General features: G+C 36.9%; 1 protein-coding gene across 2 annotated transcripts; it reads right to left on the reverse strand.

Moving 5' to 3' along the window:
- Positions 1–10,919: 10,919 nt before the first annotated feature.
- On the reverse strand, positions 10,920–48,404 carry LOC125269115 (NACHT, LRR and PYD domains-containing protein 12-like). 2 transcript variants are annotated; one of them, XM_048191879.1, is made up of 18 exons: positions 48,288–48,404; positions 46,997–47,132; positions 41,299–41,403; positions 40,804–40,891; positions 38,366–38,561; positions 36,456–38,283; positions 29,832–29,999; positions 27,462–27,635; positions 27,054–27,224; positions 25,556–25,729; positions 25,131–25,304; positions 24,190–24,360; positions 17,224–17,397; positions 16,939–17,112; positions 16,443–16,616; positions 13,749–13,922; positions 13,432–13,590; positions 10,920–11,361 (listed from the first exon to the last, which is right to left on the reverse strand). In XM_048191879.1, exons 2-18 carry the CDS (start codon positions 47,017–47,019, stop codon positions 11,283–11,285), a joined length of 4,206 nt encoding a protein of 1,401 aa, XP_048047836.1. In that variant the 5' UTR covers positions 47,020–47,132; positions 48,288–48,404; the 3' UTR covers positions 10,920–11,282. The 2 variants fall into 2 exon arrangements, with proteins under 2 accessions (XP_048047836.1, XP_048047837.1); XM_048191880.1 differs by lacking the exons at positions 25,131–25,304; positions 25,556–25,729; positions 27,054–27,224.
- Between the last annotated feature and the right edge of the window lie 23,685 nt (positions 48,405–72,089).

Consider the following 72,089-nt stretch of genomic DNA (forward strand, 5'->3'; position numbering starts at 1 on the left):
GTCTGCATTTCACTTTTTGGCATTTTACAGTTTCAACGCTCTCTGTTCATGGGCATCTAAAATAAATCAATAAAACAAATTAAACAATACAAAAATGTATTAAAATATTAATATTTATTAAGTTGAACCCATATTTGTCAGTGGTAATTATTCCTAATGTATCTGACATATGAATAAGATGCTAAAATTGTTATTTATACAGTGATACTGTCCTTCAGTGTAATGGATGACACTATGGTGTATAGTGGTTACACTGAATGACAAAAACATTACCCTGAATGACCAAACTTCAGCTTATTGCAGGTCATCGACTGGCCACCTATATCAAACAATAAGCTTGACCAGTAAAGGTAATCATAATTATTCACAACATCTGCTTATTGTTAAAAAACAAAAAACAAACAAACAAACAAAAAAAACTATATATATATATATATATATATATATATATATATATATATATTATAATGTTCCAAATTTTACACTTTGGAACATTATTTCCCCAATATGTTGACATTATATTTTCACCAAAGTTATTTGAATTATTAAAGTAGACACTTCACTTGCATTTAACATGTTTTTTATATAAAATTACTTTTGTAAATTTAATTTGATGCGGACACCAAAATGGTGACGTCTCGTCTTTGACCCAAATAATTAGAGCGTGAGCTGAAGATCATTTCAGATAGAAAATCTCACCTTATTCCCTTGAACTGCTCGGGATATCTGCTCCAGTTCCCGCTCTGTAACCGCCAATTCATGATGACGAGTAAGGGAACAAAATCTGTTAATCTAACAAATAATAAGCCAGTTTTTCAACTTCAGTTGGAAAAAAAATACTTTTTGATGAATTAATATGCCTAATTAGCAAATCCGTGGTTAGTGCGGTTTTCTCTGTCAAAGTGTTCAGGATTCTTGTAGGTACCTATTTAGTAACTACTATGCTAGTGTGCGATTGTTTGCCAGCCAACATCTCTGATATTCAGGTCTCAAGTCCCTCCTTCAATGTGCGTCTGCGAGACTTTTCACCTGATTCTTCGTAAAAGCAGCTCATCTTTCCTCTCCTTTCTCCATGCCATTGTGTTACACCGCTCAGAAATGAAAGCTTATAATCACTTGACCACTAGTGGGAGTCATTTCCCACAGAAACAAGTTAATGTTCCTATAAAAACCATAATGTGGGATCTTGTTCGAAGAGTGGTGTTTACAGAATTGTTCTAATATGTTGTTGATTATCATTTCTGATAACACATAAATCTGCTGCCTTTTGCCAGGTAGCCAACATTATTTTAGGCTAAAGGTTGTGGTTATTTCATAAATAGTCTCAGAGTACCCTAGTGTGGCAAGTAGGAATTCACATCTCCAAGAATGAAAAGATCAACCTTTAATGCATCAGATTTCAGTACACAGACATGATCGCACAAATCAAATCGTGGCTTAATTTTAGCTTAGTTCAGTCAGTTATTTAGTGGCAAATAAACACAGCCGTTATTATGAGAGAATCAAATGTGATTTAATAACACTTATCAGATGAAAGTGATTTATGATGGATTAACGTTAAGGCATAAAAAAGCCTTAATTTTTATGGAAAGTGATTTTTCTTTTAACAACACAATAGCACCTAGCTCTTATTTAGATAATCACCTATATTTCAAACACTTCTAAGCATTAGTGTAACTAAAAAGGCAAGCCTCTCCATGTCCAATACTTACAGGAAATCCTTTTGGGTCTCTGCTTGTGCTTTTTTCGCTGCTTTTATTACTGGGTTTCAACTGAGAGGACTGAACAACCATTAGTTGCTAATGAAAGTAGTGCAGTGTTAAAACATTTGTAAGTCATTGATTCAATATTAGCTTATTTCTGATAACACAAACAGAGATTCCAGTCATTATGAGTTAATTATGTTTTAATATTTATGATATAAACATACAATGATTTCTCAAGATCATTTCATTGTTTTTCTGAAAAGCAAATGGTGTTGATGGGTTTTACTTCAAGGCACTTTTTCTTTGGAATACAGAAAGGAAAATAAACAATAAGAAACAATATTTGTTGTACTAAAACGGTTTATTAAAAAAAAAATGGTGTTAGGAAAACTATGCCATTCATGTCCACTTATTGATTCCAGTTAAAATCTCTATAACAGGCTTTTAGCATATATTAGCTTTGACACTCATCTTAAAACATTTACCTTACATAAATAAACATGATACAACTTTATTAAGGCTCATACACTGAACAAAATTATAAACCCCCCATTTTTCATGAGCTGAACTCAAAGATCTAAGACTTTTTCTATGTACACAAAAGGCCTATTTCTCTCAAATATTGTTCACAAATCTGTCTAAATCTGTGTTGGTGAGGAATTCTACTTTGCTGAGATAATCCATCCACCTCAAGATGCTGATTAGACAGCATGATCACTGCACACGTGTGCCTTAGCCTGGCCACAATAAAAGGCCACTCTGAAATGTGCAGTTTTACTGTATTGGGGGGTACAGGCGGGGTCTGAAAACCAGTCAGTATCTGGTGTGACCACCATTTGCCTCACACAGTGTAACATCTCCTTCACATAGAGTTGATCAGGTTGTTGATTGAGGCCTGTGGGATGTTGGTCCTCTTCAATGGCTGTGCGAAGTTGCTGGATATTGGCAGGAACTGGAACACACTGTCGTATACGCCGATCCAGAGCATCCCAAACATGCTCAATGGGTGACATGTCCGGTGAGTATGCTGGTCGTGCAAGAACTGGGATGTTTTCAGCTTCCAGGAATTGTGTACAGATCCTTGCAACATGGGGCCGTGCGTTATCATGCTACAACATGAGGTGATGGTCGTGGATTAATGGCACAACAATGTTCCTCAGGATCTCATCACGGTTTCTCTGTGCATTCAAAACGCCATCAATAAAATGCATCTGTGTTCGTTGTCCATAACATACGCCTGCCCATACCATAACCCCACCGCCACCATGGGCCACTCGATCCACAACATTGACATCAGCAAACCGCTCACCCACATGACGCCATACACGCTGTCTGCCATCTGCCCTGAAAACCGGGATTCATCCGTGAAGAGAACACCTCTCCAAAATGCCAAACGGCATCGAATGTGAGCATTTGCCCACTCAAGTCGGTTACAACGATGAACTGCAGTCAGGTCGAGACCCCGATGAGGACGACGAGCATGCAGATGAGCTTCCCTGAGACGGTTTCTGACAGTGTGTGCAGAAATTCTTTGGTTATGCAAACCGATTGTTGCAGCAGCTGGGCGGGTGGCTGGTCTCAGACGATCTTGAAGGTGAAGATGCTGGATCTGGAGGTCCTGGGCTGGTGTTGTTACACATGGTCTGTGGTTGTGAGGCCGGTTGGATGTACTGCCAAATTCCCTGAAACGCTTTGGAGACGGCTTATGGTAGAGAAATGAACATTCAGTTCACAGGTAACAGCTCTGGTGGACATTCCTGCAGTCAGCATGACAGCTGCACACTACCTTAAAACATGCGACATCTGTGGCATTGTGCTGTGTGATAAAACTGCACATTTTAGAGTGGCCTTTTATTGTGGCCAGGCTAAGGCACACCTGTGCAATAATCATGCTGTCTAATCAGCATCTTGATATGCCACACCTGTGAGGTGGAGGGAATTTTTCAACAAGGAGAAGTGCTCACTAACACAGATTTAGACAGATTTATGAACAATATTTGAGAGAAATGGGCCTTTTGTGTACACAGAAAAAGTCTTTGATCTTTGAGTTCAGCTCATGAAAAATGGGGGCAAATACAAAAGTGTTTATACTTTTGTTCAGTGTATTTACAATGAGCTCCAGATGAAATACAGATCCAAAAATAGGAACAAGAAACAGGTGCAATGATATTACACACTGCCTGTGACCCCGTTTGCACAGGGAGCGTGCCTTGCAACCATGGAGACATTTGTGAGAGACGCTGCGTAATATCATTGCACCTGCTGCACCCATGGTACGGCAGCAAAGTTCCTTGTCCTTGTCTGTCTTTGTACACGATGTAACTACAGAAGAGTCAAGTTTTAAATAGGAACAATATCAAAACTCTTTGGTCATTTTTGAGCGAGATGCTAACAGTCTAGTCAGATTCAATGAACTATGCTAAGCTATGCTAAAAGTGGTACTGCCAGAATGGATTCGAAAACGGTAAAACTCAACTGTTTAACTCTAGGAGAGTTGGAAAATGAGCCTATTTTCAAAAAAAAAAAAAAAAAGTGGAGTGCACAGATGCAGCAGATCATTTCCATAATGACCAACACAATCTATAAACAGCAGTGCAAATTAGCTTTTAAGACATGCTGTTTTGGCTGTTATTTAATGGCACAAATGACAGCAAAGTGACTAGTTCAAAACTTAAATACTCTCCTCCCATAAGTTTTGCATCTGAAAGGGAAACTCCTACAAATGCATATGCAATAAGCTTAGCGCTAATTTATCACTGCGTGTCTTTAGTAAATCCTGACAGTCATTTTTAATGACAAAAGAGGGTTTTGCTCTGGCACAAACTGTTAGTAAACTTGCCCTAAATATTTTATTTCATCATTTAATGCATTTATTTTAAGTCATATTTAAATTGGTATGTAATAGGTGTAAATTTTGGTATTGGTGACAATTCCCCTGAAGTGAGTTTCAGCTGATCCTCATCTCTCCATCGTTTCCTAATTCTCTTCAGTTTTCAGTCTTTTCAGTGAAGTTATCAAAATTATAAATGATATTACTCTGTTTTATTGGCAGCCTCGGCCTGAGTTTAAAAATTAAGGATGTCCCATCTACCTCAAAGGAATGTAATTCAGATCAGATGGCGAGTTATCAGAAGTTATTCTCCTGTAAAAAACAAAAGAAAAAAAACAAAAAAAAAAAATTGGGGGTGAACTTTTCCTTTAAGGACTCTTTTTCACAGTAAATCTCATCAAATCAGCTGTATGTAATACTTGCATTCTGTGGTGCTGCTGTATGGCTCCTGCAGCGATAGTAAATCACACCAACAACTTTACACACATTACACACATTCCTGCTCCTAAAGACAGACACGAATCTGGAACAGACAGACAGTCATTATTATTGGAGACTAAATTATAATACATCAAATAATTACCAATATCTTCAACTCTGATCATCAGTTGTATGACATTAATTGAACTGATACATCCAGTGGGTTTTTTAGGAACAGCAGCTGAAACAGCATCAGCACTGTGAGATCAACAAGAATTATCAGGGTTCACAGGAAAACTATATTATGCATTTTTTCACAGTAATAACATGAGCCAAAGTGATATTGAGTCAAAGCTCACTTTTTTAACAGTCCACAACATTTTGGTTTGTGTCTTTAAACACATATAACTTTCTTATTTTATATCTAATCCTCAGATAATAATAGAAGCTGCTCAGATAACATGTATCAATAATGAGGAAGATGTAGTTCTAAAAAATGTTCTAAATATAAAAAAAAGCAGAGTTTAAATCACAAATATAATAATAGCGGCACAGAGAAACAATAATGTTGGAATCACTTTCATAAAGATTTTTCCAGCTGATGAACAATAAAAACATTGACAGAATCAGAATCCATCCTGCTTTTAAAGAGCTTGAGCATTTAAAGCAGCAGACGACAAAACTGCAGCAGTCTATCACTCCATGTGTGGAGATTTTTAAAGTTTATCTATTTTTAGATAAACTCGTTTAACCTGAAGTACTGACGTAGTTAGTTGAAGGGGTGGATTTTGGAATCCACTGCCGCTTCAATATTTACCTTTTAAGTTATTAATTAACATTTATCTTTTTAAATATTAAGCTATTTGAATTACTTCTTCAGTGCACGTTAAAGCATTTATTTTCCTTTTCAAACACTAGAAAATAATTTTGAATATTGTCTGACCTCTCACTGAGATAAAAGAACATGTTATCAGTATGTTTTGGTAAGAGCTCAGATCAACTTCAGCCTTGAAGAAGCTGTGAAACGTGTGTATCTGTGTATGTGCGCTAATTGTTCTGTGCAGGTCCTTTACTGGTGGATAAACTGGCACTCTGAGACCAGCAGACGCCATGTCATGACCCCAAAAGGACATCCGGTTCCTAAATCCAGAGTCCCCTAATCAGCATCGTGACGAATGGAGATATGCTTCTGACTATCTGTCCACGTTGGATTACCAAAGTTGTCTATTTTCTTAGCCAATCAGAATCATTCAACCTGAAGTAATGATGTAGTTAGTTGACTCTGTTAGAGTATAATTGTTGTGGAAATGTGAATGTACGCAGAGCGGCCTACGAACTCCTTGTGAGACTTGAAGCTGGCTTCTGCTGATGAAACTGCAAACTATTCTTCAGTAAAATTTTCTTCAATTTATTTATTTTTTTTTTTTTAAAAGTCCGGGTCTTCATTCATCATATCTTTTGGGTCTTTAACTGTAAAATTCCCCTACAAACAAACAAAACAAACTTGTACTAACTGTATCAACTTTTATTACTTGACCTGATTATTTACAAGCTTTACTTACATTATGTCTTTGTGTAATATGAATCATGTAAATAATTTAAGATTGAATGTGCAGAACACTGAAAAAAAAAAAAAAAAAGCTTTCAGAGTGGTGAGGATTCTTAACTTAAACACCTCTGATTGGCCATTGTGTTCAAGAGATCAACAAACATGCCTGTGATTGGCTACATTTCTCACTGCTACAAAAACTTGCTGTAAACAGGAACACTTCACGTTCTCCAGAGGCAGACTCAAAACTATAATGTTTGCTGATATTTTCACAGCAAAAACTGAGGGTGCTCCTGCTTTCAATGTGCTTATATTTAAATTTGACTTTTGTAAAACATGGGTAAAGTCATCACAAAGAAATCTTTGTGGGAAAGCATTATTTGCGTACTCCAATTGAAGACCCTTGGTTCACCCAAAAATGAAAATGTGATGTTTATCTGCTTACCCCCAGTGCATCCAAGATGTAGGTGACTTTGTTTCTTCAGTAGAACACAAATGATGATTTTTAACTCCAACCGTTGCTGTCTGTCAGTCAAATAATGCGTGTCAATGGTAACACAAATTATAAGAGTCAAAAAACATGCACAGACAAATCCAAATTAAACCTTGCGGCTCATGACACACTGATGTCCTAAGACATGAAACAATCGGTTTGTGCGAGAAACCGAACAGTATTTATATCATTTTTTACCTCTAATACACGTTTTTTTTTTTTTTTTGTATTTCAACAGGTGTTTCATCGAATTGTGTGACCGTGGTAACGGTGTCGTCACACTAACAATAATCTAAACACTAACCATAATAATCCAACCATCACTACAGCGCCTACGCTCACAGAGAAAGAGGGTCTTACCATTGTCGAGTAAAAACAAAACTACCGCGAGCAAACTAAAGAGCAGCTTCATTTTTACCTCTTATAGGCTACCTTCAGACAAATTAATGTAGATTCTGAATTTAAAAAAGCATGGCTTTGTGGCCTTTGGCAGAAATAGCAGCTTTGAAAATCCTAACCGCGATACGGTTAGACTAACAGAGCGGCAGCAATTTATCTTTCCAAACCAGACTTGACTCGAGACATGACAAAATCAATCAAAAAACACAGCCAATCAGAAGAGCTTGTGGGCGGGCTCTCTCTGCAGGCGCATTGTATTCACAACAAAATAGATTGGCTTAAATATATTATCAAATCTTAAACCATTTCAAAATACACACTGAGTGACTGAAACAATCTCTTTTTTTGTGTGTGTGTGTCGAATCTGCTGTTCGGAGCGCCAAAGTCACGTGATTTCAGCCGTTGGCAGTTTGATACGCGATCCAAATCATGATTCGACACACTGATTCATTTGTGTGCCGATGCTTCATGAAGCAGTGTTTTGAAATCGCCATCACAAAATAAGTTGTTATTTTGTTTTTTTGGTGCTCCAAAAATATTCTCGTCGCTTTATAATATTAATATTGCACCACTGTACTCACATGAACTGATTTAAATATGTTTTTAGTACCTTTATGGATCTTGAGAGAGGAAATGTCATTGCTCCCTATGGGGGCCTCACAGACCCATCGGATTTCAACTAAAATATCTTAATTTGTGTTCTGAAGATGAATGAAGGTCTTACGGGTGTGGAACGACATGAGGGTAAGTAATAAATGACAGAATTTTCATTTTTGGGTGAACTAACCCTTTAATGTTGAACCACTGCAGTCACTTCGACTTTTATAACTTTTTGTCTAGTACTTTTCTGTGCCTTGAAAGTGGTGGTTATATTGCTATGGAGGAGTCACATATCTTAATGTGTGTTATGAAGATGAACGAAGGTCTTACGGGTGTGGAACGACATGAGGGTGAGTAATTAATGATAGAAATTAACCCTTTAAAAAACTAACCCTTTAAAGCCACAATATGTAAATTCTTGCTGCTAGAGGTCGCTTATTCAAAACAAAGGCGATGCCTTGATTTTGCGGAATTATGGGATGTGTTGTCTGCAGCCAGTGGAAAAGAATCAGGATGGGACTCAGGCAGAAATCATGTTCATGGATGAGATTATTAACGTTACTGTAGTATGAAGCAGAGCAGGGCTGATTGTCAAGAATACCAGAGATGATAAAAACTAAGGTTCAACTTAATGAAAAACAAGCTCAGCCGTCACTCTAAAGTCGGTAAGCTGTTCATATACGTATTTATATTATTCATATACATATACAGTTTTTAACTAATACCCTGTCTACACCAGACGCAAGCGGTGCGATGCAACACACAAATTCCCCGACAGTAAGCCGGTTCCTCGTTCTATTTCTGACATAATCCAAAGCGCCAGCGTTACTTTTGACACAAAGAACAAATGGATTTGCAATGGTCACTTTGTTGCAAGTAAAAATTAGATAAATGTAGGGGGGTATGTGTCCTAAATGGATGAAAACCACTGGTTTAAACCAATGAGCATTAAGCTGTCATCAGCAAGTCGTTTCCCATTGTGCTTTTGATCAGCGCAGTCAGTGGAGAGCAGCTGAGCCTGACTGCAGAATCCAATGCCGTCATGACATCAGAGTCCACACTCGGACACATTTCTAACCGGCATGCATCTTGCGGTGATCAGTTCTGCTTAGATTTTGCTCATCTCAAATGCGACTAATTTCATGCTGCCCAAATGACGACTAACTGATGTTGTCGTCACAATGTACTGTTTGCTGGGAATAGATGAATCATTGTCATTTAGAAGATCTCAATATTTGAATGATTCGTGCAGCTCTACTATGTGTCTCATTAATGGAAACGCTGTCTCTTTTCGGGCTAGTCATCATTATTAGACAGAGTTTGCATTAAATCCGATGAAACCTGTACAATTTCAAATACGTAAATCTTTATCCATATAAAAATTTTGTTAACACATTTAAAAGTAACTGGTTCTGTTCAGATTTTTAAGCTAAAATCTCGGTTCATGATAGTTAATTTACCTCAGGGGGTTTGCTCTGATGAGGACCCACACTGACAAAGAAGCATTGGCCGCAAACCCCAATACTAATACTAATTCGAATACTCCATATTTCTGATACACATGCTAACACACACATCTTTTGTACATGGAACAGATATCTACTGAATGTTCTCAGAACTTGGGTTAACGTTATGGCAAGGTTTTCTGAAAGTTCATTTACAAACATTCATTCAGTAACGTTAAAGGTGGGGTAAGTAGATTTTCAAAAACACCGTTTGGAAGTTAGTCAGGCCAACACCAACGACAAACGTCTAACCAATCAGCATTAGGGGGCGTATAACAGTTGAGGAGACAGAATGAGCAAGAGGGAGATTTGAAAAAAAAAAAAAAGAAAAATGCAGAAAAAGATGTTCAAAATCAGAAATCCTGATGTGTGGGGGAACCCCAAGGATAAATGCATGCACGCTTGGAGATTATGATGTGAAACGAAACAATATCCAATCAGAAAGCGAGCTGACAGAAGACAGAAGCATAACAAATGCAGTCATGGTGCAGCACAAAGTTAAATAGATTTGGACAGCAGAGATGGAGGATCAGTTTGTTGATTTGTGGCAACAGCACAAGTGTTTTTACATGTCCTGTAAAACATACTAAAATCATTCCAAACACTGTTTATTCTGAAATCTCGAAAGATTTTGTGAGATTTCCTGTGTTCACAGTCAGGACTCTGGTTGAAAATCTGTTAATATGTGGTGTGCTGTCACATCATGGCACACCACACACTGTAGGAGCAAAACTGTAGGAGTTAAATCTAGGATTTTTTGTCCTCATGTTTGTGGTCTATCACAGTTTTCAAAAATCTTACCCAGCATAAGCAGGAAGGCCTGAAAACAGATGCGGAAGCTGCTTTAATTCCGCTTCCGCTTCACCGTTTGTGCTGTTTGCCACAAACAAAGAAATCGTTTGCATTTACTCTAGTGTACTGTACGTTCATTTTGAGTGTTTCCTTGTCATTCGTCAATCAACTATGCTTTATTTTTCATGAAGCATTTTGTTGTGCATCAGCTGTGATCAACAGACATCCACTCGCATTGCATGTGTAACAGTGGCCAGAGTTGTGCAGGTAAACTACAGCACACTGATGACTGCTAGAGAATGAGGTGTTTAGCGACATTGTTAGTGCACTCCCCTTGCCTATCGGGCCGGGCCGGGGCTCGAGACTGACTCAGAGCAGGGTGGTTAGGATTGGAGGGTGTGTTTTGGAGGCAGAGCAATGAAGAGAGAGGTGGGTTTGTTTGGGTTGATTTCAAATATCAACAATGTCCAACAGCGTTTTTAAAAATCTACTTACCCCACCTTTAACTGGTAATCAAAGTTATCTAGTCTTTAATAATGTTCTCAAATGTTAGCACAAATTTAAAAACATTATTTATACATTTTTTTTATTGAATATGACCATAAGGAAAAGACAAAGTAGGAGACAGAGTAATCATTTATTTCTAACAATAAACATCCAATTTCAATATCTTGGGAAAAAAAAGTAAAAACAAATGTCCCGAAGGACCCTTAAGGATTAAATGTTACATGTTTTAGAATATTCAGAGAACATTCAAACATTCAACATTCCCATAATGTTATTGAACGTAACATTACCAAAATTATAAAAATGGAATGTTCCCTTAATGTTCAAATAATAATAATAATAATAATAATAAAAAGTGTAAAACACATGTATAAATTATAGTGTATAAATTCACATTTATCACACATTTATTTCTCCTCATAGACACAAGCCCTTCTGTGGATTACTGGATAATTACTGCTCCTCTCATGATGCTTTCAAACTATGATATAAAGCAACCATCAGAGTGTTTTGGGGACTGCTCTCTGTCATAGACATCTGGTGATTGTTCTCTATCATCTCTGTAAGGTGGAAAAGAAGAGAAAACAATCAGTGTTTAGTGGAACAAGTATGAATTAGTTACAATATTTTGAGTAAAAAGAACCCACTGAGCAAATTACGTCCAGAAGACGTCTTTTTCAGGTCTTGTCTCAGGTTGAAAAGACGTCCACTGAGGGGCCAGAATGAAAGTTTTTATGACGTCTTTTTTGGACGTCTTCTGAACATCCGATATAGACGAACACGCAGAATCACCAAAGGAGAAAAATCACAATTTTTAAGCCACCATCGTGGAGATGAGTGTTTGCTTTAGTTGGGCTCTTGACCCTTGCCTTATTAATATTAGAGTTTGTTTGGGCAGTTAACTGAGTCATAACAGCCAGACAAGTAAAGAGAAATGATCAGGTGTTGGTTATGTTTTCACATAATCATTGTTTGACCTGAATCACTGAACTCATCTAGAGCCCAATCTCTGAGTTAGATTTACATTATTGATTACAGCATCACGGTGATTCTACAGCACAAGATCAGCTTTATCAATGTGATTCACATGATTTCAGAAAAGGTGTGTTGAACAAAAAAAAAAGCTTCTAATTTAGGCGCACACAGACATCAAGAATCATCCTGTGAATCTCAACAGTGGTGACCATCAAAAAGCATGTTGCAGTGCATTCTGGGAGCAACCAATCAAAATTCATCCATGGCTCCCATCATGCATTGCTGCATGAATAAATTATGAGCTTAATTGTTTTAGTAATTTCCTTTATTCTCATATTTTATTTTGTTCTTTTTATGTGACTTTTTAGTAGCTTGTTTTCTAATGTTCAGAGTTGATCTGTTGATCAGAATATGTTGCTTGTCACCGTTGTTGAGATTCACAGGCTGATTCTTGATGTCTGTGTGTGCCTAAGAGAAATTTTTTTTTTTTTTTTTGCTCAGAACAACTGTTTGTGAAATCCTTCAGATTATATTGATAAAGCTGATCTTGTGCTGTAGAATCACAGTGATGCTGTAATCAATAATGTAAATCTAACTCAGAGATTGGGCTCTAAATGAGTTCAGTGATTCAGGTCTAATAATGATTATGTGAAACATAACCAACACCTGATCATTTCTCTTTACTTGTCTGGCTGTTATGACTCAGTTAACTGCCCAAACAAACTCTAATATAAAATGTCAAGGGTCAAGAGCCCAACTAAAGCAAACACTCATCTCCACGATGGTGGCTTAAAAATTGTGATTTTTCTCCTTTGGTGATTCTGCGTGTTCGTCTATATCGGATGTCCAGAAGACATCCAAAAAAGACGTCATAAAAACTTTCATTCTGGCCCCTCAGTGGACGTCTTTTCAACCTGAGACAAGACCTGAAAAAGACGTCTTCTGGACGTAATTTGCTCAGTGGGAAGTTACATTAAATTCCTATAATCAGATTAATTACTGACCATTCCAGATCATTACATGATCTTGCATATATATTGGTATTTTAAATATAATACATTTAGAACACAAATTACGTTTGTCTGTTTGTGTGACTCATATTGAGTCGCTGTAAAGGAGCTGAGTGAATGGCTTATGTAATAAACCACAGGGAGCAAATACTAAAAAAAAAAAAAAAAACCCTGTCATTTAAATTTCTACTAGTTAAATCTGTTTGTCCCCAGTTCAAACATGTTTGTAGTGGTCTTAGTAAATAACTGAAAGTAAAGTAAGTGTAAAGTACTGTGACATGCTGCTTGTCAAAGTAAACGCACAAGAGACAAAGACGATGATCATGTGAGGCTGAACGGCAGTAAGCTGAAGATGGAATCTGCACTGATTTTCCAGCGTTTTCCTACAATCTGACCAAGACTATTTTCACATTGAAATGATTCACTACTACTGATACAATTTATAAAGCAGTGTTGTTGTATAAAGCTGTGACAGTGTGCCTTTATTCTCCTTCCTCCTTTGTGTTAAACATTTTAATCAACTTTACATTTAATTCTGAAACAAACACTTAGGTGCAAATAATTTCACAAAAAGTTGACAGAATTTTTTCACATATCAGAGGTGAAAGAAGATATCTTTAATATCACAAAGTAATGGTAACTCACCTCAGTTTACAGTTTGAGTCTTGTATCACATCTCTGAGCTGCTTTGAGTCTCTTATTTTATTGTTTATAAGATTAAGCTCTTTTAAGAACTGCAGTGCTTTTGTGTTTGTCAAAGACTCAGTTAAAGAAGAAATATCTGAAATGCCACAGTTCATTAGGCTAGAAAGAGACAAACAAACAGATCATCTTACAAATCATTAATTTGAAGAATTGCAAACAAAAATAATGTGGCTCAGGCTCATTGTGAGATACTGACTGCATTGTTTTGGTTTAAACTGTTGAAGTGATTTTGATTCTTGTATGTGAAAGTTACTGACCTTAATCTTTCTAGTTTACAGTGTGAATCCTTCAGTATGTCACATATGTGCTTCAATCCTGTGTTTGTTATTTGATTCTCACTGAGGTCCAGCTCTCTCAGGTGTGACGGGTTTGATTTCAAAGCTAAAGCCAGGATGACACACTGTTTCTCTGTAATGCTACATTGACACAGACTGAAGACAGAAAGAGAAAAAAAAATGGCTCAGATCTATGAAGATCATCCTTATTAAAGTGCTACAGTTGGCATGAAGTCTGTCATATAATCTATAGTTCCCACAATCTACTTGTAATTGTGTCACACTAGTTCTGTCTGTTACAAATCCTCATGTTTCCATTTTCCCCTGTGACCTAGTTTCCCCGTTCTGTTCATTAGTTCACCTGTGTCCTATTATCTCATCACCTTGTTAAGTTCCCTTTGATTGTTACGTATTTAAGCCCTGTGTTCATCCTCATTCCTCATCCGTTCTCGTCTGTGTAAGGTTGTGTTAGTTCTACATGTTATCATTAAAGCCTGTATTCTTCAACTCTCCTTCGTTTCGCCTGGTGTTTGTTACCAACTGTGAAAGAAAACCGGACCTATACCGATATGGACTTACTGCTGTCCAGCTGCTATACCTCGACCAGGAGCAGCAGTCCCTCGAGACCCACACCCAAAGGTTTTTAGATCTGGCGTGCTGTACCAACATCCTGGATGAAACGCTGAGTGTTTTTTTCTATTTAAGCCTCAGCACAAAGTCAAAAGCTCGGCAGCCTGCTGTGGGTCCTCGGGGGAATTTCGCTGAGTACATGGAGTGGGTGCTGGTGAACTGTGATTCTCCATTCACCATCGACATCACTGAAGAAGTCACCAGCCCCGCTCCCCATCCAGAGTTCAGCCTGCCTTCACCCAGTGACACGGACTACAAGCCAGAGCCCACCGCATATGGAGGTAATCAGCCTGCCGCAAGGAATGAGCCAGAGCTGACAAGTGGGACCGAGCGCCACGTCGCCTCAGAACTGGAGTCCCGAGGACAGACGTCTGACCAGGTGTGTGAGCCGGCTACAACGTGCGCCAACGTGGGAGTCCTTGTGGAGTTTGAGGGGATGGAGCCCCGCCCACATTCCCACCACAGAGGGTGAGCAAGCGCTGGACTATTTGCTTTCTTTTTATGAGGACTGTAGTGAAGAGGAGGATCCCCTGTGTCTCCTATCCCCGCTGGTCCCGTCCAGCCTAGAACTGCCCGTATCCCCGCTGGTCCCGTCCAGCCTAGAACTGTCCGTCTCCCTGTTGGTTCCGCCCAGCTCTGTGTCTACTGTGTTCCCTCCCAACCTCCCTCGCCCACCTCCTCTCCAGTTATCATTCAGTTCCTCTGCCCAGTCGCCGCTGTCTCACGCTGGCACCTCAGTATCTCCTCTACCAGCCCTCTGCGGTGTGGATCCACCTCGGGCCAGCCGTTCAACAGCGCCGTCTGGATACCTGGGCCCCTTAGCTCCGCCTCTTGCCTCCGATCCAGTCCACCTCGGCTCGTCGTCCAGACTCCTCCGCCATGGCTCCTCCCCCCCTCATTCGGCTACACCAGGCTCCCTTGAACCTCCGGCTACACCTTGGACGGACGTCGCCACGCCTTTGCCACGGACTTACGAGTTGTCTGCTACACGACGCCTCTCCACCCCTACGGCTCCCTCCGGTTCCGCCTCTGTCTTCTTTCACTCCGGTTCCACCTCAGACCTCTGGCACCCCGGCTCTTCCTCAAGGTATCGTTGCCACGCCTCCCTCGCGGCCTCCGAAGCCTGCAGTGTTGTGCCTGGTCGTCGGCCATCCATCTGTGCTCTAGGCTCCTTCTCCATCGGCTTCATCTCCATCATTCGTCCCCATGGTTTCGTCGAGGAGTATTACACCATGGCTCCTCCCTCCCTCGACTCCGCCATGGATCGCCATCCTGGCTCCCCCTGGCTCCTCCCACCCTCCACGCCCCCTTGGACTATAGTTTCTGTTCCATGGACTCTTTTCTTTTGTGTCTTTATTTTACTCCGCCCTCCTCCAGAACCCCCTCCCTCCCTCCTCTGTTGGACTCTTACAGCGCGAGGACACGCCTATCCGGAAGGGGGCGAACAAATCCTCATGTTTCCATTTTCCCCTGTGACCTAGTTTCCCCGTTCTGTTCATTAGTTCATCTGTTTCACCTGTGTCCTATTATCTCATCACTTTGTTAAGTTCCCTTTGTTTGCTACATGTATTTAAGCCCTGTGTTCATCCTCATTCCTCGTCCATTCTCATCAGTGTAAGGCTGTGTTAGTTCTACATGTTATCATTAAAGCCTGTATTCTTCAACTCTCCTTCGTTTCGCCTGGTGTTTGCTACCAACTGTGACAGTCTGATGGAAACTGTTTTTTTTTTTCTCTCTCTCTCTTTAATTTTTAAAACAGTTTCTTTATCTAATTAGTTTATTGTAGCAGCAGATGCAAATCTCATGATATTTCTGCAGAAAAATATGTACACAATCAGTATATTTTATCAAATGCTCTAAATGCTATTATTTACTTGTTAGACATCTAATTTTAATTGTAACCAATGGCAAAGAAAAGAATATGCAACGCTACGGCATAAACAATGTAACTTGAGCCCTGTTGTCTTAAAATTAACTAAACAGCAAACTTTAAATCACATAGTAACGGCATTATTATATATAATTATATAGTATAATTATACTAACGGTAGTTTTTCCAGCTTGCATTGTGGGTTCATCAGTAGATCACTGAGGTTTTTCAATCCAGAATCTCCTAGTTTATTCCTGCTCAGGTCCAGCTCTCTCAGGTGTGATGGGTTTGATTTCAGAGCTGAAGTCAGGATGACACACTGTTTCTCTGTAATACTGCATTCACACAGACTGAAGACAGAAAGAGAAAGGAAAATGACTCGGATCTATGTTGATTATTTAGTTTTATAGTCCGTTTTGAAACTCAGTCACAGTATTTCTTTATGCTGTAAAATAATGTTTCTTTTGTTTCATTTATTTGATCTCTTTTCTTTATTCTCTGTTGTAAAAACAGATTTATGCATGTACACAATCAGTACATTGTATAAGATGCTTGAAATTAAACAATTACTTACTAAACAAAAACATAAAATGTGACCAATAGGAGAAATCTAATGAAGTACACTGCTATAATTGAGCCCTAGTGACTAAATTGCAGCATAATGATACTAACTTTAGTTTTTCCAGCTTGCATTGTGGGTCCATAAGTAGATCACTGAGGTTTTTCACTGCAGAGTTTCCTAGTTTATTCCATGTGAGGTCCAGCTCTCTCAGGTGTGATGAGTTTAATTTTAGAGCTGAAGTCACATCAGAACAACCTTCATCTGTCATATCACAGCGTATTAACCTACATTAGGAGAAAGAGAGCTCATCATGAGATACTGAGTATAAAATGTTTTAGTTTAAACTGTTGAAGTGATTTTAAGCATTTTGATTATTGTATGTGAATGTTTCTCACCTCAATCTCTCCAGGTTACAGTGTGAATCCTTCAGTACATCACATAAGTGATTCATTCCTTTGTTTTCTATTTTATTCCTACTGAGGTCCAGCTCTCTCAGGTGTGATGGGTTTAATTTCAGAGCTGAAGTCAGGATGAGACACTGTTTCTCTGTAATACTGCAATCCCACAGACTGAAGACAGAAAGAGAAACGTCAATAGTTCAGATCTATGATGATCAACTAATGTTTTGCATCATCCTGCAGACTTTTGCTGACAAACAAACTGTGATATCCAGTGCAGGTAACACAGAGAAAGGCACATTGTTCATTTAAATACACTTCCAACATTGTAACAATACAAAGGTTGAAAATCTTTACGCATTAAGTTAACATAATCGTTAAGGTTCTTCAGTGTTAATGTCACTCTTGGTTTGTTCACTGGGACAAATGTGTTTATGTCTGTTGTTCTCAGACACATTGTCGACTTGCTAACACTTTACAATAAGGTTTCATTTGTTAACATTAGTAAACTACATAAGTTAACATTAACTAATGATGAACAACACTAGTACAACATTTAATAATTTAAGTTATAATTTCAACATTTACTACTGATTTTGTTTAATCAAATGCAGCATCTGTTAACATTAGTTCCCATTCAGTCAGTCACATTCGATGTTACGTTGATAATGACATAATGGGGACTCGCCTGGGAGCCCAGTCACCTCCAAGTGGTAACTAAAAGAATCAATGTATATTGGTCAGTGAGATTTGAATGCCAAATCACAAATACCCGGGCATACGGGTATAAATATGAAAGGCATTACTCACTTCATATTTTGCTTTGGGGCAGAGCGGTTGTGACAGCGATTGCTCATTCCAATCATCCTTTAAATAATTCATTCTTTCAGAAAGATCAAACAGCAATTTTAATTACTACACTGTGTGCAGAATTATTAGGCAAGCTGACTTTCTGATCATATTTTTTTTCCAAGCACATTTTACCAATTTCAATCCACATCGATCTTAATAACTACTATTAATAATGTTTTTAATCATTTATAAGTGATATATAATTGTTCATGAAGGCTGGAAATGAAAAACGCTTTATATTCAGGTGTGCAGAATTATTAGGCAGGTTTGCTTTTACAGGCAAAATGAGCCAAAAAAGAGATTTAACTCAGACTGAAAAGTCAAAAATTATTAAATACTCACAAGAAGGACGCAATACTAATGCAATACTAGAAATTGCAAAGTTAAAGCATGACCAATGGACAGCAAAATGCTCATTGGGTCAGCGGGGTCATACAAAAACAGGTGGAAAAGAAAAGACACATGTTAACTGCAAAAGAGTTAAGAATTAAGGTGAAGAATTAAGTGTGAAACCATCAGGAACCCTTTAGTCTCCAGCGCCACCATTTTCCAGAACTGCAACCTACCTGGAGTCTCCAGAAGTGCAAGGTGTCAAGATCTCAGAGACTTAGGTTAGCTAAAGAATCCTAAAAAATGACCCGCTTTTAATAAGAATCACAAGTGGAAGTGTTATAAAATACATGAAGACTGGGTTTTTATAGGCCTTATAGACAGACAGATTGAGAGTGACTCCTGAAGGACCAGCACCACATCCTCTTTTACCACTGTTTGAAGAATTTATCTTCCAGAATCTGGTAGTAAGTTTTGGAAGATCATTTTTAGTCCATCTCTGCAAGACGGATATTTCAGGATTAGAGAGGGACTAAAAGTGAACTCCACACTTTACTGCCAGATTCTGGAAGATAAATTCTTCAAACAGTGGTACAAGAGGATGTGGTGCTGGTCCTTCAGGAGTCACTCTCAAGCTGTCTGTCTATAAAGCCTATAAAAACCCAGTCTTCATGTATTTCACAACACTTCAGCTTGTGATTCTTATTAAGTGTGGGTCATTTTTTAGGATTATTTAGCTAACCTAAATCTCTGAGATCCTGGCACCTTGCACTTCTGAAGACTCCAGGTAGGTTGCAGTTCTGGAAAATGGTGGCGGTGGAGACTAAAGGGTTCCTGATGGTTTCACACTTAATTCTTCACCTTAATTCTTAACTCTTTTGCAGTTAACATGTGTCTTTTCTTTTCCACCTGATTTTGTATGACCCCGCTGACCCAATGAGCATTTTGCTTTCCCTTGGTCATGCTTTAACTTTGCAATTTCTAGTATTGCATTAGTATTGCGTCCTTCTCATGAGTATTTAATAATTTTTGACTTTTCAGTCTGAGTTAAATCTCTTTTTTGGCTCATTTTGCCTGTAAAAGCAAACCTGCCTAATAATTCTGCACACCTGAATATAAGGCATTTTTCATTTCCAGCCTTCATGAACAATTATATATCACTTATAAATGATTAAAAACAATATTAATAGTAGTTATTAAGATTGATGTGGATTGGAATTGGTAAAATGTGCTTAGAAAAAAAATATGATCAGAAAATCAACTTGCCTAATAATTCTGCACACAGTGTAAAAGGAGATCATCTCTGAAAACAGCAATTGTAATTGCTTTGAATGCAGCTCGTCGTGGGAGGTCTCTCTGCTGGTGTGAGGATGCATTCAGCGGTGATTCTCATCTAGCCTGCTGTGCATGGTGAAGTGTAGAAATTCACGCCTCGGCGCTCAGAGCAGATATCCTAAACTCAACCTTGCAAAAATGGAACTGCTTGTGGTCGGTACCAACCCAACACTTCATCATAATCTTTCCATTCAACTTGGGTCGTAAACCATAACTCCTTCCAGGAGACCTAGGAACCTTAAACTGGTGATGGATGATTGTTTAAGCTTCACAGATCATGTTGCTACAACAACCTGGTCCTGCAGATTTGCCTTGTACAACATCAGGAAGATGTCCAAGCTCTTGTTCTATCCAGACTGGACTATTGTAATGCTCTCTTGGCTGGCCTTCCAGCATGCACTGTCAAGCCTCTACAACTGATCCAGAACACTGCAGCAAGATTGGTCTTCCTCTCTTCATCAGTCTGCATTGGCTGCCAGTAGCTGCTCGCATCCAATTCAAGGCTCTGATGTTTGCCTACAGAACGACTGCTGGCTCTGCACTGCTATACCTTAACTCACTACTTCAGACTTATGCGCCCTCCAGAAGCTTGCGTTCTGCAAGTGAATGGTGCCTTGTGGTGCCATCACAAAGGGCACAAAATCACTCTCACGGACCCTCTCCGGGTCTGTTCCTGGCTGGTGGAATGACCTACCACGCTCTATCTGAGAAGCTGAATCTTTAGCCATTTTCAAAAAAACTGCTAAAGACATATCTTTTTCGTCAACACTTGACCCAGTAATAGTAGCACTTTTTATATATATTTTACTTTTCTTTTTTAAATTTCTATTATCTTTATCCATCTATTTGTCATCTTCATACCTGCAAACTCCAAAGTGGTGAAAAAGATGACATGTTTACAATAGTAGTAGGGGAGTTTCTGAGATTTTTTTTTAATGATTTTAACATGTAAACTAAGCATTCTGGTGCACTGACAAGAAAAAAAGTTTTTGCTTCAAAAAAAAAAAAAAGAAATATATTGACACTAGGGCTGGGCATTGTCACAATTGGATTTGATTTTGATTCAGAAGCTTGCAATTTGATTTTAATGTGATTACCTTCAATTCAATATTGATTAATCTGGGGCCTATCAGGTGCAGTACATGGCAAATTTCCTCAAAGAAAAAATCTCTCTCAACTAATGCTGTAAACTATACAGTCGGTACATCATTATATTATTAAAGGTTAAAATTAATTGATTTGTAAGCTACTTAAATTACACAACGAAGTTTTTATAACAACATTATAATACATTTTATGATGGCATAATTACGTTTCTACTCATTTTTTATATTTTTATACAGTTGAAACACTGATTGATTAATGTGACATGATATGGATTTTATGTAAGTTGTACTATATCTTTCAACATACCTTCGGATATTTATTCATGTTTATTTCTTGTTGTAAAGTGAAAGAGATGATCGGTTCATGTGCGAACTGAAGTGCTACAGCGATGTGTCAGTCACGCCACAGAGCGCCAAGATCACGACAGCTCGAGACGTATATGGTCTGCAGTCTATGGGAAAGTAGCCCATTTTTGATTCTTGTGAGGCAGTGGTTCTCAACCTGTGGGCCACGGCCCACTAAGGGGCCTCAGTGATCCTCCAGGTAAGCCGCAACATAATTAACATTAATATAATTGCTTCATGTAATTATTAATACATTACATTTAATAAATTAAATTAATTAAAAATACATTTAATTAATTTATTTCTGCATGAACACAGATCAATATATTTGTGTAGTTGTCAAAATGAATGTATTGTGAATGGAGAAGTTTGAGAGGATCAGTGGTGTTATATGTCAATAATTTTTAATGGATCTGCAGTTTTTAATTCCTTTATCTCCCTGTGGTCTTAACAGGCATGGCAGGTTGACTTGTGCTTAAGTTCATATTTTTGAGCAAAGTAAGTACTTTAAAGTTGTAAAGAATGTTTGCAAAGTATGTTTGCAAAAATAACTAAAGGTTTAAACTGGGCGTGCAGTTTTGATTCAGAGAGGAGGTGGGCCTAGTATAAAAAAGGTTGGGAACCACTGTTGTGAGGTTTGAATTCACCCTGACCCCCAGAGACAGCAAAAAGGCTAAATCTATAAATGACAAAGTAATGAAATTTATAGTCCTTGATGACCAACCTTTTACTGTGGTAGAAGCTCCAGGTTTTCCCAGGTTAGCAGAAAAACAAAAACATGTGACTATATACCTTACTCATCCCTCATATTTATTTGTTAAACTATGTAATTTCAGAGAAATCTCAACTACGCCATTATGCTCTTTTGAGGATGCTCTTTATTTTTGTTGAGGATGCACTTTTGTTTATTTTTTGAGGTTGACAAATGTCATTGTATTTTATTAATTATGTATTTGAAAAAACATGTGACTTAAAGTCTATATACCTTCCTCATGCACTAAAGGTTGAAAAACATTTGAAGAGTCAGGACTGATGTCTGCTATTATAGTTAGGCCAGAGCAACTAAAATATCAGTTTCATCAGTGCATGTTTGATTTTCTATTTTCCTGGGAGCACAAACTGCAGATTACATAAAAATTACAAATATAAAAATATGAACTAATTGTTTATCGGTATCTTTAATCGGCTATGAAAAGGACATATTGTACATCCCTAATTTGTAAGATGAGAAATCATGTTTATTTTATAAAATCCAAATAAAACTGAACACATCAATATTTCAATAAATCGACACAACAGCCTCTTAAAGGATTAGTTCACTTTAGAATTTACTAACCCCTATGTCATCCAAGATCTTCAGGAAAACATGCAGAATTTCTCTCCATATAGTAGACTTCACTGGGGTACAACGGGTTGAAGGTCCAAATTGCAGTTTCAAAGAGCTCTACATGATCCCAGACGAGGAATAAGGGTCTTATCTAGAGAAATGATTGGTCATTTTCTTAAAAAAAATAAATAAATAAAATAAAATGTATTTTTAACCACAAATGCTCATCTTGCACTGCTCTGCGATGTGCCACACATTATGCAATCACAATGAAAAAGTTGTGACATAGGCGAAAGTACAGTTCCAGTGTCTACAAAGCAAACATGCAAACGCCCTTTACAAAAAAGGTAAAACAACGATGTCGGAAGTTCAACGATTTTAAAGTTGAAGGAGAAAATGAGCTAGAGTTTTTTGTCCTACCGCAGTACTTCCACCTACATCATGCACGACCTTTCCAACATGATTACATAATGTGTGGCACATCGCAGAGCAGTACAAGATATGCATTTGTGGTTAAAAAGTATATGTGTATATATATATATATATATATATATATATATATATATATATAATTATTTTTTTAAACTTAGAAAATGGCCGATGGTTTCTCTAGATAAGACCCTTATTCCTGGGATCATGTAGAGCTCTTTGAAGCTGCACTGAAACTGTAATTTGGACCTTCAACCCATTGATCCCTCAGTGAAGTCCACTATATGGAGAAAAATTCTGTATGTTTTCCTCAAAAACCTTAATTTCCTTTCAACTGAAGAAAGAAAGACATGAACATCTTGGGTGACATGGGAGTGAGTAAATTATCAGGAAATTTTAATTCTGAAGTGAACTAATTCTTTAAACATCTACAAACTCTCAGATTTTGTCACATCTACAAAGTCTAATTTAATCTAAAGTGCACAAAAAGGCCACAAGTAAACCAATATCATTCATAAAGGTCTTGTCAGTATAGTGGATAAATAAAAAATGTTAAGTAAAATTAAATAGTCAAAATCTACTTGATCTGGAAGTGCTGGTTTCGGCCTCATCACCAGCTGCAGTCATGACCTCATCTCATAAATCACACACCTGTGATTCAGCAACTACCTGCTAATGCACTCGCATTCATGTAAAGTAGCCTTGCTGATAAGTTTAGGTGAGTAAAGGCAAAATGCACAAGGCATAGTACATTCATTGCCCAGATGGCAATATCGCTATAAGTTTAAATATAAGTAAAGTATAAGTAAATAAATATAAGTTTATTAAAATATTTTTAAGGATAATTACAATTTTTATTTTAAAGGGTTAACTAAATTGTTAATTTTATATATTGATTTGATACCCTCAATTTTTTACAATATATTTGTATTTGACATTACAATGTTTTTATATTCGATGTACTCCTGACAGTAAAATAAACCTATATAAACATATGTAAAGGTCCAGTCATGAAAAGAAAAAATACTTTGATACTGTGAAACTGGAAGAATCTTTAAAAAAAAAATACAGTGACAGATTTTTGGACCGCCCAGCACTAATTGTTTTTAATCACTTGTTTATTGCTTGCTTAATTCTAAAAAAAAAAAAAAAAATCATACAAGTGGGGAAATATTATTATCAGCAACTACAATTAAAATTAATGTAACTTTTTAAATTAATTAAATTAATTCTACTCACGTCAGTGTATTGAGTTTACAGTGTTTATCCTGCAGTAGAGCAGTAAGCTGATTTACTCGTGTTTCTCCTAGTTCATGTCCACTCAGATTCAGCTCTCTCAGGAGTAAAGGGTTTTTACCCTTAACTCTAATCACATACTGACAGGCTTCATTTGCAGCAGGACCCAAAAACCTGCAGAAGAGAAGTTGAAGCAGGATTCAATACAGTTCTGAACTAAATGTCCACTGCATTACAAAACTGATATGATAAACTTAATTGTTCTAATGAAAAACACTTCTTTGAACATTTAAATACACAACTAAATATTCAATTCATATATAAATATATAAAGAAATATATAAGAAACTAGAGTGACTGTCATAAAGTCCACTGGAGTCCAAGTTGCAGTTGAACCCATGAGCAGTTTATTTACGTTAACGAGAACAAAACAAACAAGGACTTGACTTAGCTTAACTTGAAAATGAAAATGAACATGAACCAAGAGTAGTAACAGGGAACAATGCAAACAAATAACATGGCAAACACGAGGCCTCAAATACACAAGGACTAGTGACTAAACAAGACAACTGTGAACATGATTAAGACAATTAACCAATGACAACATACCACATGAGACTGGAAGCACATGACATGATCACATGAGGGTAAAGAAATCACATAACAGAGGGGAGCACTGGCAAACCATGAAACATGATAATGAGACATAAAACATGAACATGAAACAAAAAACCAAAACTATACATTACAAAGATACTCAGTCCTAAAGCAAACTCAGCTTTGACAGTTATCATCTGTCAACAGAAACATCTGAATCTTTCAAATTTGATATCGATCATTTTCGATGCAACAAATTGTGCAGTTTATTGTATTGCTAAAATTATATTTTTTATGAATATTTAGCCTGGATGTAATTTATTTTGTATTATTTCATCACGTCTCACCTCAGTGTCGTCAGTTGACAGTTTGGATCTTGAAGTAAATCATCGAGCTCCTTCACTCCTGATTGTCCAGGATCATTTCCTGTGAGATCCAGCTCTATCAGGTGTGAAGGGTTTGATCTCAGAGCTGAAGCCAGAGCTTTATAACCTCCTTCTGTGATACTGCAATCTGAAAGTCTAGAAGAAAAAATTTTTTGTATTTTTTTCATGTGAAACAGAATATCAAACTTCTACAATGACATAAATGAGACAAGTATTGGTGAAATTCATATTAAAATTGTGTAAACCATTTTACCCATAAATCTTTTCATTTACACATTAATTCACAGTATTTAGCACAATGTAATAGAATATTTAAAAATAGTGCAACTAAATTTCAGCCTTAATTTATTTTCACATGTAAAATGCACAGAAATGAAGATACACACTTCAATTTCTCCAATCTGCATTGAGGATTTTTCAACAGATGACAGATCTTTTCTATTCCTGAGTTTCCTAGTTCATTCCCACTCAGATCCAGCATTGTCAGGTTTGAAATGTTTGAATCAAGAACTGAAGTCAGAGCAGCACAACCTTCTTCTGTGATACTGTTATTATTCAGCCTGCAGAGAAAGAAGACAGGAAGCATTCTTCAGGTTATTTTCAAACCTTCTTTAATGAACAATGACAGTTGTAATCTGAATTTTACTTACTGAAAATCGTCCCGGATTACATGGGAACGAGACGGTGCATCGAATGAGGACACTATGGGGAAAGCCTCTGTAGCATCTAAAGCATGTGCAAAACTAGTTCAGTCTTGATTGCCGCTGTGTTGTGACTTATCACGTAACGGTGTACCATGGAAGCAACAAAGGGATGCCGGAACACAACAGAGTTGACTTCTGACAGGTTCACCCCCATGTCCAAGGATGGCCGGTTTGGAAACTTTTGGGCAGCGAAGCAGCAGTCTGCTGTCTTTTGCCAGCTCAGCCCACGGAGATCTAGGGAGGTCAATTAGCAACCACCTACAGTTTGTTCATGCTCATTTTCTCTACAGCACCCCCGTGAGGTGCAGCGGAGTGATCCATCACCTATGGAACCCCCTCATAGGGATTGGGATCTTAGGTCTCGTCCATTAGTTCGCTCGGAGCAATGCAAACAGATAGACCTGAGTTCAATGGCCAAAGCCTCTCATTCTCAGGGCCTAGCAGCAGCCCTGATTCATTCGCTTGTCCTCAGAGGCCAGGCCCTCTGTTGGAGAGTTTGGACGAACCACGCAAGCATATTAGCCTCTTTCATTGTGGCCTCCCAGCTCAGGTCTCAACTGCATATTGAGCCATTTTCGAAAAAATCTTTCAGAAACATATGCAAACCCTGATGGAGTGTATTTGGCACAAAAATAATCTGTCATACGTCCAACTAGTTTTTTTAAACTTTGGCCAACAATGTCAACAAAGAAGTATGTTTTGATGGTGAGGGAAAGATAATCTTCTTCAACTTCCCAAAGAACCCAGTGTTAAGGGAACAGTGGATGCAATTCATTTTTCCAGGGCAGAAATTGAGAATTGTGCAAGTGTGTTTGTTTGTTTCCGGCATTTCGGTGACAAGGGTTTTATAAACAAGGCCCAGTTTGACGCTGGATTCACAGATCATTTGATACTGAAAGATGGAGTGGTCCCAGCGATAAAAGATCCTGGTAAAAATCCTCCAGTAAAGTACAGATACTTGAAAATTGTACTTAAGTACAGTAATGAAGTAAAAATACATTGTGTACACTGTCACACACTACGTCACGATGCAGCGGCAATCAAGACTGGACTAGTTTCACACGTGCTTCAGACGCTATCATGCAGAGGTGTTCCCCATAGTGTTGTCATTCAATGCAGTGCAAGTTCCCTCAAAAAGGAATTATCAAATAATTTTATATTTAAAAGATTTTATACTCACGTCAGTGTGTTGAATTTACAGTGTTTATCCTGCAGTAGAGCAGCGAGCTGATTCACTCCTGTGTCTCCTAGTTCACAATCACTCAGATTCAACTCTCTCAGGAGTAACGGGTTTTCACCCACTTTTCCTCTCACATATTGACAGGCTTCATCTGCAGCAGGACCCAAAAACCTGCAGAAGAGAAGATGAAGCAGGACTCAATTCAGTTCTGAATGTGGTATACTAAACATGGAAAACATCAGCAGTTGGTGCTGATAAAAAAAAAAAAAAAAAAAATGTACATTCATTTTTGTTTTAAAATCTCTGTCAACTTTCATGAAACAACAGTTTGTGTAGCTTATTGTTTAACTCAAATAATATTTCTATAAATAATTCATGTGCATTTATACTACTTTCATCACGTCTCACCTCAGTGTCGTCAGTTGACAGTTTGGATCTTGAAGTAAATCATCAAGCTCCTTCACTCCTGATTGTCCAGGATCATTTCCTGTGAGATCCAGCTCTATCAGGTGTGAAGGGTTTGATCTCAGAGCTGAAACCAGAGCTTTATAACCTTCTTCTGTGATACTGCAGTGTGAAAGTCTAGAAACAAAATTACATTGTAACATTCAGTTGATTAACCAGTTTTTATTTGTATCACTTTGACTGAATTATGACTTGTTCAATGAGTGAGAATTATTCAGAATTATCAGAGAAATGTTGAGACAATTTAGAGTGACAATTTTCTAAATGATGCTAGAGGTGTGCAATATCATGATTTTAGATTATGAATGATTAAAATGTCTCCACAATCTGCTTTCGAAGAGAGATCGTGGTACCCTGCTACATTGCACATTCTATCAGTAGCAGTTCTGGCAGCCCAGTCCCAACATACATTCACATCACATGTTTAGCAAGGCAGCAATAGGGTTATGCTCACGTGACATTGCAGGTCTTCAATCATGAAAGTTTATTATATGCATGTGTTTTAAAGCACTGCCAGTTAAACATTTTATTTGCACGTGTAACACCTAATGTTAAATACTGTTCATGACATGAATGTTGATGTGCCATTAAGATGATTTGGTAACACTTTACAATAAGGTTCATTAGTTAACATTAGTTAACTACATTAGTTAAAGGATTAGTCCACTTTTAAATAAACTTTTCCTGTCTTTCATGTTTCCTGTCTTTTCATGTCTTTCTTTCTTCAGTCGAAAAAAAATTAAAGTTTTTGATGAAAGCATTCCAGGATTATTCTCCTTATAGTAGACTTCAATGGAGCCCAAACAGTTGAAGGTCAAAATTAGTTTCACTGCAGCTTCAAATTGTTCAACACGATCCCAGATGAGAAATAAGGGTCTTATCTAGTGAAACCATCGCTCATTTTCTGAAAAAAATTGAAAATTATATGTTTTAACTAGAAATGCTCATCTTGAACTAGCTCTCTTCTTCTTTTCTCCTCTATTAGAATTCTGGCAGTGTAGACACTGCTAAGCGTAATACTGCCCTCCACAGGTTAAAGTTTGAACTAATTGTTATATACTATTGAATTGGCATATTGCATATAAAAATTAGTTTAAAACTTTGACCTGTGGGGTTTGACCTTGTTATGCAGTTAGACAAACAAGCTTATTAATATACAAATCATCCAAGCACCCTATTCCGAGCCATTTCAAAGATAGGCCTACATTTGATTAATATTATTAAATATTATAATTTTAAAGAAATTACATATCCATCTTTGTCGAAAGAATTCCAGGTGCAGTTCACTCTCAGCCAATAAGATTCCATGTAGCATTTATCAAACAAAAATACTTCTAAATGCACTTATTAATCTTAGTTAATGTTAACTTCAACATTTAATAACACTTTATTAAAATCCAAAGTTGTAACTATTACTTAATGGACCTGAGCTAACATGACACCAGTTGTATTTTTGAATATCTTTAACAAAGAATAACTTCTGTAACAAATGTAGCTATTTCTTATTGTTAATATTAGTTAATGCATTAACTAACATTAAATAATGAGACCTTATTTTAAAGTGCTAATTTTCTTTAGAATTCTTTTGCACTTCAATCTGTTTGAAACATTAGTTCACTTTATATGTTTTTGTGTATTGCTTTATCATTTTTAAATGTTCAGTTCTTTACAAGAAAAAGTTATTAAACCTGTTATACTATGACAACACTTTTTTGCAACTTATTTCAATACCATGATGATATTGTATACTGTGATAAAAGCTTCAGCAATTATTGCAACATGAAAATTTTACTCTGAAAAATGGAAACATTTTTTTTTTATTTTCGCCCACCCCTACTAGGCCTAAATGGTTGGTCATTCTTAATTTAGTTACCTTGTTACTAAATTAAGGATACATTTTTAAAATAGGGAAAGTACTTGGCTATAATGTTCAGTGACCTGCAAAATGATAAAACAAACATGAAAAATAATTGTTGTGGTAAAATCATGTGTGGTGAATCATGATCTTCCTAAAAAAAAATTGTGATATGATATTTTTTGCCATATAGCCAGCTAGGTGGTGCCTTTACAGCAATGTAATATTCTTTCAGTTACTGGTAATGACAGCCTGACATTATCAAAGAAAAGGTTTAAATTAAGCAATCTGCATACTGCCCATATTTTTGAATAGAGATTCTGTATTAGTCTTTTAGTGTATTACATTATATTTAAACAGTAGATTTTATACATACATTTTGGTAAGGATATTAAGAAAAAAATCACAACTTTGGTTTTGGCTTAGCTCATTTTTTTGTCAATTGTCACAAAACTTACCTCAGTATTTCCAATTTACAGTTTTTCTCCAGTCCAGTGCAGAGCTGCTTCACTCCTGAATCCTGCAGATTATTATTGTTTATGTTCAGCTCTTTCAGAATGGTATCTGATCCAAGAACTGTAGCCAAAGCAGAACAGCTTCTGTCTGTTAAGTTACAATCATTTAACCTACATTGGAAATAAATCACATCACAGAATTAGGTGGAACACATACACACACACATATACATTATATATATATATATATATATATATATATATATATATATATATATATACACACACACACACACACATATATATATATATATATATGTATCTCGCAATGAGCAATTTTTCAAAATTTAGTTACTTTCACAATCTCTATTTAAAAAAAAAAAAACCTTCAAAATGTATGATTTGTTGGAATCCGACAAAAATGACTGAGCTATACCTGTTTGAAGTTGATAGAGTCATGTATGACATCAGACAACAATTTTGAGAAAAAAATCGAGTTAAAGTCTTCTAGTTTTCTGAAGATTCCAAAACAAAATCACCTAGCAACCATACCTTGAAATCCCTGTAAATAACACCTAATTTGGCACACACAACAAATATCTATAGGAATATATATATATATATATATATATATATATATATATATATATATATATATAAAAATTAAAAATATATATATATTATATATTTTATTCAACTTTTTAAAAATATTTTTCTTCAATATTTTGAAGTACTGTAATTCTGTTTATGTGTGTTTATACAACAGTTCTTTCAGGTTCTGCTGATAGCCGTGTGATATTCTAGTGATAGCAGCACTCCTACCTTTTCACCATTTGTATCACTCTGCTTGAAGTGACTGTCATGGCAGCCGAGAAATTTCACCATAATTTTTGCGAAAACTACACTTGTTTTACCACAAACTGTATTTTTAAGAGTTTTTTTTTTTAGGCGAGAACGTAGTTGTTTAGACCTGAAATATGCGATTCATATTTATTACAATTTGTTTAGACATTTTTGGAGATACAAGCTCCAAGCCATCAGATGCCATCTATACAATATATTACCCCATCACTTCAACAGCTTCATTGGCTTCCTATCAAATTCCAGATTGAATATAAAATTATTCTCCTCACTTACAAATCTCTTTATAACCTCTCTCCACCTTACCTTTCAGATCTCTTATAGACCTACATTCCTTCTCGAACTCTCCGCTCTTCCTTTTTGGGTCTCCTCTATACACCTTCTGCTTGTCTAACCACCATGGGCCATAGGGCTTTTAGCCGTGCTTATCCACACCTTTGGAATTCTCTCCTAGTCAACATCCATGATTCAGACTCATTATCTCAATTTAAAGTTAAACTTAAAACTCATTTATTCAGAATAGCTTATCCTACATGATTACTGTGTGTACTCAAGTCTAGCACTTTTGTTTTTTGTTATTCTTATAGCTGTCATGTTTGCAATTGTTGCTTTCTACTTATTTATGGTTATTGGCATTGTTATTTTGTTATTTACTGTTATTTATTATTCTAATATTATTCTTGCTGCTATTTCTTCTTAATGTATGGTGACCTTGAGTGATTTAAAAGGCGCCTAAAATAAAATGTATTATTATTATTATTATTATTATTATTAATAACATTAGTTAATGCACTGTGAAGTAAAATGAACAAACTAGGAATAGCTGTATTTTTATTAACTAACATTAACAAAGTTTAACAAATACACTAACAAATATATTGCTCATGTTTAGTTCATGTTAGTTAATACATTAACTAATGTTAACAAATGAACCTTATTGTAAAGTGTTACCGCAAATTCAACCCAAATAAGATGCTTGAACACAAATGTAAGATCCAGACAGGTGAAACAATATTTTTTTAAGTTGGATTCATAAAGACTTAATTTGTTTCTAAAATAATGATTCAGTGATAGACATATTTTTAACAGTAAATTGTTGCCACCTAGTGGCGTAACAATGCAATCGATACAGTGGTTATTAGAGGCACTTTCCAAAGGTGATCTGTTCTATTTTAATAGGTAGACATCAGCGTATCTGAATACACTTTTGTATGCGTCTATGACAATTGGAATATTTGTAACAGAAATTATACTGTGTGTTTGACAAGATTGTTTGTGAAGCTGTTTATATCTAAATATGACAACTCTCTCTAGATCAACGGCAGCACGAACGCAGATTTGAATGTTGCTAATTTTATTTTTGTCAAAGGTTTAATATACATGGGTGAATCATTGTCTTTTAGGAATTAAATCATGCGGGTGATGAAAACGAGAACGCAAACTTTTAAAGATTAATAATCTTCCAGCTTACCTTTGTGCATCTCTCTCTCTCGTGCGTGCTCTGCATTGAAATCTTACGTAGGCCTATAAGAGTAGCGCGAGCCACGAGGGCTTTTCAGTTTGAGGACTTTTTTGCCCGGAAGACATATTGTTTCATACAGTCATGTGACCACGATAATATAGAGACAATATTGCTAATTTTGCTAATATCATTACATTCATAATTTTATATATATATATATATATATATATATATATATATATATATATATATATATATATTTTAGGGATGCAAGGATACCATTTTTAAGGACTGAGTATGAGTACCGATACTTTTTTTTCTAGTTTTTTGGTAATGTTGTCCAAGCACAACACAGTGAGACTAATGAATGTAAGACAGCTTTTTTATTATTACTCTAATGAAAAAAGTAATCATTTTATGTGCTTGTCACAAACTTAAAGAACAAAAATTTCACAGTGTCCAATAACCTTCAAAAGGCATAATTACTATATATAATTAGGGGCCAAGCACCAAAGGTGCTTAGGCACCTATTGTTATTGTTGGCGTTCTGTACGCTTATTATTATTATTCTTCTTCCGCTCTTGAAGTCTATGGCAGCCCATAGAACCGTATGGTAAAAAGTTGTGAAATTTGGCACACAGTTAGAGGACAGTCTGACCTTTGTCCATAGCAAATTTGGAGTCTCTAACTCAATCCCTCTAGCGCCACCAGCTGTCCAAAGTTGCACTTATGTTTATGTTAATAACTTTTGAACCGTAAGGGCTAGAAACAAAATTCGAATCGAGGAATCACCATATGACTTTTCCGCCATTTTGAATTTTCTGAAAAACGTACTTTTTCGAACTCCTCCTAGGCCGTTACTCCGATTTTAATGACAATTTAACCAGATCATCTTCAGACCATGCTGACAAAAAGTTATGGAATTCAAGTCGATTGCTCAAACCGTTTTCGAAAAACACACAAACGAATTGTACGTAGCGCTTGCGAAAATAGAAGTAAGGCTGTATCTCTGCAACACTTTATCATATTCAGACCAAACTTGGTACATGTCATCACAAGCATGACATGAGGCATCATGCAGTGTTTCGGCGCAGCACCACCTACTGGTGCGGAGATATGAAAAATGGCTATTTTTGCTTATAACTTCTGATGGGTTTGGCCAAAAATCATAAATTTGGTCTCGTTGGATTCGGGGAATCATGCCGAGTCGAATGATATCCAATTTTCCCACTTCGGCCATTTTGGCCGTCCGCCATTTTGATTTTTGTGCTAAAATGCTGTATTTTACAAACGCATTAGCGTATCATTACGAAACTCGGTATGGGTCATCAGCCCAATGCCCTGAAGGAGCCTGAGAAGTTTCGGACCAGCGCCACCTTGTGGTCAAAAGTTATAACAAAATGTACAAAAATGTTAATAACTTTTGACTGTATTCACCAATTGTAATGAAACTCATGTAATGAGTTGTAATGAAATGAGTCTCAGTAGATTCCTTGGGTCATGCTGAGAACATAGATATCAAATTTGCCATAGTCAGCTAAACTTCCTGTCCGCCATATTGTTTTTCTTTAAAAACCTACTTTTTCGAACTCCTCCTAGACCGTTGCTCCGATTTTCACCAAAATTTAACCGTGTCATCTTCAGACCATGCCGACAAAAAGTTATGGATTTCAAGTCGATATGTCAAACCGTTTTCGTATACCAGAGCAAAGAATTTGAGGCATGATGCAAAAACGACTCTTGAAGCTGTATCTCTTCAGTGCTTTGACATATTGACACCAAACTTTGCAAGTGTCATTGTCACCTCACTCTGACCATACCACAACAATTTGGACACAGCGCCACCTATTGGTCGAAAGTGATGAGCCAGTAAATCCTCATTTTTTATCATTTTTCAGCTCTTTTAGCTAAAATGATCTTAATAGGTCTTTAATTGCTCACTGCTGCAGTTAGCCTGATGCTCCCAGTCATGTTGGCTGGCTTCTTGTGCCGTTTTTGTGCTTGGCCCCGTAATTGCTGCTTGCAGCTATATTTGTTGTTATATTTGTTACAAACAAATGACAACAATACAACAAATACTATAGAGATACAAATTAAATAAACTTGTTTTTCAAATTCAGTAGGTTTATTTACCATGTATACAGTTATTTAACATATTTTGTTGTTTTATTTACATTAATGACAAATAGGCTACGGTCCCTTTAAAGGTCCTGTTCTTCGTGATCCCATGTTTCAAACTTTAGTTAGTGTGTAATGTTGTTGTTAGAGTATAAATAAAATCTGTAAAATTTTAAAGCTCAAAGTTCAATGCCAAGCGAGATATTTTATTTAACAGAAGTCGCCTACATCGAACGGCCAGTTTGGACTACATCCCTCTACTTCCTTCTTTAATGACGTCACTAAAACAGTTTTTTGACTAACCTCCGGCCGCAGGAATACACAAGAGTTGCGTTTGTAGAGTGTGTTTGTCGCCATGTCGTCGAAACGCTGTTATTTTCATCCCACAGTCCAATCACCGGGTCTGATTCCGGCTCAAATTGATAGGGTAAAATTAAAGACATGTTTACAATAACACTGAGCGCGTGCATCTCCACGTTATGGTAAGAAGCGTGACCTTTCCGGGCAGGATGCGCTACACTGCTGTCGAATCACAACACAGGAACCGCTGGCACAATCAGAACTCGTTACGTGTTTCTGAAGGAGGGACTTCATAGAACAAGGAAGTCATCAGCCCGTTTTTATGACAGTGGAAACAGCGGTATACAGATAAGTAAATTATGTGAAAAATACTGTGTTTTTTTACACGCGAAACATGAACACATGTTATATTGCACACTATAAACACAATCAAAGCTTCAAAAAACCACGAAAAACGGGACCTTTAAGACCAAATCCATGGATACTGACACATATCCTGTTTTCACCCAAATTGTTTACGTCCACTTAAGCCATAACCGACTGTATTTACGTGAGATACTCCACACGATGGACATTTCGACAACTATATACAGTATATATGTAATATGCACCGGAATCTCATTATGAGAGAAATGTTTTTCTCTAATACACATTGCTCACAATTAATCATACCCTTTTATTCAATACATTTTGCAACCTCCTTTTCCCAAGATAACAGCTCTGAGTCTTCACCTATAATGCCTAAAGAGTTTGGAGAACACCTGACAAGAGATCAGAGACCATTCCTTCATGCAGAATCTCTCCAGATCCTTCAGATCCCAGCTCCATGTTGGTGCTTCTTCTCTTCAGTTCACTCCATTCTCTTTTCAGTATGCTCATTTTCTTTTCTTTTTTTATCTGTTGGTATTTAATAGAATCCATGATGCCATGTATCTTAACAAGATGTCCAGGATCTCCAGCAGAAAAATAGACCCACAATATTAAAGATCCAGCAGTATATTTCATTGTACACATGGGGTACTTTTTACCCCTGTGTGCACCAAACCAATCTTAAGTGTTTGCTGCCAATTTTTTTTTTTTTTTTTTAATCTGACCATAAAGCATTTGAAAAGTAACTGACACTACTGAAACTTCAAACAGGATGGGTTCTATGGTGAAACAGAAAAAAAAAAAAAAAACCTTTTTTAGCAGCAAACACTTAAGATGGGTTTGGTGCACACAGGGATAAAAAGTATCCCATGTGTACAATGAAATATACGGCTGTATCTTTAATGTTGTGGGCTTATTTTTCTGCTGGAGGTCCTGGACATCTTGTTCAGATTCATGGAATCATGGATTCTATCAAATACCAACAGATAAAAAAAAAATCCAAACCTGATTGTCCCTGTTAGAAGTCTTATAATGGGCTGTGGTTGGATCTTCTATCAGGACAATGATCCAAAACAAACATCAAAATCAACACAAAAATGTGTCACTGAGCACAAAATGAAGCTTCTGCCATGGCCATCCCAGTCCCCTGACCTGAACCCTAAAGAAAATGAGTGGAGTGAACTGAAGAGAAGAAGCACCAACATGGAGCTGGGAATCTGAAGGATCTGGAGAGATTCTGTATGAAGGAATGGTCTCTGATCTCTTGTCAGGTGTTCTCCAAACTCATCAGGCATTATAGGTGAAGACTCAGAGCTGTTATCTTGGCAAAAGGAGGTTGCAAAAAGTATTGAATAAAAGGGTATGATTAATTGTGAGCAATGTGTATTAGAGAAAAAAAAAAAAAAAAAAAATATATATATATATATATATATATATATATATATATATATATATATATACACACACAGACACACACACACACACACACACACACACACACAAGTTAAATTACTTACAAAGCCTTTTTGGAGGTTTTGATGACTTCCAACAATCTAATGAGACAATCATCTGATTTCTTGAATTTCTGAAGCTCAAACTCCTCCAGCTCCTCCCCTGATGTCAGCAACACAAAGGCCACAGCAGACCACTGGGCAGGTGAAAGGTCACCAGATGAGAGACTTCCTTTGCTAAAGTGGGCCTGAATCTCTTTCACCAGAGTTTGGTCGTTCAGTTCATTCAGACAGTGGAAAAGATTGATGGATCTCTCTGGAGACAGATTATCTTCGAGTTTCTGCTTGATGTACTCAACTATTTCCTTGTTGGTCTGGTCATTGCCGTCTTGCTGTGTTAACAGACCTCGTAAGAGTTGCCGATTAGACTTGAGTGACAGACCAAGAAGGAATCGAAGGAAAAGGTCCAGGTGTCCATTGTCACTTTCAAGTGCCCTGTCAACTGCAGTCTTGAGAAAATTAATCATGGTTTCATTTTTGTTTTCCTGTTCTGCAGACTCAAACACACTTGTCTTTTTTCTGTCTAGAAACAGATGTGCATAAATGGCTGCAATAAACTCTTGAATGCTCAAGTGAACAAAGCAGTACATGGTATCAAGAATTATCCCTGTTTCCTTCTTAAAGATCTGCGTACACATTCCTGAGCGCACTGATGCCTTATAGACGTCAATACCACAGGCTTCCAGGTCAGTGTCATAGAAGATCAGGTTGTTTCTTTCAAGCTGCTGAAATGCCAGTTTCCCCAGTTTAAGAATGGGTATGGCTTCTTTATCCCAGGGAACATCTTCTGCGTATTTTCCATCATACTTTCGTCTGCTCTGCTGGACCTGAAAGCGGAGAAAGTGTGTGTACATTTGTGTCAGAGTCTTGGGAGTGTCTTCAGTATTTGATTCCTGCAGTGTTTTAGAGGTGTCACCAGCCTGATTTTTTTTCAGGTCATTATTTCTTTTTTCCTTCAAAATGTTCTGGAGAACAGTGGCTGAAATCCAGCAGAAGACTGGGATGTGGCACATGATAAAGAGACTTTTTGATTGTTTAATATGATCAATGATTTCACTGGCCATTTTCTCATCTGTGAATCTTTTTTTGAAGTACTCTTCCTTTTGTGCATCATTGAATCCTCGTATCTCTGTCAGCTGGTCGATACAGTCAGGAGGAATCTTACTGGCAGCTGCTGGTCTGGTGGTGATCCAGATGAGAGCAGAAGGAAACAGATTTCCCTTGATAAGGTTCGTTAGGAGAACATCCAGAGAGGCTGGTGACGATATGTCATGCCATGTCTCAGTCTCAAAGTTTAGAGGAAGTCGGCATTCATCCAATCCATCAAGGATGAACAGGACTTTAAAATTATTCCTTCTTGTAAGGTTCATTCCTTTTGTGTCTGGGAAAAATTTAGTTATAAGGTCCATCAAACTTGTTTTTTCTTTTTCCTTTAAGTTCATCTCTCTGAATGGAAGAGGAAATATGAAGCTGATATCTTGATTTTCTTTTCCTTCAGCCCAGTCCAGAACAAACTTTTGCACAGAGATGGTTTTTCCGATGCCAGCGACTCCTTTTGTCAGTACAGTTCTGATCTCCTTGTCTTGTTCAGGTGCTTTGAACAAATTTTTGGATTCAACTGGTATCTCTTGTGATTCATGATGCCTGAAAGAAACTTCAATCTGTCTGACCTCATGTTCAGTATTGACCTGTTCACTGCCACCTTGAGTGATATAGAAGTCTGTGTAGATGTTATTCAGAAGTATGGAGTCACCTTGCTTTGCAATTCCTTCAAACACACATTGGTACTTATTCTTTAGGGAACATTTTAGTTGATGGATGTAGAACAACTCATCTAAACACAGGAACAGAAAAAAGTTTTAGGTCTTAATTTTTTTTTTAAGTGACAATCTGAGAGATGGTCATGAGTTTCTTACCTTCAAGAGTATCAGCAGCTTCATCTTGTTTCATCTCTCTCAGGAATTCTAGTGTGAGTTTAAGAACTGCTTCATTGATACTGGACCCATTCTCATTAAAGTCCTTGACTAAGGATTGTGTGTTCTCTTTTTGTAATATTTTCTTAAACTTTCCCAGCTCATTCTTCAGAAATGCGAACATTTTGCTTTCAAGATCCTACAAAGCAAGAAAAAAACAAAACAAAACAAAAAACAAAACAAAACAAAACAAAAAAAAAAAGTTAAACACAACTACAACACAGTTGTCATCCTTTAAACACAGTGACTCAAAATTATTCACACTTATTTCTAATGATGTGATCAAATCAACTGTATAAAATATAGGTCAGTTCAGAGTGCACAGGTAACACAGGTGCTGAATGATGATACCAACAATAGATGGAAACAATCTGAAAAGTAGAGGAGGAAGAGTATGTGCAAGAGGATGATGAGGAGAAAGAGCAAGGGGTGTGGAGACAAGGCTGTCAAGGCTGGATCCGGCACAGGTTTTTCCCTTTGCCTGGCAAGAGACGACATTGCATGTGATGTGGAAAATGTCCTCAACAATATTCAATAATATTCAACAATATTATTGATCTGACTGTACTGACATTATAGGATGAGAACTGAACTAAGCTAGCCTAGATGATGACATCACTGTTTTCTGCAGAACTGCTTTAGAGGAAAATAATTACAGTAATTTACATAATAGTTGATGGTCTTTACAATGTAAGTGAATCAACACTGAACTGACTTCAGCTGAACAATGACACTATTTTCTTTTAGAGCTGTACAGCCAAAATGAACCCTCTTTGCATTACTGATCATCATGTATCTGTTATCACTGTAAAGCTGCTTTGACTATACTATACTAGACTAGACTAGTATCTGTGTAGTATCAATTGCAACTGAAATAAAGGTGACTTGACTTGATTTAGGCCGGACCCAACATGAAGACGTGATGCTGAAGCAGAATGAATCTCTCACTGACTCTGAACTTTGTTTTTTTTTTGTGTGTACTGTATCATGCTTTTCATTTAGAGTTTTCTTTGACCTTTTAGTCATTTGCATTTAGACTGCTGTATGTTTCCAGCATGTAAGTACTGTATATATAGACATTCAATACTATATAATATTGAATATAATACTGTACTTGCAGTACATACAGTATACTTTAAATTCACATTACTTGTGATTTCTATACATTTTATGTAATGGCAAAATGTGTTTACTGTGTTACAATATACTTTTTTTTTCTGTAACCTCATGTTCTGGATGTTGTGTTTTCCATTTTTTAATGTAGTGTCTAATGAATGATCTGTATGTGTTTATATTTTGCTTAATGTGTGTATGATCTGAAAGCTTTGTTTGATTTTGCCATAAGAGTCAGAAGTTTTGTGAAATTAGTTTGAAGATTGGATTTGTGTTTAATGTTTTGAGAAAATGAGTGATGGTTTCAAGAAATGTGTTTTAGCAATTGTGAAATACTGTAATACAGTAATTAAAAGAATTTGTAAAAGAATGCAGTGTTTAATATAGCTGTTTGTGAATGTAAAAGGTCTGTAAAGTTGGTTGTGGAATGGGTTGAACAGGTTACAGGAATGGGTTAATGTGCTGCCCTCATTTAAGCACACACACAAACACACACTCTCTCTCTCTCTCTCTCCAATTAATTTAAATAAATGATATCTTTCCAAACTCCATCTTTGTGTATGATTTAAAATATGCAGAATGCTAGATCCATTGCCAAAATAATTCTAAAAGAGCAAGACATTTATATTTGATGCTGCATTGCCCTGGAAAATGAACTGGATTAGTGGTGTAAAATGCTATACAAATAAACTTGAGTTCCTAACAGAGTTGTGCATGTATGTTTGTTTGGTCCCAGAATTTCAGTGATGAATGCTTTGTAAACAAGTCCCAGTACCGGTGCTGGATTTGTAGATCACGGGTGGTGAGTAAAACTGCATCAGATGCCGCAATCAGTGCGCAAGTGCATAAAATGTAAACAACACAAACGTTTTTGTTCCCCTTTTATTTATAATGATGCAGATGATCTCTACACAAAAGCTGTGCACGTTCGTGACTCTTTAGACTCTTTAGCTCTGCCCACAGCAGGCATGCCTCCAGGAGCTCAGCTTTTTTTGGAAAGACAGCGTATGTATCTTTTATAAATCTGATAAAACTAAAAACTTTTCGGAGATATGAAGGATGCAATATTTCTGTATATGTACTCAAGATTAACATCAGATTGGCAGAAACATACTTTTTTCTTACATATTGATTCTTATTTTATGGGTTCTTAAAATGAAACGTAAATGGTCAAAACATTCGACCTAGTATTTTTGCAAGAAATCTCAAATTTCAGTAATCTATTTGCTTGTTATTAATATAAACATTTATAAAACTGTTTCTCTTACCTGGAAGATCCGCAGGAGATTGTCTGCGAAATTCTTGTGGTTCCTGTGAGTCTGGAAAAAATCTGAACCAAATGTCTCATATCGAAGCCTGTTATAGCGAATAATTAATATAGTAAATTTTCAGGAAACATATTAGAGAAATCACTTGCAAACATTTCTTTAACAAAGAGAAAAATAAAGCATTAGCTGTTTAAGTTCATACTGTTAAAGTGTTTAAGTATAAATTTAAGTAAAACTTAATGTCCTATTCTATAAGCAAAGAACACAGAGGCTGGTGAATAATAAATTCTGCACTGACAATGGTATTTTAATATGTTGTGCAGCAGGTATATCAGCACACCAAAATTAAATTGATATTACAATATGTTCTAGGTTTTTATAGCGCTGCAGATTGTAAATTTGAATGTTATTTGAACAAAAAAGTTTCATGATAAATATTCCCTGAAATATTTTCTAACAGTCTATGTGTGACCAAAAGTAAGAAACATAAAATACCCTTTAGTAGATGATGTTTTTTTCTCGCTGAAGTTCGGCGTGTCACCTTTGGAACAGTCACTCTTCACAGACACAGAGCTGGATACACGTGAGCCTGATCTTCCACTAATGACACAAACAGAGAGAAAAACACTTTACTACAGGAGATACTTCAGTCTCATTTGAAGAGATTCCATGTTTAGTTAAGCCCGTTTAACACAAAAGAAAGAAAGAAAGAAAGAAAGAAAGAGAGAGAGAGAGAGAGAGAGAGATAAAGAAAGAAAGAGAGAGAGAGATAAAGAAAGAAAGAAAGACAGAAAGACAGAAAGAAAGAAAGAAAGAAACTCAGGACAAACCGCTCCAGTTGATTGAGTCACAATTGTTTCTGTTGTAAACCTTAAAATTCACACTCCATATTGAAGTGATTTTACCATGACTATATAGATAAGCAGGCAAGGTTGTCATGGCAACCAGATAAACAGCATATGAATTACTTTCTGTGTTAAACGTAGCAATAAACACACTGAAAATAATGCACTCTAAACATGTTTGTCAACGCAATTTTAAAGTAGGCTTTTATTAAGCAAATCAAGGAGTGAATTGCAATCACTGTTTTAAAATAGGTATCTGTTTCTCTGCAGTTGGTGTACATTGTATAAATGCGCTGAATATCAGCTTATTCTATGCAATAGGGGCCCGTTCTTCGTATGGATTACTCAGTTAGCTGGATTTTATTGTTGACAATTTGATTTGACATGATCCAGGATTGTTAAGTTCTTTGAAGTTCATCGTGGAGTTGTTTGACTGTAGACCTTTTTTTTTTTTAAAGGAATGGCGGCTCATGGAGCCTCTCCATAGTTTGTGATGCACTTTTAAAAGGTAAGATGTTTAAAGAATAAGAATGTATATTATCAGTACATCTGAATCAAATTAACTTGTACATTAAAGCATGCTAGTTGATTATTTCTCACTAAATAAGTTTTGGGAGATGTTATCAGATGATAGATTAGGCCAAGATAGGTTATTGGATAAAGTTAGCAACACTTAAACCACGAACAGCCTATTAATTGTAAAACCCATTCTATTAATACAGTTTTCCATTATTGTGTAAATATAGATCAAATCCTTCTAAACGGGGGTTAAACATAACATTGGGGCATGTGATAGAGGTGGGTAGAAATGGTAAAATGAGAATATCCTTTTTATTCCTAATTAAATGTGCAATAAACAAATCATTACTGTAGGAAGAGCATCCTATTGATATCATTTTAGATGAGTAAGCAAATATGTGTGTTGAGTTTGTATGAGATTTTTAGGCATTGTGATTCTGTTGCCTGTTACCCGTCTACACTCAAAAAATATTTTACAATACTGTTCAGTTTATTTAAAAATTAATTTGTTTGAATGTTGAAATAAAATGTTATTTAATGCATTTTTTATCAAGATGATAAAATTGGGAGACTTGTTAATGCTTAATGTTCTTTTATGTTTATTTAAAGGGTTAGTTCACCCAAAACTGAAAATTCTGTAATTTATTAGTCGCCCTCATGCCCTCATGTCGCCCTCATACCCGTAAGACCTTCGTTAATCTTTGGAACACAAATTAAGATATTTGAGTTGAAATCCGATGGCTCAGTGAGGCCTGCATAGGGAGCAATGACATTTCCTCTCTCAAGATCCATAAAGGTACTAAAAACATATTTAAATCAGTTCATGTGAGTACAGTGGTTCAATATTAATATTATAAAGTGACGAGAATATTTTTGGTGCACTAAAAAAACAAAATAATGACTTATTTAGTGATGGCCGATTTCAAAACACTGATTCAGGAAGCTTCGGAGCGTTATGAATCAGTGTGTGGAATCTGGTGTTCGGAGCGCCAAAGTCACGTGATTTCAGCAGTTTGGCGGTTTGACACGCGATCCGAATCATGATTCGATACACTGATTCATAACGCTCCGAAGCAGTGTTTTGAAATCGGCCATCACTATATAAGTCGGTTTTTTTGGCGCTCCAAAAATATTCTCGTCGCTTTATAATATTAATATTGAACCACTGTACTCACATGAACTGATTTAAATATGTTTTTAGTACATTAATGGATCTTGAGAGAAGAAATGTCATTGCTCCCTATGTAGGCCTCACTGAGCCATCAGATTTCAACTAAAATATCTTAATTTGTGTTCCAAAGATGAATGAAGGTCTTACGGGTGTGGAACGACATGAGGGTGAGTAATTAATGGCAGAATTTTAATTTTTGGGTGAACTAACCCTTTAAAAGATTTTCAGGTATGTTAGTTTTTTTGGAGGTTACCATTGTGAAGTTTATAGAGCATGTGCTTGGGTTGAGGACCTGCTAACAACAATTAAAGTTGAATTAAACTATTTTGGGTATGCCATAGATGTAATAAAACCATCTTCTGGCTAACAACTAACAATAAGAGTCTTTACAGAGAAATGATTTTGTAAAAGGTGGGAACATTTTTCTTGAATGCATTCACTAAATAAACTAACCAATTAAACTGGATTACTTGTTTTAATTTTTGTTTGATATTAAGAATTAAGAATGTTAACCTGATTCAATTAAATGCCATTGAATTAACCTTATGTAATAAACAAGTTTACTGAAATTTATAATGTTAATTAAATGCAACATAACCCAATTATGTGGAACCTGTTGACATAAAAAAGTTAAGTATTTAATAAGTTTCAGCTCAGCTGATTTTTGGATTGATGGTTAAGGGATGTTTTGTTAAAACAAAAAGCAAGCAGTTTAAAAAAAAAAAAAAAAAAAAAAAAACAATCTAGGATAAATGCGAAATGGATTTTCTAAGACAATCACCTGTCACCTGCAGGTCTCATGTCCTTGTGAAACCATAGTGAACATGACGTGATTGCCCTTAACTAATATTTAAGTTTAAGAACACAAAAATACTTAAAAACAACTGCAATACAGTCTTTAACCAAGGTAACGTTTGCCTGAAATATGTTAACAAGGCAGGCAACGCTGGTTGACCACACTAATCCTCAAATATGAGCAACTTTTTATCTTTTAAATACAACATTAGTGTAACTACATACACATACTACATTCACATGTTGGCTTATTATATAAATATTGTAAATCAATGCATTTATTGACTACAAATGACCAAAAATCACAGTTCTGTCTCTCTAAGTGTATGTGTTTTAACTGATCAGATAGCTATCTGATTTATCAAAATGATTCCATTTACACCTGGCCACACACAAGTGCATCCGGAAAGTATTCATAGAGCTTCATTTTTTCCACATTTTTTTAATGTTACACCCTTATTCCAAAATGGATTAAATTCATTATTTTCCTCCAAAATTCTACAAACAATACCCCATAATGACAATGTGAAAAAGGTTTGTTTGAAATCTTTGCAAATTTATTAAAAAAAAAAAAAAAAAAGGAAGAAGTTGAGTCCACGTGCTCAGCGTCATATCCAGAGGTTGTGTTTGGGAAATAGATGTATGAGTGCTGCCAGCATTGCTGCAGAGGTTGAAGGAGTGGGGGGTCAGCCTGTCAGTGCTCAGACCATATGTCGCACACTGCATCAAATTGGTCTGCATGGCTGTCGTCCCAGAAGGAAGCCTCTTCTAAAGATAATGCACAAGAAAGCCCGCAAACAGTTTGCTGAAGACAAGCAAACTAAGGACATGAATTACTGGAACCATATCCTGTGGTCTGATGAGACCAAGATAAACTTATTTGGTTCAGATGGTGTCAAGCGTGTGTGGCGGCAACCAAGTGAGGAGTACAAAGACAAGTGTATCTCGCCTACAGTCAAGCATGGTGATGGGAGTGTCATGGTCTGGGGCTGCATGAGTGCTGCCGACACTGGGGAACTACAGTTCATTGAGGGAACCACGAATGCCAACATGTACTGTGACATACTGATGCGGAGCATGATCCCCTCCCTTCAGAGACTGGGCCGCAGGGCAGTTTTCCAACATGGTAAAAAAAAAAACCACTTCCAAAAACACACACCTTAAACACACTTCCAAAGCAATCACTGCCTTGCTAAAGAAGCTGAGGGTAAAGGTGATGGACTGGCCAAGTATGTCTCTAGACCTAAACCCTATTGAGCATCTGTGGGGCATCCTCAAATGTAAGGTGGAGGAGCGCAAGGTCTCTAACATCCACCAGCTCCGTGATGTCATCATGGAGGAGTGGAAGAGGACTCCAGTGCCAACCTGTGAAGCTCTAGTGTACTCCATGCCCAAGAGGGTTAAAGGATTAGATTAGTCCACTTTCAAATAAAATTTTCCTGATAATGTACTCACCCCCATGTCATCCAAGATGTTCATGTCTTTCTTTCTTCAGTGGAAAAGAAATTAAGGTTTTTGATGAAAACATTCCAGGATTATTCTCCTTATAGTGGACTTCAATGGCCTCCAAACGGTTGAAGGTCAAAATTACAGTTTCAGTGCAGCTTCAAAGGGCTTTAAACGATATCAGATGAGGAATAAGGGTCTTATCTAGCGAAACCGTCTGTCATTTTCGAAAAAAATGTAAATGTATATGCTTTATATAAACAAATGATCACCTTTTTAAGTGCTTCCACCAGACCGCGATTCCATGTTCTTCAAAAAGCTTACGCTGTATGTCCTACGCCTTCCCTATTCTACTTACGGAAAAAAACTAAACTGCGGAGCAAAGCGAGCATTTTCAATAGACAGAAGTTGAGTGCGCACCAAACAAGATGGGTCTCGGTCCGCTTCCAAACAAACTCTGGTGCGGTTCGAATGATATATGAACGCAACACAGACCAAAGACATGTAAACGAACCAAAAATAGGAACATGAGACCCTAAAAAGGACAGAATCCTCACGCATGTCCGTTTTTCTTGTCATAGTCGCCAGTTTGCCCATTACAGGCATCAGACGCCCGTCTCCAGGCAGCAAATTTTGTGTGTGAGTGTGTGTGTGTGTATGTGTGTGACGGATGGATTCCCGCCGCCGTTTTGACTACTTTACACATTTTATAATCTCTTCATGAGTTCCAGCTGGCCAAAATACCATCATATGTAGGCTACACACACACAACAAGCGCATTTACCTCAGCACACAGCATTGTTTTGGATGTTCGGTAACTTCCGTCTCAAAATAGGCAATACGTCATAAAATCCAACCAATTACTTTGTGAATGTATCCCTATTCCTTAAGGTTCGGTATCTTTTGGTTCGGTGATAAAAAATGCCAGTCTGAATGCTAATCGGACCAGGACTAATTTTTTTTTTTCTTCTTTGGTCCGGACCAAATGAACCAAACAAACCGAACTACAAGTGTGAACGCACCCTTAGGCTGCCTAAGCACGTTAGAACATATTGTGAACAGCCTGAATGATGGCACTTATGTGAACATTAATTTTAATGTCTCTGTTATATGCCACACAATAGTCTAGTGTGCGTGTGAGGTTGTCTGGGAGTTGATGACAGCTTTTAGGTGCGTTATTGGCAGCACACGCCACCCTCTGGTTGGTCACCACCGCATCAGCAATGAAAACATAAATATTTTTAAGACGATAATCGCACAACCTAGTCGATATTCTATAATTAAATCAACTAATCGAATATTCGAAAATTGTGACACATCTCTAGTACATTTCACTGTGAATTCTTTGGTCAATCAGACAAACCTAAAACTTCAGTAGTGTTTAAAATGATTGTCTAAAAAACAAATGCAGACTTACCTCGGTTTCTTTGAGAGACTCATCTTAGAGAGAGTCCTTTCTTCGCTCCTCTGACATACAGCAGCCAAACTATTGAAAACAGATCGGCACTAGGATCTTGTGAAGACAGTGAAGACAATCAGATGCTCTGCACGACCTGGACATGACAATGTGGCACTGAGATAAATATCATGATATTTCAGAGGGAGAAATGATTATAAAAAAAATAAGAACTAAGGACGAATGTTGAGTTAACAATCAATCAATATAAAAATAAAATATGCTGCAAATATTTTGCCATGTAGGCTACTATTACTACTAATGGTGTCTGAATCACCTCAGATCACCTAACACAACACATGTGATGAGTGCTAAAACAATGAGAAGGGAAAAAAAAAAAACCGTATGCTATGTTTTACATTTTTTAACCCTTAAATGCATACCTCGGGTCTTTAGTGACCCCGGACGTCATTCACTACCCTCCTCCTCGTTCATTTTTTAAAGTTAGACATCAACTTTCTTGGTATTCCTCAATCAATTCATTACAAAGAATATAACAAGAAAAAAATCATAAAATTATAAAAGAATGCCTATTTTTGTATTCATTTTTTGTAAAAAAAATTGTATAGGGTCTATACAAAATATAAATATTTAAATGATGGCTGTATACATAACATACATTATCGAAGACAACAAGTTAAGTCAAAATATAATGAATATACAGTGCTGCATATTAAATACTATTATTTCTAGCTAACTATCCAGTTTATGGTCATTGAATGGCTTTTCTGAGGTAAATGTGGCGTTATGTGACATTGTTCTCAAGCTGTTTAATTTACGTCTTTCCGCGGTTGAAACACTGATTGATCGATTACGCAATAGTTTAAGACGCAATAGTTAGTTTGAGACGCGTTACATTTCGGTAAGTTGTTCTACTACATTCTTTTTGCAGCTCTTTCATGTTTATTTGCTGCAGTAATAGTAGCCAAGTAAAGAGGAAGAGTGGATCAGTTCACGCTTGATCCGCCCTGTCTCTTGAACTGAGCCTGAGGTGCTATAGCAATTGTTTTCCGTCACTGAACAATAAAAAGGTAACGGCAAATCTATCTCTCAACTCTCAACTTTGTTCACGCATCAACAGAAAAAAAAACAAAACAAAAAAAAACAGAACAAAACAAAATCTGTATGCCCATGGATGTAATCGATATGATGAAAGGAAATACAGTGCATTTAATTTTTCATTGACAAACCAAAATACAGCAACATTTGGAAGTTAAAAGTTAAAAAAGAAGTTTAAAAGAACATTCATAACCTGTGTCGTGGCGGGGGGTGGCTTGCCCTTTTGATTGTGAAAGTTAAAGTAGCCTACCCTTTCCGGTTGCATCACAGTTCCCCCGCGTTCCCATTTTTCCCACCTTCACTATATAATGAAAGCGTTTATTTATTTAAAACAAATAGCACCCCAGAAAAAAGCCACTTTCTCTCGAAAAAGAAAAAGGGCAGGTGCTCAAGCCCTCTGATCTCTACATGTACACGTGCCTGCGCAGAATAATAGGCTACTTTCAATTTCAAGTTATCACAAAACGACATCCTAAAAGGGAAAAGGGGGGAAATAAAATACCCCTTTCAGCATTATTGATTTTTACAAACTTGTTTTAACATGTGGCCTCCTTCGAACAGTTTTAGTAATTTCTGGCTGCTTGGGCATTTGTTAGGCTACTCCTGCAACCGTTAGGCTAAGTTAAAAACATTTAAATCCCGTTCACACATATGAAATTTGTTAATCATTCCCCCAAATAAATGTAATCGTGGAAGTAGTAAAATTTACTTGCAGTAGTTCAGACGGTCTTGTGCACCAGGAAGAACAGAATCCAGAGTCCACTTAAATTTTTGAAACAAGTCTGTAGCAAGGGCACGTTCAAACTCAAACAGGTGCGCAACGTTTTGCTGTTATTTCTGGGTTGAACGACATGTTTCCTGGAAACGGTGTGCAACGGGGTTTGTATGGGGTTAGATTCCGTCCTAAATAAGCGTGAATCAAAAATTTAAAAACACATGTACAAATATATAACACAAACTTAAAAATAATGCAAAATGATCAGAATTGCAAAGAAAGTGGTCACGGATCAAAATATAATAAGCGTGAATCAAAAAATTAAAAGTGCATTTAAAAAAATAACAAGCATGGATCAAAACTTTAAACACGTTCAAAATTATATTGCACAAATCTTAAACTTGTGTTTATACGTTCTTAAAAGTTGTTTTCCTTGCTTTTATTACTCTGTTCTTTGTGCTCTATTACATTTTCTGCTCATATTTTACTCTTTCGTACACTTGTGCTGTTTTTCCTCTTTGCTCTTCTTTACATGTTCGCTCTTGCATTTCCAAATGTTGCAGTTCGAGTTTCATGTAAATTAGGGCGGGCTTAAGCGTCACTATTGGTCCACTAGGGTCTGTGTAGCCTACGGTCCGTGTACTTTTGCGTCCATTCCTTTTTCCTTTTTTAACCACGTCAAGAAAAACAACAAACGAATGGTTGTTGTATTTTTAAATGCTATGGTGAATACCAAAATTTAAATTAAAACCGAATACACAAATTTCTGTGCAAAAAATAAATATTGACTTATTTTCAGATTTTTGTTTATTACGTTTTGCATCTTTAGCTATAAGCCAAAATTAAAAAAGGACCGATGAAAGTCGAAAAAATGTCAATTTACAAGTTCTTTTGTAAAATTGCCGTTTCCCCCACACTATCGAGAGCCATGTCTCTGAAACATGATAATTGACTTGATTTCCACCCCATTCTCACTCACGAAGGGTCCGATAGTGCCGCATGTCCAAGAGAATGCTATACTGCCACAAACCAGTATGTCCCGCTTCGTCCAGCGATAGTGATATTGGAGGACCAAATTCACTATTATAACCAGGCAGTAGTTAATTCGTGAATGAATCTGAGTCTTTGAACAAATCGGTTGAGTGATTCACCAGCCATACAGCCTTTTATTACTGAATGAATCAGCGTTTCAAGCGAATCGATTGAATAAAATGATTAACAGAGTGACTTGCTGCCACCTACTGGCGATATTTCATATTCATTTCATCTGGTCATTTATTTCATATTTCTGTATTCAAAGCATTTTGTATAAAACATAAAATTAATGTCATTGCATTATTTGCTCTGCTGTGTGAATGTATTTACGGACCTCTCTGAGCAGCATTCAATTGTGTAAATACATCTAAAAGCAACTTCAGACGCTGCTGTGCACCTCTACAGCTCAAGATGCCTTTGGCTGAAACAAAATGGTGTCAAACTATAATTGTATTGACTAAATTTAAGATTTTAAATTTAAAGATGGCATGCCTATATTTAATAAGATATAGCTATTTTAAAAAGGTAGCCTTATTTGACTAATTAATTTATGACGGTAATCGATGGCAATAAATATAAAAATATATATTCATCTCTGGCTTCATTGTTCAAAGTGTTATTTCATAGTCTACCCTTAAACAGTTACCCTTAGTCAGTTGTAGTTCTTGTGTTTCTGCTCATCTCTTTTTTCTGTTCTCTTCTGTCCTTCAGTGATTCTGCTTGTTAAAGGTACAATATGTACAATTTTTGCAGTAAAATATCCAAAAACCACTAGGCTAGTGTTATATATTTTGTCCAGCTGATTACTAACAATATCTCTAATGTTTTCAACTACTTGTAAATCATGAGAAAATTCCCATTCTAAACAGTGACACGGGGCAGTGCAGTCGCCTGTCAATGACGTCATTTACCCTTTGTTACCGCCTTTACTGACGTAGAAACCACATGACAACAGTGCCGTGGACAAATGCGGAAGTAGTGTCTAGCGTCCAGCAAACCACTAGCTTGCTTCAAGCAGTTCCTTATTTACTTCTTGCATGTTTTATGGTGGATTGTGTTACTTATTTATGGAACATAATTACTGTTTACCATCTGCCGCTGGTTCTGTCGACAAGAACAGCTCCCGTAAACTCATGACCGGAAAAGCGGAAGCGGCGCCGGCGACTGTGTCATAATAAAAGTCCCGCTGCTCGTGAGGCGTGTGTTGATTAATCGCTCCAGCTCCTCGTTCAGCTCCCGCAACACTCGGTCCTGCTCTGCTTCATACTACAGTAACATTAATAATCGCATCCACGAACATGAGTTCTTCCAGACTCCAATCCCTATTCTTTTGCACCGTCCGTTGAGATGGAGACCACATGTCCCAAGTTTCCGCTCTAAAACTTGGCGTCATCAAACTACGCCTTTGTTTTGAATAGGCTTCTAGCGACCTGTAGCGGAAAAAAATATCACAAATTGTATCTTTAACAGGTTTATTAAGGCTGAGATGATTCTATACTTAATATCCAGATTTTGTGGTTCAGATAAGGTCAGTTTAGGTTTATTTCTTTGCTCTTGGCTGACATGTGGCATTGGTGTGGCTTGCTTATGGCTCAGATCTGACAAACAGAAGTGGCCCACACAAGGACCGTAATTCAGTGCAGCATGTGGGCCAGATCATCATGCCACATGTGCCAGATGCGGGCCAGATCTGGGCCGACACAATGTTGCTATGTGTGAAGACAAAGATGCAGCGCGAGAAAAGTAAACACCCAAAAAAAGTAAAGTAAGCTCGACAGAATGGGAGTTTTTCGGCTCCTTAGACAGCCCAATCTGCAGAATTTGCCTATAGCTACAGTCAGTGCGAAGGGTGGCAACACACCAACTTTACCCACCTCCGTGTCCATCACCCTGCAGATTACGCCATTCTACAGAGAGTAAATTGTGATTATTTTACTAGTCATGGAATGGGAAATGTTATATTAACCTGTTAACAGCGATTTTCTGTGTTCATATATTTAAATAAAGCGTGATTATTTCAATAAGCTGCGTTCTCTTTACTCGGAGTGATGTAGCTGTGCAAATAAGTTATATGCCCTCAAAATTCAAGATACACGGGTATTTTTTGCCCCGACGAGTTTTTGTCATTATATCACCCTAATACCATGGAGAAAAAGCTCTGAAGCAGTGTTTTGAAATCGGCCCATCACTATATATGATGTAGATGTGTTACAATAATCACACTAGCAAGAGTGCCGTTTTTCCCAAATCAGCACAAATGCAATGTTCCTTCAACTTATTGTTAAATGAACAATGTGAGTTACATTTTAGACACAGTATTGTTAATATAGTTTTTTTTCTTTATTTCGCCAACGAAAATTTCAAAGGTATGAACAGCAGAACAGAGCCCCTGTGCAACAGAAATGCTTTTGTTATACTGACTGAATCCGCGTTTAGAACGAATGAATCAGTCATTTGAACAAATCGGTTGACTCACTCACTCACTCACTCACTACTCATTAAGACAGTGACTTGCTGCCACCTACTGGCAGTTTAGTTTAGTTTCATATTTAAGGTACATTTTAATTAAAAAGTTAAAAATTAGAAAAAAAATTCCATATTTAAATATTGAATTAAATTTATGTAGACAAATTGTAAATGCTGTGTAAATATATTAATGTCACTTCTCATTCTGTGTCACCTCTGTATTGCAAAGATGGATTTTGTTGATAATGATTTAATTTGATTGGAAACAGCCATAATGTATAGGCTTACTATGCTAGTATTAATTTTTATTTCTTCAGGTCTTAAAAAGCCTTAAATTTGACTTTAAAAAATGTGCAGCAACCCTGAAAGAGAAAAACTAAATAAACAAAGTAAAAATTATTTAGACTGAAAAATCCCCCCCCACCAAGGATTCTATAAATATCTCGATATATCGATATTGTGAAATTGTTTGGCCACAATAACCGTGGTGTGAAAAATCTAATATCGTGACAGCCCTAGCTATGATGTTGTAATATTTACCATTATATAATCAGATGAGAATAGAATAGAAGGGGGTGATCATTTGGCAGGGGGTCGAGATCGGCACAACACCTGATACCGTAGCAAAACGTTGCACACCGATTTGAGCTTGAACGTGCCCCTGAGCAGGCTTATTTCATGTAAACAGGATTAGATTGCATCTTTTTAAGTGGAATTGATACTTTAAATCTGTCCCAGCCACTGCTAATTTATTTCAAGAGTAGTCTACTTATCCAGGAACAATAATTTAAAATGATAATAATTTACTAATTAATTTGAAAGTAATATTATAAATGTTGAGTAGTCTATAATACTCTAGGCACAGCCAGTTTTACTCATTGAAAGATTTATTTGTGATGGAATAATTGCTTTACAATTGTATTGGAGTCTTACACACATGCTTGTACAGTTATTCTGACCCATGCATTAATTCGAATGATGATGCTATTATGGGAGTGGCTTGATGCAGATAACTTGATCTTGACATTATTTATTTTTTAAATAAAAGTTTAATTAATGATGTCACATAACACATCTGCTTCAAAGATAAAATTAAATGAATTGCGAATTACAACATTGAAATAAAAATGTACAACTGTACAAATGCTTGTGAATCTAAATAATCGCTGCATTGCTGATCATGGTTTTGAGTATCGATACATCTGCCCTTTCAGGGAACACGAGAACGTGCAGTAATCTCAGACAACTTAATCCTGATATTTTAATCCATTCCACAAATTTGTTTGAAAAACCAAATTAGCCAGATATCAGTTATCAAGATTAGAAGATCTAGCATCTGTCAAATTATCTCAGATGTATTTAGCGGGGTACGAAGAACGGACCCCTGGTGATGATGATTATTGATTGTTTTGTAGTCATCATGAAATAGCCTGATGTCATTTGAATCTAACAATTGTATTTGTGTCATTGATATGTTTACACTACAAACCCTGCAGCAATCGGTTGGAAGATTTTAACAGATATGGGGGCCAGATTTGCTAAACGGGGCAAATTAGTGTGAGAGTGCAATTCCACAAATGCGCCCATGAGAGTTTTACGCGTGATCTACTGCTGACACAAGGACCGTCATTCCACGCAGCATGTGGGCCAGATCATCATTCCACTTGTGCCAGATGTGGGCCGGATCTGGGCAGACACAATGTTGCTATCTGGTCATATGCTATACGTTATAAACTTAACATTTCTTCTATCTACTTTCAAGACAGCTAAAAACATCTCTGTTTGAAAATTATGGAAATCTTATAGCCCATTGGAACATTTTCATTTTTTACTCCTAAAGTCAAAGATGTAAAACATTGGTGCAAACTACTCATCAGCGGAGGCCCTGCTGTGGTCTCTGTTATTTAGGTCTGTGCAGAAATGTGGTTTGATCTGCTGGATATATGAACAGCTTGTGCATGAGAATGTGTCAACAGCTAGATGTTTGTAGTTTGATGTCAGTTTGTGATTGTATCTGAGGTGTGAAAAGTTCATCTGTCAATAGCTTGTGGTTGAAGGTGTTTTTTCCATCCTTGCTCACATGAAACCGTTAACTTCTGCTTGAAAGAGAAACTGGTTTACAACATAATACTAAACTCATAAATGCTGATGTTTGACAAAAAAGGGCTCAAATCAAGCAGAGATATTACTGTCAAATATAAAATATCATACACTTTGTGTGCATATGCATCATGATCTTATATGCAGTGATCTTGCAGAACTAAAGTTTCAGGAGGTATTTCCAGATCAAGAGCTGGTGGGCGTAGCCACATGTCAAAAGGTGAAATATAGAAAAACATTTGACATTTAGATTTTAATTTCTTACTAAAACACCAAATGTAAACTGTGCACACTATGAAAACATAGTGTGTGTGGGGGGGGGGGGGGGCAGGCAAAAGAAGAAGGGAAAAGTGCTCGAGGTAAGCAGTTTTAAGTTTTAGCGCCATGTCACGTTGATTTCATGTCACATTTTTATTTGCGCATTTTATTATTGCGTAGGGTAGTAGCAGCAGATACACTGTGCATTGGTCATGCTGAATTTCTGACACGGCATGCAGTTTTGAATCTAACTGATGTTTTTAGGCAAATGTTCAGAAGTTATAAACAAAAATAGCCAATTTTTATATCTCCAGAGCAGTAGGTGGCGCTGCGCCCAAACATTGCATGTATGCTAAAGTGTTGTGGAGATACAGCCTCATGTCCAATTTGTTATGTCCTTTGTTGAAGTTCTTTGTGCGTTGTTGAGAATGGTTGGGTTTACTGGAATGAAATTTATCTAATGTGATTTTCAGGAAAATTGAACAACTGGTCTAAGAGGAGTTAAATGTAGACCCACAAAAATGTAAAATTTTGCATTTATTTAATAGACTCGGTATGAGCCAAGGAATCATAGGAAAAAGAATTTTGATTGTACATATTACAGTTCAAAAGTTATTAACATAAACATAAGTGCAACTTTGGACAGTTGGTGGCACTAGAGGGTTTTTTGATGAGTGTTGATGTCTTTATACCAGGGGCGTTTCCTCCAAGGAGGCAAGGGAGGAAGTGCATCCTCAAAAAAATCTGGATGAGAAAATAATCAATATTACAAAAATAAAAATGCAAATGTTACAAAACCGTGCCAAACAGCGACACCCAAAGGGAAAGTTACAGCGGGGAGTCCGCATCTCTGTGCCTCCCTTCAGCTCATAGAAACAAAGCAGAGCCCCCTAAGCATGTGGTGGGTTTAGTGGGGGCAGGGTATCCACGGGGCATTAAAAAGCGTTAAAAGTCATTAAATGGATTTTGCAAAAATTAAGGCCTTAAAGCTGCAGTCCGTAACTTTTTTTGGTTAAAAATGATCCAAAATAAATTTGATCAATACATAACCAGCCAGTGTTCAAAACTATCTACAAACCCGATTCCAAAAAAGTTGGGACACTGTACAAATTGTGAATAAAATCAGAATGCAATGATGTGGAAGTTTCAAATTTCAATATTTTATTCAGAATACAACATAGATTACATTTCAAATGTTTAAACTGAGAAAATGTATCATTTTAAGGGAAAAATAAGTTGATTTTAAATTTCATGGCATCAACAAATGTTTTCTATGGGTGAAAGATCTGGACTGCAGGCTGGTCATTTCAGTACCCGGATCCTTCTTCTACGCAGCCATGATGTTGTAATTGATGCAGTATGTGGTCTGGCATTGTCATGTTGGAAAATGCAAGGTCGTTTCTGAAAGAGACGACGTCTGGATGGGAGCATATGTTGTTCTAGAACTTGGATATACCTTTCAGCATTGATGGTGCCTTTCCAAATGTGTAAGCTGCCCATGCCACACGCACTCATGCAAACCCATACCATCAGAGATGCAGGCTTCTGAACTGAGCGCTGATAACAACTTGGGTTGTCCTTGTCCTCTTTAGTTTAGATGACATGGCGTCCCAGTTTTCCAAAAAGAACTTCAAATTTTGATTCGTCTGACCACAGAACAGTTTTCCACTTTGCCACAGTCCATTTTAAATGAGCCTTGGCCCAGAGAAAACGCCTGCGCTTCTGGATCATGTTTAGATATGGCTTCTCTTTTGACCTATAGAGTTTTAGCCGGCAACGGTGAATGGCATGGTGGATTGTGTTCCCCGACAATGTTTTCTGGAAGTATTCCTGAGCCCATGTTGTGATTTCCATTACAGTAGCATTCCTGTATGTGATGCAGTGCCGTCTAAGGGCCCGAAGATCACCGGCATCCAGTATGGTTTTCCGGCCTGGATCCTTACGCACAGAGATTGTTCCAGATTCTCTGAATCTTTGGATGATATTATGCACAGTAGATGATGATAACTTCAAACTCTTTGCAATTTTTCTCTGAGAAACTCCTTTCTGATATTGCTCCACTATTTTTCGCCGCAGCATTGGGGGTATTGGTGATCCTCTGCCCATCTTGACTTCTGAGAGACACTGCCACTCTGAGAGGCTCTTTTTATACCCAATTGACCTAATAAGTTGCAAATTGGTCCTCCAGCTGTTCCTTATATGTACATTAACTTTTCCGGCCTCTTATTGCTACCTGTACCAACTTTTTTGGAATGTGTAGCTCTCATGAAATCCAAAATGAGCCAAAATTTGGCATGACATTTCAAAATGTCTCACTTTCAACATTTGATATGTTATCTATATTCTATTGTGAATAAAAGATAAGTTTATGAGATTTGTAAATTATTGCATTCCTTTTTTATTCACAATTTGTACAGCGTTCCAACTTTTTTGGAATCGGGTTTGTAATTATCTTGTCTCGATTCACAATGGTAAGCCTGTAATAATGTTTTAAGAGCGACATGGTGGATTTCTGCGGGAAATTTGAGCATGCAGCAGTTCCTCTGTGCGTCATTACGTCACGTCCGTAAACAGAAAGGAAGAAGTCCCGTCCAGGCTAGTCGGTTTTATCACGTGAGGATGCTGGTGGCAGTGGATCATTTATAGCCTTTTCTCACAGCAGCTGAAATAATTAAACTTATCATTTTGATGGCGGATTGTAATCCAGAAAGATCCAAATGACAATCATTAGTGACAACTGGAGATTCATCCGTAGTCAAAAAGCAAAAGACTTTGGACTGTTGAGTGGATACAGAAATTGAAATCTACAGGTAACACTAATATACACTAAATACACAGTCACGCAATGCTGATGTTGTTAACATTAACAATTTGAGAACAATATAACAGTAATAATAATTTGCACAGTTTGGCAAGATCCGAGCTAAGCGATCGTTAGATTTAATCATCATTGGCAGTGCAATTTATTGTAGGCCTAATGCTTTTTCCTCAGTTGGTCAAAACAAAAGTGGCAGACATGTTACTTACTTGTTCAGATGATATTTTCCAGTGAAAATTCTTATTTTGGTCAGACTTTCAAGACGTAGAATGTGACTATGAAGTACAGTATCCACACCGGTGCGGTGACTGACAGCAAACATTCATCCACGCTGACGAGTTGTGCCGAGGCACAATGCACGTACAGATAACTGTTCCGCATATGACTGCAATTGCAGGTTTCAAACAGATGGTGACAAAGAGGGGGAAAAAGAAAAAAAACGCAGACTGCAGCTTTAAATGGCATTAAAAAGCATTAAATTTTATTCCTACAGGCATTACATTTTTTTAGATAGTTTTGAAGAAAAATAATACTACCCGTTTATATTGAATATAGCCTTCATAATTAATAACTTTGATTTGCTGTCGTAAAATATGTACATTGGTGGGATACACACAAGGAACCAGTTTGGTAAGCCTCCGGCCGGTGCAAAATTGTCATAACGCTGTTTTGGACAGCGGCGGGCTCGGACCTGGAGACGGAAGGCTGCTTCAGTGTTGCCAACTTAGTGACTTTTTAGACCCTTTTTGCGACTTTTTTCCAAGAAAGCGCGTTATGACGAATATACTTGTTAACCTGATCTAGCTTTCCTGCCGCTGCCGCAGGTGCACTTCTCTCTGCGTCTGCTGTTCTCTGCCAGAGAATGATTAAAATAGATACTATTGCTTCTAACCTGAGTGATCATTTTACGTGTAACGTTACATATAACGTTAGCCAAAATCACAGCAACTGTCTTTATCTTATGTGTATTGTGATTTTGTCAGACAACGTCTCGATTATAAATCAGGATTTAGCACTGGTCAATACAAAAAAAAGCCTGAATGATTTTATTACATTTAGTCTAAGTGGCGATCGATAGTGGATAATAATAGGCTGTATAAATGTAGGCTAGCCTACTGACTATAACAAGGTTGCGCTGTTGAGGCTCGCACAACATCTCGAAGGAGAAATGGAAACATGAGTGAAGCACACACAAAAACAATCTGTTAAACATACTGCGGTAAAAATTCAAAATGTAGAGTTTTTATAACTTGATACAGTTAAGCAATATAACACGACCAAGAATGTTGTTTTCCTAAACAGGCTACCATCACGATTAAAAATGTGACACTGATTTCATACAACAGTTCAGTTAACAAATAGTTAATATTAAGTCACTTACATTTCAGAAGAAACATTGACTGTTTTTGTTCTATTTTAGCAGCGAAAATAGTTTCAAACGAAGATCACAACAGAACTATAGCGTAGCAACATTCAGCCTGCATCCCAATGTGCATACTATCCACCCTATCCACCCTAAATAGTATTGAATATTAATAATGTTACATACTATTTAGGATGGATATAATGTTCAATGAGATGTAGGCTCAGCCTTGTTTTCGTTACTGAATGATTCAGCAATTTGAAGCATTTTGAGTCAAAGATTCGATGACCCATTCATAAACAACTGCCTCATTCTTGAATAAATCAGCCATCGGAATGAATGGTTTAAATGAATGACTCACTTATTAAGACGGTTACTTGACGCCACCTACTGGTGGTTTAGTTTAATTTTTAAAAGTATAAATTTTCCCCCCAACATTTCTTACAATCCCATAACATTATTTAATGCAGTTGTGTATTTTTTTATTGTGAATTTGTAAATTATTTAATTAGATTGGTAACAGCCCTTAGTGTCTTATTCCAATTAAAGGTACCGAAGAACATGTTTTCAAAAGATGTAATATAAGTCTTAAGTGTCCCCTGAATGTGTCTGCTCAAAATACCCCATAGTTTTTGTTTTTTTTTTAATTATTTTTTTTTTAACTGCCTATCATTATAAATGCGCCAATTCAGGGTACGCAGCCCCTTTAAATCTCGTGCTCCACGCCCCAAGAGCTTGCGCTTGCCTTAAACACCATAAACAAAGTTCACATAGCTAATATAACCTTCAAAATGGATCTTTACAAAGTGTTCGTCATGCAACATGTCTAATCGCGTAAGTATAGTATTTATTTGGATGTTTACATTTGATTCTGAAAGAGTTTGATAGTGCTCTGTGGCTAAAGCTAACATTACACACTATTGGAGAGATTTATAAAGAATGAAGATGTGTTTATGTATTATACAGACTGCAAGTGTTTAAAAAATGAAAATAACGACAGTCTTGTCTCTGTGAATACAGTAAGAAACGATGGTAACTTTAACCACATTTAACAGTACATTAGCAACATGCTAACGAAACATTTAGAAAGACAAATTTACAAACATCACTAAAAATATCATGATATCATGGATCATGTCAGTTATTATTGCTCCATCTGCCATTTTTCGCTGTTGTCCTTGCTTGCTTACCTAGTCTTGATTCAGCTGTGCACAGATACTGGCTGCCCTTGTGTAATGCATTGAACATGGGCTGGAATATGCAAATATTGGGGGCGTACACCCCGACTGTTACGTAACAGTCGGTGTTATGTTGAGATTTGCCTGTTCTTCTGAGGTCTTTTAAGCAAATGAGATTTATATAAGGAGGAGGAAACAATGGAGTTTGAGACTCATTGTATGTCATTTCCATGTACTGAACTCTTGTTATTCAACTATGCAGAGGTAAATTCAATTTTTGAATCTAGGGCACCTTTAAATTTATTGATTGAATTTAAGAATTTAAAATGAAAAAGATGAATCATACATTTTACATCAATTGTTTTTTTTTTTCCCGACAAGCAACTGTTTTACTTGTACAAGTGAATGACAAGGCTTAATGTCGAGCCCTGTATGAAGTCTTAATGGGCTGGTTTTTAGTCACCATTTCATATAGTCTGACAACAAAAACAGAAAAATATATAGATGAAACAATTTTATTGTGAATTTCTCTGCTGCTACCCTTTTTGCTCACATATTTTAATACAGCCAAATTCCCAATAAAATTGTTTCAAAATTTATATATATATATATATATATATATATATATATATATATATATATATATATATATATATATATATATATAGCATTAAAAATTTAAAAATTGCCATTAAAAAGCATTAAATTAGATTTGAAACCTGCAGAAACCCTGGGAGGGTAATTGAAAATGAATGGGGGAAAGTCACGTGAGAGGTGGCAATGCCTTGACTTCACTATGATAGGATATGATCGGTTATGATTGGACATGATTGGTTCGTGCGATAAATCCTTCCTCGTTTTTTTGCGTGTTCTCGACAAATCGGCCTGAATGAAGACAGTGATGGCGTTAATGGGAAGACTAATTAAAAAGTAAGTAAACAACTGTCACTTACATATCACCGCTTTATTTCATGTTAAAATCAAACTCGAAATGGCCTGAAAAGATGATTACTTTTTTTTGAGCAATCAGCGTGGTTAAATTAAAGGTACATCTTTCTGTCTGTGAGTGAGTGATCAGTGTGTACAAGCTTGATGACTGCCTAAAATAAATTGACTATTAAAAAGAAAAGCTGAATATTAGTTAATAATAATATAAATAATAGTTTAAATGGTTACTGCCTAGTTATTAGTTATCATTTTGGATTAAATGTAAAAATGAGTAAAAACACTAACTTGATGAAATTTATACTTGGTTTTAATAAATAGAACATTACATAGTGTAAAAATAACAAAATAGAATTGTATTTGGTCTCTTTTTATGTAAGGTTAACTTAAAATTGTGTAACACAGGGGCATAAATGAAGACTTTGTCTCAATTGAAAACACCACCACACACCACTGCTTTATACATTAGCAACACATTGATAAACTTCTCCAGTAACAGCAAAAATACCAGTAAAACCACCTACAGTATCAGTAGAGCAGACTGTCCTTGTGTTGAGTAAAATCTTGGTCATAATGTCTGTCTTGTTGAGGTAATTGTGGAAAAGGTTCCATCAATTATCAGAGGATGTATGGGACAAAATAACAGTTCCTGTCTGGTACACTTCAGTAGCTATAATAAACCTCTATACACTGAAAAACTTCAGGCACTTGCTAATCTATTGCTGGTAACGCGTTTTGTTTCCTTGAATTTTTGCTCATATACTGTTTAATGCTTAGGGCCAACAAGGCACATCAGTACGAGATCGCTCTAACCCTATAAAAGCACAGATAAGAGTGTAAAGTTTTGCGGGTGATTTACTGACAATGTGCAGATTAAAGAGCACAGATGGAGCAGATCATTTCCATAATGACCAACACAATCTATAAAGAGCAGTGTAAATTAGCTTTTAAGACATGCCTTTTTTTGGCCATTATTTAATGGCACAAATGACAGTAAAGTGACTAGTGCAAACCTTAAATGGCATTGTATGGTATTTAAATACTCTCCTCCCATAAGTTTTGCATCTGAAAGGGAAACTCCTACAAATGCATATGCAATAAGCTCAGCGCTAATTTATCACTGCGTGTCTTCAGTAAATCATTTTTAACAACAAAAGAGGGTTTGCACTGGCGCAAGCTGTTAGTAAATCTTGCCCTAAATATTTTAATTTATCATTTAATAATTTTTTTTAAAGTCATATTTAAATTGGTATGTAATAGGTGTAAATTTTGGCATTGGTGCGGATCACTGAAATCGTGACAATTCCCCTGAAGTGAGTTTCAGCTGATCCTCATCTTTCCATCATTTCCTAATTCTCTTCAGTTTTCAGTCTTTTCAGTGAAGTTATGAGTGATATTACTCTGTTTTATTGGCAGCCTCAGCCTGAGATTAAAAATTAAGGACGTCCCATCTACCTCAAAGGAATGTAATTCAGATCAGATGGCGAGTTATCAGAAGTTATTCTCCTGTTTAAAAAAAAAAAAAAAAAATAAAAAAATTGGGGGTGAACTATTCCTTTAAGGACTCTCAACTCTGATCATCAGTTGTATAATATTAATTGAACTGATACATCCAGTGGGATTTTTTTTAGGAACAGCAGCTGAAACCACATCAGCACTGTGAGATCAACAAGAATGATCAGGGTTCACAGGAAAACTATTATGCATACATGATAAAGCCCTTCATCTGCGGTTCTGGTGTTTGTGATGGTCAGAGATCCAGTCTGATGATCCAGCTTCAGTCTGTCTCTGAATCTCTCTTTACACTGAACATCTCTACAGATCCTTCTCCATTCTCCAGCAATTTCAGCGATGAGAATTTCATTGTCAAGTCACCTTTATTTATATAGCGCTTTTTACAATGCAGATTGTGTCAAAGCAGCTTTACATTGATAACTGGTACATAATTTGGCTGCACAGCAGCTCTTAAATAATAGTGTCAATGCAGGCAGATCAAAGCACTGTTGAATAAATGTCAAGAATACTGTTGAATATCAAATGTCAAGTCAAATGTCAAGTGTCCCCAACTAAGCAAGCCAAAGGCGACAGCGGCAAGGAACCCAAACTCCAACAGGTGACATCAGGTGGCAAACAAGTGGCAAATAGGTGTTAAAATGGAGAGAAAAAAAAAAACCCTTGGGAGAAACAGTGGCGAACAGTGCTTTGTTACGATTCAGGTTGCTATCATAAGTCCGATAGGATTGCAACATTCAAAGTATTTATTTCAGTTCCATCCAGTTGAGGATTGTATTCATCATGCCGGTATGGACGGTCTGTTGAGGAACTGTGGCACTGGCTGTCGTGTCGATGATGTCTTCACAATGGATGATCTAGTCGACTCGATCTCTGCTGATACTTCAGGGCTGCGTTGTGGTCATGTCATGGCACAGGTCCTTGGCCTCAGCTGGATACGGCCCAGATCCAGTTGACTACGGTAAACCTCGGGATAAACAGAAAGACTAATATTAGCGTAGATGCCATTCTTCTTCTGATGTAACGAGTACATGTGGTGTTATAGGAAGTGTTCCCGGTTCCGCCTAATAATCCTTTAACGGATTTGAAAATATAAATTGATAATGTGTTATGTGTATGCCAGGTTAAAGAGATGTGTTTTTAGTCTAGATTTAAACTGACAGAGTGTGTCTGCATCCCGAACAATGCTAGGAAGATTGTTCCAGAGTTTGGGTGCCAAATAGGAGAAGGATCTACCGCCTGCAGTTGATTTTGATATTCTAGGTATTATCAGCTGGCCTGAATTCTGAGATCGCAATAAACGTGAAGGATTATAATGCATTAAGAGCTCGCTCAGGTACTGGGGAGATAAACCATTTAATGCTTTGTAAGTAATTAGCAAGATTTTAAAATCTATACGATGTTTAACAGGAAGCCAATGCAGTGATGACAGAACTGGGCTAATATGGTCATACTTCCTAGTTCTAGTAAGAACTCCTAGCTGCCGCATTTTGTACGAGCTGTAGTTTATTTATCAAGCGGGAGGAACAACCACCCAGTAGAGCGTTACAGTAATCTAGCCTTGAGGTCATGAACTACTGTAACTGTTCTGCATTTTTCATTGAGCGCATATGTCGTAGTTTAGATATATTTTTAAGATGGAAGTATGCGGTTTTACAGATGCTAGTAACATGGCCTTCAAATGAAAGATTGGTATCAAAGAGCACACCCAGGTTCCTAGCTGACGATGAAGACTTATTAAAATACCACATTATCTCATCATCTGGCTTTCTTTTTACACCAGAATATAAAGTGACAGATTCTCCCTCCATTTCATATATTTCGGCAGCAGGAACACCTGAAACACAAACCAGCTTGTAATGGTGGCTGCCCCGATTAAATTTAAAGTATTAAAATTTCATTAAATTGTTCGGGCGCCAGACAAGTCAGAACTTGTCAAGAAAAACAAAACAAAAGAATAATTAGTTTCCCGGTACAGCTCATAAACCACCGATACACAAAATGAATGAATGCCATTCAATAGCTGCAGTAGTCACCGGATATGAGCTTAAATGACAGTCACAGGAAGAAGGTTTTTTTGATCGAAAGAATGTTATTTAAGGAAACATGAAAAACAACAAAACAGTTACACAATTCACTTTCTCAACAGCACGATATTTTTTATTTATTTTATTTTTTTTTTCAGTGACAAAACCAAAATACCAAAACCAACAAAACTAAATGAAAACATGGAAACGGAACCGTACAAGAGAAATTGCTGCTTAAATTCAAAATTTCATTTGATTTCACAACTTGGTGTCTTTGATTCACAATACACAATTCACAATCGTCTTTTTTTTTTTTTTTTTTTACAAGTTTTCATAGAAATTATTAAATTTCAAACAAACAAAATATAGAAGAAAAAAAAAACAAAATAAAACAAACAAGCGATTATCTCGCTCGGTGTATGTGTAGTGAGCGTGTGTGTGTGTGTGTCTTGCGTTGTAGCGGCCACACTACTGGACGTAGAGCCCTGGAAATGGTTTAGAGATTTGGTGTGGGGTTAAAGTCAATGCGAATACCTGTGGCAGGCGAGTCAGACTCAAGTTATGTTCCACCCGGCAGACGATGGCGTTCGGACCATTAATATGCGGAGTGCATCAAGGTGTCGTTTCTCTATTTACATGCTAACTAAGCAATCAGCGTGTCGTCGTCGCGTACTTGCCGTGAGCAGAAGCCGTGACCAATGACGTGTGATAAGAAGCGTGACCTTTCATCGCCCCCTTCTCGCCTGAGTATGGAACGCGAACGGGGCCAAATGTCTTTAAACGAAACGCGTGACTTTTGACCGTGTCAACACGCACTGTTTGTTCGCGTTAACGCGGCAATTTTTTACGTCTTTCTTTTGTATGTGTAGACATGTCCGAACGCCATAGCCGCGCACTTTGAGCGCAGCTCCAACACGTGACCGTGACGTTTAACGTCTCATATCTGACGTCTGACGCCTGAATACTATGGGATTTTGGCAGACGGCTGGCGTGCGTATACACGTTAGTTCTCCTCTCAGTTTGCTTAGCAATCATCACATTTTGTTGAAGTCACCCCTCATACGAACGCCATACAGACGAACCATGCGGAGATCAAACATTCCGCCGTCACTCTGCCATCGCGCCCGGTTGCCTAGGAACAGGTTTGGCGATTCGGCGTGAGGTTAGAAGATGACGGAGTCACTCAATGCAAGAAAGGCATTTACTTTCAATAAAAATGAAGAAAGTTTTCTAAAAGTGGAAGTAAATTGCCTAACTAGTTTAATAATGATAAAATCATTTACACTCTAATTATTGCATCCAGTTAAATTATTATTTTTTATTCTTGTTTTTTGCATGTGGGGGATACCATGAAAATTAATATTAGTTCAATAACTTACCATTCTACCAGTTTTCACTTTTGATATTATAACAGTGACAAGTGTAGCTGACGCTGATGGGTCAGCTGTGGGTTATGTATGACTTTATTAATTTTTAAAAGGTTTATTTTTTTATGATTTGGTAATTATGTATTTCACTTTATGTATTGTACTTTATTATTATTGTACTTTATTATTGTTAAATTCGGTTGTCTACCAGCTGAATGTGTCATGTGACTCTTCCTGATTTATTTCACCTGGAAGTATTGGCGCCAACAGTATGGCGATGCTGAATACTGTGGTACCAGGCATACACGGTAAAAAATGATAATATTTTGTATATTCTTTATTTGTATTGGTGGTCCTTAGTGGTGTTATGTGTAAAACTGTGTTGTTGTTTTTGTTTGTGTCTAGTTTTCACGGTGTTCCATAACAAATAAAACGCGTGGACATCAGTACTTTGGAATCGTGGACTGTTTAATAACCAGCCAGTAGTTACAATAGATTAAAGCTGCAAGCAGCGATGAAAGGGCCCTCGCACCCAGGCTAACTGCCACCCGTTGGCATCAGGAAAACAGTGAACAGTGGGTGACATAGATGCAAGCGAGTAAATACAGGAGAAATATAGCCAAGTCATTTCAAAGTGCCGCACTTCCTGCTGCCAACAGGTGTTGCTTTGACTGTAACCGAATATTGCCATGTAGATGTCCTCAGGCCAGGACTATTATCAAACATGTGAAGTTTGGAGCAGATCAGACATTGTATGCCTGAGTTACTAGAACTTCCTATTTCTTGGCTTTAATCTCATACATTAGAGCCAAGTGTTTCATGATTTAACATATTTCTAGTATGTTTGGTACTCATGGCATATTAAAATGTTTTTCTGAGATTGAATTAAAGTGTAAAGCATAATTTCCTGTTGCCAGCAGGTGGCGCTAGGACAGCTGTTCTGAACTCTTACCGAAAACTTGTATGCAAGAGTTTCCCATTTCAAGGTAAGTCAACTCAATTTAACATCTCAAAGAGTTCAAGTTTTAACTCAGAGTTGGTTGAACCTCCTTATTGAAACGGGCCCCAGGTCTTTATTCAACATATCTGGTCTTTGGGTCTTTAACTGTAAAATTCCCCTACAAACAAAATATCTCACTTTCTGAAAACAAACTTAACTGTATCAACTTTTATTAATAGTCTTGACCTGATTATTTACAAGCTTTACTTACATTGTGTCTTTGTTGTGTAATATGAATCATGTAAATAATTTAAGATTGAATGTGCAGAACACTGAAAAAAAAAAAAAAAAAAAAAAAACAGCAGTCAGAGGGATGAGGATTCTTAACTTAAACACCTCTGATTGGCCATTGCGTTCAAGAGATCAACAAACATGCCTGCGATTGGCTACATTTCTCACTGCTACAAAAACTTGCTGTAAACAGGAACACTTCACGTTCTCCAGAGGCAGACTCAAAACTATAATGTTTGCTAAATCGGTTTCACCAATATGATATTTTCACAGCAAAAACTGAGGGTGCTCCTGCTTTCAATGTGCTTATATTTAAATTTGACTTTGATGATTTTACCCATGTTTTACAAATATATTTTTGTGGACAAGCATTATTTGCGGACCCCAGTTGAAGACCCTTGGTTTAAAGTGAGAAAATTCTACAAATTGAACTTGCACAGCAAGTTTGTGAAGATGATCTGTATTCTGTATGTGAATTAATGTGCAAGTAAAGACAATAACTCCAAATGTCACTGTATAAAATCAAGAAACATATTAACAATGTATTTTAAACATATATAAACTGCATTTAAACATTCATTAATGACTCACCACTGACAGTAACATTGAAGATCTTGTCACTGCTGCTGCTGATGATCTTCAGTTCATAAAGTCCAGAGTCTGTGTTTGTGATGTTCATGATGGTCAGAGATCCAGTCTGATGATCCAGCTTCAGTCTGTCTCTGAATCTCTCAGTGCCTTTATTACACTGAACATCTGTACAACTATAACTGAGATCTCCACTGATTTCAGCTATGCGAATGTCATTAAAATACCATTTAATAACTTCTTGTTGGTTTGAACACCAGTGTGAAAAATGACTGAATCTCTTTTTTCACTGAAACTTCATATGCATCAACACCAGACACACTTGAAGAAGCATAAGCCAAACAAAAACAATAATATACTGTAGTGCTGTACTGTTTTCCCTATATATCATGAAGACTTTGAGTAGAGAAATATGCCTGTCTTTAAAACACATGCACAATTTCACAGACTGATTCACACATTCACTGAACATATCTCATATATGATCTTAAATGATCCTGATTCAAACTTTGACTTCTTTACCTATATTATTTTACATAGATGAGTATTGTCCACAAAAACACCTAAGAAAAGTGTGTTATTTTACACCACATTAAGACTTATTAAAAGACCGCATTAATACAGTGCCATGTTTTTCTACAAAATATTTTTAACCCAATGTTAGAATCTCCCATGTAAATAAAGTGTTCCGGCTACATTATATTTTATAAGCAGAAGCTTTTATCAGTTCATTCAAGCTACATTCGACCAGTTTGTGCACTGATGCAAAACATAGCCTATTAACTGCACTGTACTAATTTGTATTATTAGTCAGAAGACCTGATTATTAAGTTTATTTTCATCAACAGTTTCACACTATAATCTGAACACTAGCAACCCTATTCCCACCCTCACTACAGGCAAACTCACAGAAATGTAAAACATCTGAAAGAGGGTCTTACCATTGTCGAGTAAAAACAAAACTACCGCGAGCAAATTAAAGAGCAGCTTCATTTTTACCTCTTATAGGCTACCTTCAGACAAATTAATGTAGATTCTGAATTTAAAAAAGCATGGCCTTTTGGCCTTTGGCAGAAATAGCAGCTTTAAAATCCAAACCGCGTCCTAACCACGATACGGTTAGATTAACAGAGCAGCAGCAATTTATCTTTCCAAACCAGACTTGACTCGAGACATGACAAAATCAATCAAAAAACAGCCAATCAGAAGAGCTTGTGGGCGGGCTCTCTCTGCAGGCGCATTGCATTCACAATGAAATAGATTGGCACACAATGAAATATATTAATAGATTGGCACACAATGAAATATATTATCAAATCTTAAACCATTTCAAAATACACACTGAGTGACTGAAACAATCTCTTTTTTTTATTTTTATTTTTTTATCAAAGATACACTTGTTTGTTCACCTCGAGTTGACAGTTTGAACATTGTTGTTTCCTTTAATTTATTTTCAAGATCTTTGATTAATTATCCATTTGCTTTCAGTATGTCTATAAAGGTCATGAGAAATTATGAGAGTTGTAACTGCAGCTCATAGTAATGGGTGTGCTGAAAGGAGGCGTTCTGAGAGATGAATTTCTAACAGAAACTAACCCTACTACACACCCTGACAGACAGCTTTTTCAACCATTTATAAAGATCTTTCACCTGCAGAGACCAAAATTACATTGAAACTCATGTTAAAGGGGTCATATACAGAGCACCAGACATGACATGCAGGGAAAAAAAAAATTGTTCCATCATTTACCAAAACTTTCGCACGATTTACTATTTTTGTTCCCTCGATATATAAATCGTGCGCATGATTTATAAATCGAGGGAACGAATGAGTAAATCGTGCGCACAATTTCTTTTTTTCTTGCATGTCATGTGTGGGGCTCCGTAGTCATGAACTGGGGCCGTGTCCATTTCACACAAGAACAATCTTCAACTTAATAGGTGCTCATTGCACCTATTAAGTTGATAATAGGTGCTCATCACTAGCTGTGTTTCCATAAGTTGCAAATTTAACTCATGTGCAAATTTGAAACATCACATAAAATATTTGCATATAAAGCATTTTTCCATCCAGTGAGTCGAAGAGAAAGAAATCGCCACTTCCTGATAAACTGGTGCTACATATTACTAAGAAAAGTAGGAGAAGCCACCGTATGTACTCATTTTGATATAATAAATATAATAAATTACTTCCACCCCAGTGCACACAGACAAAATGCAATAAACGCATTTTCCTGCTTTTAGAGGCAGATGCCTGCTTTTTTAAGAATGCAGTCATGTAAGATAGTTCTGGAAGTTTAATATACTGAACCACTTTGATGACAGATGTTGCTCAGTCAATTAAATTCAAAATAGCATTTCAAATGCTGTGTAATGAGGTCAGTCCACTGGTTAGTCTATTATGCCATCCATAATGCAAAATCACATGATTTTTTGATGAGCATCATTGAATTTATTCAGTAAATGTGGTTCCATCATAGTTTATGCACAACATTTATCCAACACAATTCAGCACATACGTTTTTGTATGTGCATTTTTAGAATTTTAGTGAATCTTGGCATTTCAATACAGCATTTTTTATGCAATATCCCAAAATGTGCTTCAAAATAGGCAGAGGGAAACAGTTACTGTCACTTTTTACCCAGCCGTTCAATCAAAGTGGATGAGGGGCGGGACAAATGTCTCACTGACCAACTTCATTCTGTTGTGTACAATGACAACAAACATCAAGTATAACAACAGAACAAAATAATTTAAAACAAGAACCAGAGCAAATATACATTACATTGTACCATAATTTTTTTCACTCAGAAACTATCTGTGAAATCAAACACTAGTAACACTTCCGCGGATATTCTGTGTCATAAGTGTACCAACTAAAAAAAAAAAGAAAAAAAAATCCAAGCATTCACAGCAAGGCATTTTCAGAAGAGTGCCTGCCATTTTCAGCTTGCTAAAGACGTTTTGGTGAACACGTGGCCTTACAGCTGTCACTCAAGTGCAAGTCTGGCATATTATGTCATTTTGTTAAGCTGTCACCGTTAGTCAATGGTCTCAAACACTCATGACAGGTAAGAGTTTAACCTCTTGAAATGATTCGACTGTTTTTGATGGATTCAATATTGTGGGAGTTTTGCGAAGGCATTAAGTGTGAGAATCATTAAAAGCATGGCAGGAAGAAACCCCTTCACCTAGAAAATAAACTCACATTCACAGAAAACACAACCACAGAAAGTTTCAGTTTGATTCAGATGAGCTGTGAGATGGCAGCAGTGATGGGCGATATCTTATCTTTTGCGATGTATTGGTAAAAATTCTCCCCACCACGATAAAAAATTGTCTTCCCGCGATAACGATAAAGCCTTCTTTAGCTCTGGCCCTCAAGATCCATTTTCCTGCAGAGTTTAGCTCCAACCCTGAGCTAAACACACCTGAACAAGCTTATCAAGGTCTTCGGGATTTCTACAAAGTTGCACGTAGGTGTGTTTAATCCAGTTTGAAGCTAAACTTTGCAGGAAGGTGGATCTCGAGTGTTGAGAACCCCTGGCCTAGTTGATGTCGTATATCTGTTTGCAACTCATTCTCAGCTCATGTGCAGAGCGAAAAACAAGTATAGGAAGGCAGAAGTGAAGCAGAAGTGCATTTGAAGGACCGTAAACTGTAGCGCAGCGGACTTCAAAATCCACTTTCCTGCAGAGATTAACTCCAACCTGGATTAAAAACACCTACCTGCAACTTTGTAGTAATCCTGAAGACCTTGATTCACTTGTTCAGGTGAGTTTGATTAGGGTTGGAGCAAAACTATGCAGGAAAGTGGATCTTGAGGTCCAGAGTTGAAGACCCCGCTCTTTTTTGAAGGTGCCAGATTTGCGGTTGCTTTGCACACATGCAAAGAGAGAGAGAGCGGGAGAGTCTTATACAGTATAATTGACATGCTACATGTAAACAATATTCCTTACTGTATTTTGCTGTCTTAATAATGTAATCAGGGTTGCTAGGTTTTCAAAGCAAAACCTGCACAACTGCTATTCAAAACTAGCCCAATCGCTTTTCATGGGGGTCCCCAGTAAAATCATGTTTCGGGGGGTAAAATTAGCGTTTTATGATGGGGTTCACCTGATAAAAAAAAAAAAAAAAACTAAATATAAAATTTTTAATAATAATTCTAGTCTTGTGCGAGAACACTGAACTCACATCTGACCATATGTTATTTCTTTATCACTTCTTGCATGTGTTTGGTTGTGAAATGTAGTTTGTAGACCAGACAGAGTTGCTGACGATTCTTCCTATTGTCAAGTCATGCAATGTTAACCCTTGTCACTGATCTATTGTGCAATGTGCACACAGCAGTGACTGAATGAATGCTATAGATAATCGTGCAGTGTGAAAAC

The sequence above is a fragment of the Megalobrama amblycephala genome, linkage group LG5, assembly GCF_018812025.1.
Source record: "Megalobrama amblycephala isolate DHTTF-2021 linkage group LG5, ASM1881202v1, whole genome shotgun sequence".
NCBI lineage: Eukaryota > Metazoa > Chordata > Actinopteri > Cypriniformes > Xenocyprididae > Megalobrama > Megalobrama amblycephala.

What these genes read in the sequence shown, in the direction of transcription:
- LOC125269115 (XM_048191879.1), bottom strand. Translation starts at nt 47,019, where the DNA reads ATGAGTCTCTCAAAGAAACCGAG. An exon ending in AGCTGCTGATACTCTTGAAG is followed by an intron (nt 38,284 to 38,365) that starts GTAAGAAACTCA and finishes TCCTGTGTTTAG; the next exon opens with ATGAGTTGTTCTACATCCAT. An exon ending in TGTAAACTCAATACACTGAC is followed by an intron (nt 17,398 to 24,189) that starts GTGAGTAGAATT and finishes TTCTGTCTTCAG; the next exon opens with TCTGTGGGATTGCAGTATTA.